The sequence below is a fragment of the Nansenia antarctica genome, assembly GCF_963989245.1.
Source record: "Nansenia antarctica genome assembly, chromosome: 3".
NCBI lineage: Eukaryota > Metazoa > Chordata > Actinopteri > Argentiniformes > Microstomatidae > Nansenia > Nansenia antarctica.
The window spans coordinates 21,320,528-21,392,411 of NC_137688.1; the positions used below are offsets into that span (position 1 = coordinate 21,320,528).

Consider the following 71,884-nt stretch of genomic DNA (forward strand, 5'->3'; position numbering starts at 1 on the left):
TGACAATGTGTTGACGGATGACAGTTTGACAACTGATGCTCACATCACTGTTCTCCACCATTAATCTACGATGAGGTGTGATGATGCACTTACATGCTTCATTGCGCTCGATACTGACAATGGGATATCATGATCAGTATTATCGACTTATATGTTATTATCGAATTATTAGTATTATCGAATTATATAGTTATTATATATTATAACCTTGCCTAGGTGTGAAAAACAGATGTAGGCTAATACCTTGCTGATGAGGAGGAGGCTAGTGCTCACCAGTGCAGAGTCGACGACCACCCTATTGCATGTAATCGTACGCAAGGCTAGTTGAGGGTTTAGCCTGGGAGTGGGGGACTGCAGTGCCCAACAACATGCCAGTTCTTGTATTTTTCCATGTCACTGACTCTCAAAGCCATGCTCAGTGTGTAGGGGCAGCAGCGCTCCCTTTAGAATGAGACGACTCAGGCAACCCTCCAATGCACTGGGGGGCCCCTGACCTGCCCAGCCTCCGTGGGCCTATAGCACCGCTCTCCACCACAATGGCACGGCCCCTGTGCAGCACCTTTTGGCTAAGACCCCCCACTCCCACCCCTCCTCCTCCCCTCCTCCTCCTGGAACTTATCCCCTGCCTGGACAAATTGAATAGGAGGAATGTTCATTAGGTGTTTATTCAGGAGGGATCTTGGCCCATTCAGCAGTATGTGGCCTATTTTGCTCGGTATATCGGAATATGCACAATTTAGACGGCGCGCGTGTTAGTTTGCAAGTGCATTTCCCCCCCTTTTGTAGTATGTTTTGGCTTAGCCTGAAATCTGGAGTAGAGTAAACACATTTGGAAAAACCACAGCACCGATACTCACTTCAGTATTAGTCAATCACATTGGCCCGATAGCCATCAGTAATCCACAGAAAAAACCTGGAGAGTTATTTTGAATAGAAAAAGGCCTCCATCAGATTGTTGGCAGTCGCCGAGAGTGTCCACATGTGTGGCTGAACGCTACAGTATGCGGGCAGATCAGATTACTGAACGATTAGCCATGGCCTCCTATCCCCGGCCCAGGGAAATGATTTTCCACTGTCATAATTCCCCAGACTGAATTACCCAGGGCAGTGACTCACACAGACACCATATAGGTCCAGATACTGCACTGTCGCGCCTCCCTCTCTTTCTCTCTCTCTCTCTCCCTCTCTTTCGAACTCTCTCGCACACCCTTTTTCCCGTTTTCTCTCTCTCTCTCTCTCTCTCTCTCTGTGTCTCTCTGTCTCGGGTGGAGTGAGATGAGGTGAAGGAGTAGGCTAATCATGACATGGTCGTGCCGACATCATCAGGACTATCGGGAGAAGGGGAGGAGGGAGTCTGGGGCCGGGGGGGGGGGGGGGGGCGTGGAGGGGAATTCAAAGGGGGTGGGAGTGGACGGGAAGCGGCAGAGGTACATTTCCAAGGTGCTTACCCTCCCCGCCCGCCCCCGGGGGGGTGGAATCTGATACATTCCAGAGGCTCCTCTAGGCAGGCGGATAATGGAGACTAGGGTGCAGCGTTTCATCAGATGACACATGATTGCAGCATAAGTGGTGGGAAAGTGAGAGCGATGTCATCATTAGATGTAGCCTAGCGAGCTCCGGTCGCCTCGGGGGTGAAGAGGACCACGCCAAGCAGACAGGATACCAGTTACAGGAGAGGTGGGTTCCTCCGCACGGCGCGTCTCTCACGGCTCACCTTCAGACAGTCAATCAACTTTATTGTTGAATTTCGGTGCAATGCACTTCAAACACACACACACACACACACGCACACACACACACACACACACACACACACACACACACACAAAAGATATGCAAAAGTATGACGAAAATATGAAAGTCTTGGATTTAAAAGAATACACTTCCTGTTTCTGGTTCAGCTTGCTTTCCAGCTGGCTTCTCCATGAGATTGTTCAAGAGCCATAGATTTCAGTTTTTTTCCAAGTGGCTCAAATTACCGTCTCCAAATCTCAGGCTATTCACTGTGATGCTCTGTGAATAATGGCGACGTAAAGCACTTTCACACCCCTGAAAGTAAGCATTTAATAATAGATACAGGAGACAGACTTGTCATGTTGACTGGCCTATATTACCAGTGTGGCTTTATCTCCCCCATTGAAACCCTAGCGATTTGTGCCGTGTTTTTCTCTCTCAACCCGGCTCCTTTCGGCTGAAGGTTATTTATACGCGAGATGGAAAATGCGGCCTGTTTTATTTAGTGGTTTAAAAACAAGCTGCTGGATGTTAATGGACTTCACCTCAGCCGTTCTCCCAGGCCCTTGGGGCACAACGCATTCATACACACAGCATGGGAGCGCTCTGGTGCTCGCTAAGTTAATGAAGGCATTTTCGGAGTGCTCGATGTGCGGTAAATAGGAATCTACCACTCCACCACGGAATGTTATAAAGCCCTTGTGACCCTCATCATAAGTGCTATCCATTTACCCGATATGATTAGATGTTTTAGATATATTCTTTATTTTTCTTTTATACCCTGATCAATTTAGCCATTTAGGAGATTGATCTTCAGAGTAAGAGGTGTGTGTGAATGTTACTTTAGTGAAGGAGGTGAAGGGCTAAATGCTTCTGCTTAGCATGGGTTGTTGTTTGTTGTGCTGCTTGGCCTATCAGGTGACTAGCCTTGTATAGGTGACTGCTGAAGCATATGTCGGTGTGGAGTAGGGGGTTGAGCCTCAGGGGTGGAGGTATAATGGTTACCCGCGCTGAAAGGTCCTCTCCCAGTGTGACCATGTAGAGAGACAGGTGGACGGGGGTTGCGGGCGGGGGGCCGGCTCACTGTTTATGCAGTTGTCTGGTGGCCGTGCCTGCACACGGATACCTCACACACGGATACCTCACACACACTGACACCACACACACATACACACACACACACACACACTCCTCACACCTCGTGCTGAGCTGAAGAGCTGTGGCGTTCTCTGACTCCCCTACTTGGCCCTGTGTATGTGACACACAGCCTACTCTTTGCCTCCTGGAGGGCTTCTCCCTCTCTCTCTCCCTATTTCCCCTTCTCTCTCACTCTTCCCCCTCTCTCTCTCTCTCTCTCTCCCTCTTTCCCTCTCTCTCCCTCTCTTTTCCCCCCCTCTTTCCCTCCCTGTCCGTCTGTGCTCTGCAGGTTAAACCGGGTCAGGACAGAGATGCTATGGCGGTAGGGCGAGGGGCCTGTGTGTTTACCAGGCGACTAAGGAATGACCGGCTAGGCAGAGTCACCAGGAGAGACCCACCTCTCCTGGTCGTCTGGGAGAGTCAGAGAGCAACTCTGGAGCCCACCAACACAACACCCACACAACACCAACACAACGCCAACACCAATACAGCACAATAGAACACAACACCAACGCAACACCAACACAACACCAACACAAGTAGGGATGCACCGAAATTTCTGCCGAAAATAGCAAAAAAAGCACATTCGGTGTTCGGCCGAATGAGTGAAAAGACTACCAGTGCTTACTGCCAAGTCAATTACAGCAAACATGTCGGCTGTTTGGCATCTGTTCACTGAACAGCACAGTCCGACATCACTTCCGTTTTCGTTTTCGCGACTTATAATAAAATGTCTTGACAAAATAAAAGCGTGAGCTAAGCGATCACTGGAAACTGATGGGATCACAGTATTTTACATCTTTCATGAAATGAGGAAATATGATGTAACAAAGTATATACAATTTAAAACGTAATTATGTAATTATGATAATTATCGTTTTACATTTATATGAATAAGCATACAAGCATGAATAATTTATTACTGGTACAAAAATTGGCAAAATAAATTAAAAACTGCCGGTACGCACTCGGTATTCGCTATTCAGCCAAGTGTTTCCTTAATTTCGGCTTCGGACAATCATTTTCTTTTCGGTGCATCCTTAAACACAACACCAACATCAATGTCGCTAAAAGAAAATCCAGGCTTATTTTAATAAGTGTCGCAAGATTTATCAAAATAAGCTTGAATAGTCCTTTAGCGACGATGATGGAATACCCACACAAACACAACACCAACATGAGCTCAGGGGGGTATTCCATCAACGTCGGCAAAGGAAAATCTAGGCCAAGTCTCGCGAGACTTATCAAAAATAAGCCTAGGTTTTCCTTTAGCAACGTTGATGGAATACCCCCCTGTTCTGCTGCCCCAACCTGTCTCCCCCCGAGGGCAGACTGACCATGCTATCACAGTCAGCAGAGTGGAGCAGGGCATCTGGTGTCCAAACCCCACCCCCCTCTCCCTCTGTCCCGTCGCAGAGCAGACCACCCTACTCCAGTGCTACACTAGAGAGGAGCAGGGCATATGGTGTCCGAGAGGCTCCGTCTGTATGGTGTGTGTGGGCCCCAGTGTAAACAACTACACAACGCTAGCGTGCTAACAGCCTAGCTACACGTAAACAGACGAGCGTTTTCCTCTACGGAAGGCGACGGTGAGCTTCAGGAGTTGGGGGGGCAGGGGGGCGGGGTTCAGTTCTATTTACAATCCGGTCAATTGCATTGCGGGTTGAAAAAACAGCACCGTGGCAAATGCGCCTTGACAGAAATGACATCCTCCGCTGGCTCCGTGTTGAACGGCTGCAGTGAAGGGCAGTGTAATGGCGTTGACCCGCGTCTCCGCCGCTGCTATCAGCCGGAGGGCTGTGACTGCCGCCCGCCCGCCCGCTCCGCTGACCTGATCCCAGGGGCCGTGCCGTGCCGCGTCTGCCCGCCTGCTGTTCTCCCATGTCTAGTCTCTCCACCCTGGGTGGTGCGGTGGATGGGGCGCCGCGGGGGCCTCTGAGGATGCGTGTCTGTGGGGTGGGGGGGGGATGTTGGGGGTGGGGGATGGGGGGACAGGGGGACAGGTGTTGGCATCCATGGGGGTCAGTCAGTGCAGACACACACAGCTGAGGCACCTATAGACACGGAAGGAGGCGGAGGCTGCTGCAGGGCTACACATGACAGCAAGATGGATGAGGTTTGTTCTGGGGGGGGGGGGGGTGGAGGAGAAGGGGAGGGGGGGGGGCAGTTCACGAGGAGTTACTCTGAGGTTTACATTCTAATGGGGTCAGTTGTTGGAGAAACATCAGGTGCTGCGAACGGTCTGGTCGCGCTAACGCCCGCAAGCTGCGAGCTTCCCGTGCCAGTCAGATTGGCGTTCTGGAGGGAGCGCTCAGGGATTGTTTGGGTGTAGGGTACGATACGAGTGTGAAGTCTGGTCGACACTACACAAACAAACCACATCCACCCTTCTCTCTCTTTCTTTCTCTCTCTCTCTCAAGTGTTAAGTGGCCGGATATTTGTGGTGAATGAGACACAGGTGTCGGGGCAGGGCTGTGTGTGACTGGCCAGGGGTCTGTGTTTGTTTTCTCTACTTAATGACCCCCCAGGCACGCAGAACCCCAGTCCCCTGCCTGAGTGCCTGCCTGCCTGGCTGCAGATGGACCGGAGCACACCGGCTGTCAATGGGCCGTGCATGGGCTGGACCTCCATCCCACCCTGGATGGGAGGGAGGAGGGGAGAGAGGAGAGGAAATGATTAGGGTGAGAAAGAATGGGTGGTTGAGCATTAGAACACAGTACAATGGATCTGGAGGCATCAGGCTGTTTTTTTGTTTTGTTTTGTTTTTTAAAATCAGTCTCCTACCCTTTATCTTCCACCCCCCTTTTACTTTCATCTACCGTCTCGAGTCTTCGTCGTCTACCGTTCCAACTCTAAGCCCGATGCGTTCAGTTGCCTCAACGTCGTGCTATATACTGCACATTTTCCCCCCAACTAAACTTACTGAATTCTCTCACAACGGCGTGCCACATTCTTCAAGTTTTTCTGAGGCTGTTTGCTCCTGTTCGGTGGGCTCGGCTGGACGTGGCGGAGCTGGTGAGATCCATTCTGCCGCTCACACCCAACCTGCACACTGTTACCACCGTCCCCCAACAGGTCGTTCAAAAACGCTATGGTTTCTGTAGCGCTGCACAATGTTGTGGGCTGCTGAGCACTCTGGATGCTGGGCTGGACTGGAAGTGTTGTGGAAGAATGTGTGTGAGAGGTGTGGACAGTAGTAATGTGCTACTCCACAGCCCCCCTCTGCCCCCCCTCCTCCTCTGCCCCCACCGCCCGTCTCCTTAAGGCTCGTCTGTGATGACATCACCCCTGCTCTGGTGTTGAATTACGACCCGTAGGTGTGCTTGGGGTCACACACACACGGAACACACACAAACACACACACACACACACACTCACCCTCCCACTGTGAAAACACCAGCTCCCTAGGGACGGGAGCGGGTGAGGTAATAGATGGTTGACCTCCGTGTCACCCCTGTGTTTGGGTGTTGTAACGTTAGCAGTAGCTGGTATCTCCCCTCTGATCTCATATTGTACAGATGGTTGAGGCTCCTTGGTTGCTGTGGATCATAACCATGCAGTAAAAATCTAGCCTATATAAACCTCCCCCGTCTCCCTCCACTCCACTACACCCCTCCGCCGCCACCACCCCCTACCAGCCCGAAAGCACTGCTCTCATTTCTCTCTACCTCCCCCTGTGCTTTTGTCTCCGCCACCTTCTCCGGAGCACTCTGTTTTTTATTTCTTTATTTAAGTCATCTCTTTAAATTCCAGAATCCATTTCTTTTGCCCCCAGGCTCCCTGGCGATGGCTGGAGACGGTGTGGCAAATTAAATTTGGTCTCCCCCTCCCTGGACACCGGCTCTATGGAACGGGAGAGCGGAGGCAGGGGAGGCTGGAGGAAAGAGCCCATTTCTCATGCATTACTGTGTCTGTCCTCCGGGCCTTTAGTGGAGCGACGTACCGCTTGCTATCTCTCTCTCTCTCTCCCTCTCCCTCTCTCTCTCCCTCTCTCTCTCGCTATCTCTCTCTCTCTCTCCCTCTCTCTCCCTCTCTTTCTCTCCCTCTCTCTCTCTCTCTCTCTTTCCCTCTCTCTCTCGTTCACTATCTCTGTCGTGGTCCCGCCCCCCCCCCCTTTCTGTTCATACTCACAGGGCCCTCTTCTTATAGTGTACGACCACAATCTCCTCTATTTTATTGGCTGGGTTCTCAGGAGACATTGATGTGTGTATATATAGGGGGAGATCTATATCTACAGTAGCTAGAGTTGTGTAATGACTCCGCGTGCGACATCGGTAGCCAGGGTCGCCATATCGTATAGATCCTCCGTGCCCCGTAATACCTTCCTTTATTGAGCGTGTCTTACTCTCCAACCTTTTGTGTTTATCATAACCGTCTCGTATTTTTTTAAAAAGGGTCTCTGGCCCTTTACGCGGGGCTATACATTTAATAGGTGTGCGTGCACTGTAATATGTCATTGTGTCAGAGGCACAATGCGATGCCTAAGTGCACTGAATGCAAATTAATCTTGTGGGATGGCAGCAGCTGAATAGGCTGTGGTTTGGGGGGGCGGGGGGGGGGGGATAGTGGTGGTGGTGCTGGAGGAGGAGGAAAGAAGGGGGAGAGGGATAGAGCGTGAGGAAGGGGAGGAGAGAGAGGGGGGGTTGTCGTCATGGCCGGGCCCATTCATCATGCAATGCCTGCTGGGATGCGCGGGGGTCAGTCTCACACAATCGCAGCCTGTTCTGTCCTGTCCTGCTCTGCTGTGTTGTTGTGCTCTGTTCTGTTCTGTCGCCTTTTGTTCCCCCCCTCTCTCTCCTGCTTTTGTTCCCCCCCCCCCCTCTCCTGCTTTTGTTCCCCCCCCCCTCTCCTGCTTTTGTTCCCCCCCCCCCCTCTCTCCTGCTTTTGTCCCCCCCCCCCTCTCTGCTCTCTCCTGCTTTTGTTTCCGTCCTCTCCGGTTCTGTTCCGTTGTCCCACCGCTCGGGTTCTCTTGTTCTCTGTTTGTGTACAGTTCTCCTCTACTCTGTGGTATGTGTGTGTGTGTATTTTCGTGTTTCTTCTCTGTTCCTGTGTTCTATCTTCGGGTTTGCGTTGTTGTTGAGTAGTTGCATGGCGCTAACAGGCTTGCGTGCTGTGGAGCGGCCTGTTTCATCCACGCTCGAGTCCCAGCAGCCAAGGCTGTAGACCCTCCCAATTAGGTCTCAAACGGATACAGACCAGACCAGCGCGGGGGGGAGGGGACTGTTAACTACGTTGTTTACGCTTAAACTCGTCTGTTTTCTCCATGAAACTCAATTTCCTCGTTCTGCCATGAACAAGGGCAAAAAAATGATACAAAAAATCAAATAAAAAATGGTTGCTTCAATTGGTTTGAAGCCAGTCAACCTGTGTGATGCTAGTGTGTCTGCTTGATGAAGACCGCTATATGGGGTCTCAGTCTGATGTGGACACCACCTCGACTCCTTATTTAGTGCCGAGGGTGAATAAGGTCGCCGAAATTGTCAACATTCTAGAGTGCCAAGGGCTACTTTATTTGGCCAAAATGCGTACATTATGATGCTTTATTTCCTAGCCAATCAAAGTATTGTTGCTTGGTCACTACCACACAAAACACTTGGCACTCTAGGTGGTGAGTGTTCCCTGGAGTTCTTTTGGCAGTTTAGTGAGTTAACCAACCGAAATAGTCCTCACCCCAACACTAGGCCAATGGCATACTCCAAACTCTGCGGTGTTTCCAACACCTGTCCTACCCTGTCTTTCTAATCAGTCAACACATCGTCAAAGCATCTCCTCAGCGACTTAACGATGCTAGGGGAGATGTGATGACATGTCATGCATATAATCCTCTCCTTAATTGTGTTGATGTGGAGGCTGCTATTAGCGTTGTTGTGCTTAATCTCCCAGTGTGACAGGAGATGCTGGAATCATCAGGGGATATGGCACTACTAATTAGATCTGTGTGTGCTTCTCTGTGTCAGGAGAGAGGGGTGTGTGTGTGTGTGTGGGGGGGGGGGGGGGGGGGGGGGGGGAGAGGTAGTGAGATGGAGAGAGGGTGAAAGTTTTGTGAGTTGTTTTTTAGACAGAAATAAGACTAAAACTGCTAGTTAAAGAGATGGTTCAACTAGCATGTTACAACTTGATTTTAAATGACCGTGAGATGATTTGAGCATGGCATTGCAAACATGCTAACTTCAGGGTCCATTGACTTGGGGTTTAGGTTAAACAATTAGCTGTGAGTTACAGTGCCCAAAATAAACAGTACCCAAGTGTGGACTGAAGTCTGTCCTTGTCCAATACACTCCTTTCAGGGTAAGGATCCACACATGTGATTAAGTCATTTCGGAGAACTATCCCCTTTTTAAAGCTACTCTAGCGTGAGCCTAAAAAGACAAAAGGCCTAAACAGTCAAAGGAACCCTCTCCCAGTGCAACACAAGTCAACGTTTGAACTGATGTTGCACACTGTAAACACGGCGGAGCGCGCAAGTCCAAACATGCGTCTTTCGTCTTTAGTCTACCTCCTCGCAGGCTGCGCCGGGAACGAAGCCTGTTTGTTTGTGTGTTCCTTCTTTTCCTCCGGAAATCTAGTTAGCAGGTTTGATTGATTCGGGCGTCTAGCCTGCTCGCTCCTAATTGGAGGATAAAGCCGATGCACTCTGTAACGCAGGAGAATAAGTAATGAATTAGTGATAAGGCCCGCTCCAAAGACGAGCCCATTAGAATGGCCGCTGCAATAGGAAGGATCTGTTTGTATCTTCCAATTTGCAGGAAGTCTGGCACGAGATGAGATGGGCTATCGTTAAAAAAGCAAACGCTCTCTTCTTTACGTTTTTTCTCTTTTTCTACCCACTTTTCTTTCTTTCTCTCCTCTTACATAACCTGTTATTTCTCTCTCTCTCTCTCTGTCTCTGTCTCTCTCTCTCTCTCTCTCTCTCTCTCTCTCTCTCTCTCTCTCTCTCTCTCTCTCTCTCTCTCTCCCCCCCCCCAGTCCTTCCCTCTGGGCAGCAGTGACAGTGACACTAACCTCTGCCCCTCTGCCTGTTGTCCTTGTGCGCCCTGGAAGAGACCCATTAGAGAAGGAACGTGAACAGCAGCAGCGCTGTAACCGCCGATGTCGCTGTAGTCGCTAATACATAATGACTGTGCGGGAGGGTCGGCGCATGTAGCCGCTAATATGTTGAGACTACGCAGCAGTTCTCACACTCAAAATACTGTCTGGGAGTGGTTTCCCACACCCTTCCCCCCAACCACCATAGCCTGCCTTATGACTTAGCTGGCTTATTGACATGAGTGGCTTTATGAATGCCCCCCATACACTCATAAATATCATCCCCCCCTCCGTCATCCCCCCCTCCCCCCGTGCCAATCGACACCCCCCTCTGGCTCTATTACCCGATGGAGGGAGGGAGATAAGGAAGGAAGGAAGGAAGGAGAGATGGAAGGAAAGAGAGAGGGAGGGATCCTGTGCTGTCACCTGAGGGGTCTATGGTGGAGAAGTGTCCTCTGGCATGCAGGCCAGGCTGTCAGCTGCTGGTGAGATCTGGCGGTGTGTGTGTGTGTGTTCACGGAGCAGAGGAATGATGAAAGGAATATTGAGAGGGTCTCCGTGGGCAGAGGCCAGGAACGCAGACGGCCTCCGTCTCTGTGTCATTGGAAAGTTTCTTCTTCTGGTCATGACTCATTATCGCCCTTGTCTCGGGGAAATAACAGTAGTCAAGGTCATGCACCTCCCCTTGTGGTTCGAGGAAGAGTCACAGTGTTAGTAAAGTGTGACCTGCGTGTCTGTCAGTCCGAGGGTTTATCCTGGCTCAAAATAAGGTGGTCGACTCGGCGTAGGTGGTAGAAGCGGAGGTACATTTATTTTCGGTGCGAACGCAAGTCCGGTGCTTGTTCTTATAATCGTTGTGCTGACATTACTGAGATATAGAAACCGGTTACTCTATTCTCTCTTTTTTCATTTTTTTTATTGGTTTGCCAATGAACATTATTTTATGACCTTTGTAATTATGCAGTATTATGTGCCCTAACGAGCCAGGCTATTTAGATTGGTAAATCACATTTATTGGGGGAACAAATGCGAGTACAAATGTACCTAGACCCTTAGGAGACATGGGTGAGGGAAAGAATTTATGGGAGATAAAAAATCCCTCATCGTAACTCAGGATTTATTGCGTTATCTCTCAAAAAAAACCTGAGTTGTTTTATTTGTTGGTGGTGTGAGATAAATTACATGAGTCTCCCATCAATTTATTTTACGTTACTGTTAGCGGCACAGCCACGTGCGTGAGTAGGCCTTCATGTTTCATGCCACAGATATTGAGCGTTGACAGTCAGTGTAAAAGTGTCCAGATGAGCTCAGGATTACAGCATAACAGTGTTATAAGGCTGTGAATTGAGTTCGTTGCTGTGGAGGAAATAAATCTCCTATTTGTGAACGTCACCACAAAATCTCTCTAGCATCCTTCATCAGCAGAGCGGTCTGGACTGCTATGGCTAGTTACCAGCTACGAGCCTGACTAAATTAGTCTAAAGTAATCAGTGCGCTCCCAATTACAGTTCGGGGCCAACAACCTAGAAAGGTAACATGTCCCATAAGGGGCTCCTCACAAATAAATTGTGAAACATTTTTAACTAATGTTCAGCCCAAACTTCCATCTCTCACTATTGTAGGATCGCTCAGCTCACCCGCTTATGCCGTTGACGTCTCTTCCTCTCTGTCTTTCGCGGGTATTGCGTATATAACGTAAGAATAGTCTAGCAGCACCTGCTGCTGGGATGACCGAATTGCAGTAATAAATGCATATTTATTAGACATATTTATTTTAGACATTTTTGAACCATTTTTACATGGATTTCCATACAGAAATAACAACAAATGACACGGCAGCCTGCATGACATGCAGTGGGACATTGAAAACACCCTTACACACAGTAGCATATGTAGGTAGTGATTAGTGGCACAGGCCTTTGCATTCTTGGAAAGACCTTGCACCGCAATCAGAGAGGCTGCCTGTGTGGGGGGGGGGGGGGGCAGGGCAGTGTGCCTATAGCACCCCTCCTTTCCCTCTCATTAAAAGGTACCATGGCACAGTGTGTGTACAAAGTACAAAGTCCCCAGTCTTAGTGACAGTGGGAGATCAGACTGTGACAGTGGGACATAATGAACCTCACCCTTCCACCCCTTACCTCCCCCCACCCCTCCCTCCCTCCTCCCCAGGCTACCATGTCCGTCTGTGCAGCGGTCATCCCCACCACGCCAGACTCCCTCCCTCCCTCCCTCCTTCCCTCCTCACCCAGTCACTTGAGAGGTTGTGCATCAAGTGACATTACCTCCATCCCTAAACGGCTCATCCCTCCTTCCTTCCTTCCTTCCCCTCGTCAATCCCTCACTTTAATTAGATGAGGCTGATTTCAATAAAGTGAACGCCCGGTGTCAGTCGGGTTTCACTCCATTACTTATTTGAACACAGCGCTTCCTGCCCGGGAGGAGTCATCTATCTCTCCTCTTGGTTTCACCGGGGGGGTAGATCTTCCTTTCATGAATCCTTGTAACCTAGTTACAGAGGGCCCAGCAGGGGAGCCAATCAATTAATGAACAAAGGGAAGTAGCTCACTGAGCGCTTGGTAGTAGTTCTGTGGGACTAAACGCTAGACGTTCACATCAAACATTGTCCTCTTTCATCTTTTCGCCGTCATCCGACGGGTTGGAAATCTGATTTGTTTTTCTCTATTATTTTTTTTATTGTGTTGTTCTTGTCGTTTTTTCTCTCTCGTTTTTTTTCTCCCTCAAAGTAGTGTTCAAGGTCGGTGGAGAGGAGCGGAGGGAGGGGTGGCGGGGAGGGGGGCGGGGGGTGGTTGTTGAAGGAGACCTCTGGTTCTTGGCACGTTTTCTGCTGGCCTACCTGTTGGTGGGGGGGGGGGGACGCAGCGGGGCACTTGGCGGCCATTTTGTTCGAGGAAGGTAAGGTCAAGCCAAGAACTCCCAAATTTCCGGCACTCAACAATTTTCACACTCTCCTTTTTGTGTGAGATGAAGTCCTTCCCAGAACTAATGCATTAGATGTGTGGTCAGAGGGTGAACATCACTTTGACCTTGCCACGGCAGCGAAGCGTATGTTTCCCACAGCTTTCCTCTTCTCTTTGTCTTCTTTCCCTTCCTTTATCCCTCCTGTGATTCCTCTCATTGCGTTGTTCTACACATTCATACATCACATTCGTATCCCTCCTTCTCCAAAACACCCCTTTTTTTGTTTTCTCTTTCTCTATTATTCTCTCATCTCGGGCCTCTGTCCATTCATTCCTCTCTGTCTCCTCCTCTCGCCATCCTTTCCCTCGCTCACCACCTTCTCTCTCTCTCTCTCTCTCTCTCTCTCTCTCTCTCTCTCTCTCTCTCTCTCTCTCTCTCTCTCTCTCTCTCTCTCTCTCTCTCTCTCTGTGTCCCTGCCTCTCACCGTGCTATCAGGGCCAGGTAGGGGGGGGAGAGAATACTATTGTAACGGACTGTTGAATAATGTAGACGCCATAGGCCGCAGCTCCAGTTAACCCTTTGATCCGAGATCACACGGCGAACGAACCGGACACATTGTGACTGACAGGTTGACAGAGGGAGGGGGAAAACAACCCACAACAAGTTTTTTTTCCCCCTATCCCATTATATATATATATATACACAGTATACAGTACCTACCTTCTTACCCATAGCTTCCTATCGACACTTAATTCTGTTGCATTGTGGGCTTTCTCTGTACAGTACAGGATATTACTGGGAGCGGCCCGGCCTTTTGTTTTCTTAGCGTTGATCTATTATTGAGAGGCTTGAAAAGGCGGCGCTGCATTATTGATGGGAGAGCAAGACATGTCATGGCATCCTCAACCCCGTATTCCTTTCTTGTAGCTTGTTTGGGGCGAGATGAAAGTTTCAGCGGTTATTGTTTTTCTGCTTGTCAGGTCTGCTCTACATGATCCATAGTGATACCCCAGGTCCAAGGGAGGGGATAGAATTAACCTCTTCAACATGCTCTCTCTCTCTCCCCCCCCCCCTCCCTCTCGCCCCTCTCCCCCCCCCCTCCCTCTCGCCCCTCTCTCTCTCTCTCTCTCGTAGTTCTTGTAGTTATATGGTTATAAATGTAGTTCTATGGTTATAAATGTAGTAAAATGGCAAAAAAAAAAGTGTTTCAGATCTTTTTGTGATATGATCACACACTGTTGTGTCATGACAGTCAAAGTTTTCCCAATTTGAACCATTTATATTAATTAGTGAAAGCCCCTGGAAACTCATCCAATCATCCAGTACCAGGCACACAGGGTGTTATTAACCCTTTCTGATCAATACCCACTCCCTTTTCTCTTAAGTGCTACTCGTTAGCTTTAGAGAGCCTGGTGTGTATTGATTGCGTTGTTGCTGATTGGAAGCTTCCTCTCCAGGAGTGGGGGGGCGGGGGGGGTGGCGTTAGCCAGGGTCACGGACCGCGTCTTTCGGGGTGGATCATCTTACCCCTCGTCCCCCCCCCCCCCCTCTCTGTTACCACAGCTGTTCCAGTCAGCGAGAGGAAAAACATGGCGCCTGTGTGTATGTGTGTGTGTCTCTGCGTGTGTGTGTGCGTCTGTGTGTGCGTGTGAACCGTCCGTGTAGCGTAACGAATGGGCTATGTGTTACTTTGGGTTTAGGGTGACCGCTGGTGCCGGCGCTGGCCTGACGTTGGCAGCTGGTCCTCGGTCACGGACCAGAGACAGGTTCTGATTTTACACGGCCGACACGCAGCTTGGCTCGGTGTGTGTGTGCGCGTGTTTGTGTGTGTCTGTGTGCATTCCTATAATTTCCCCCACACATATATATATATATACACACACACATCTACGCACCATTAAACTGTCAAGCGGTGTGTATACAGTGCTGCACAGTGGCATTTAATCCATAGCTGTGACAGTCAGGCTTCCCTGGGTCTGACATGGGGGGAGAAGCACAGCACAGCCTTCCTCTAACACACATCACTGACGCACGCGCGCGCACACACACTCACACTTTGAAATTCAAACTACATACATACCAGGTTTTCTTGAGGTGTTTGTGTATGCATGTGTATGCATGTGTGTGTATGCGTGTATGCGTGTGCGTGTGCGTGTGTGTGTGTGTGTGTGTGTGTGTGTGGTTTGTCATGCTCAAGCACACAGCAGCTGTAGAGAGAGCAGGGAAGGGGGGAAATGGGCAGAGGCAGCAGAACAGACAGAGCCCAGATAGACCTGTCAGCTGGGTGACATCCCCACATCTCTCACCTGCTGGGCCCGGCAGGGCAGGGGGGCTGAGGGCTGAGGGCTGGAGGCTGGGGACTGGAGGCTGAGGGCTGAGGGCTGAGGGCTGAGGGCTGAGGGCTGGAGGCTGAGGCTGAGGCTGAGGCTGAGGCTGAGGCTGAGGCTGAGGCTGAGGGCTGAGGGCTGGAGGCTGAGGGCTGGAGGCGAGGCTGGAGGCTGGAGGCTGAGGTCTGGAGGTGAGGCTGGAGGCTGAGGGCTGGAGGCTGGAGGTGAGGCTGGAGGCTGAGGTCTGGAGGCTGGGGACTGGAGGCTGAGGCTGAGGGCTGGAGGCTGAGGGCTGGAGGCTGAGGGCTGGAGACTGGAGGCTGGAGGCTAAGGACTGGAGGCTAAGGACTGGAGGCTGAGGGCTGGAGGCTGAGGGCTGGAGGCTGAGGGCTGAGGTCTGGAGGCCGAGGGCTGGAGGCTGAGGTCTGGAGGCTGAGGGCTGGAGGCTGAGGGCTGGAGGCTGAGGGCTGAGGATTGGAGGCTGAGGTCTGGAGGCTGAGGTCTGGAGGCTGAGGGCTGGAGGCTGAGGTCTGGAGGCTGAGGTCTGGAGGCTGAGGGCTGGAGGCTGAGGTCTGGAGGCTGAGGTCTGGAGGCTGAGGACTGGAGGCTGAGGTCTGGAGGCTGGGGCTGAGGTCTGGAGGCTGAGGTCTGGAGGCTGAGGGCTGGAGGCTGAGGGCTGGAGGCTGAGGTCTGGAGGCTGAGGTCTGGAGGCTGAGGTCTGGAGGCTGAGGTCTGGAGGCTGAGGACTGGAGGCTGAGGACTGGAGGCTGAGGGCTGGAGGCTGAGGTCTGGAGGCTGAGGTCTGGAGGCTGAGGGCTGAGGTCTGGAGGCTGAGGCTGGAGGCTGAGGCTGGAGGCTGAGGTCTGGAGGCTGGAGGCTGGAGGATAAAGACTGGAGGCTGAGGGCTGGAGGCTGAGGGCTAAGGATTGGAGGCTGAGGTCTGGAGGCTGAGGTCTGGAGGCTGAGGTCTGGAGGCTGAGGTCTGGAGACTGAGGGCTGGAGGCTGAGGTCTGGAGGCTGAGGGCTGAGGTCTGGAGGCTGAGGTCTGGAGGCTGAGGTCTGGAGGCTGAGGTCTGGAGGCTGAGGACTGGAGGCTGAGGACTGGAGGCTGAGGACTGGAGGCTGAGGTCTGGAGGCTGAGGTCTGGAGGCTGAGGTCTGGAGGCTGAGGTCTGGAGGCTGAGGGCTGAGGTCTGGAGGCTGAGGTCTGGAGGCTGAGGTCTGGAGGCTGAGGACTGGAGGCTGGGGCTGTTGTTTAGGTTCAGGAGGGCTAGAGAGCTAGCAGGTGGGGTAGGTCTGTACCGTCATCGAGTGTAGTCGATGTCACAAGCGCTCTCTGTTTTTCCTCGGACGGGCCCATCTCCGATTTTCAATCCATTAAGACTTGTACGCTCGTCGTTGGTTATTAGACGCTGAACGCCCGCTGACGACTGCGAACGGGTCCACATGCAGCGGAAAATCCTATCTGTGTGATCTCCCGCTAGCAGGAATAGGGGCTGCACGACAGAATCTCATCCCCCTTCTTCTTATGTCAGCTATTCTTCCCAACCGCCGGTATTCCCATGGGAACTCGATTCTGCTGTGCGAATCACAGTCAAATCAGCACGTGCCACTCTTCCTTATCTAGACATGAAAGAGGGGGATGATGGAAGGGAGGGAGAGAGAGAGAGAGAGAGAGAGAGGCCGAGGAGGAGGAGAGGGAGAGGAAGGCAGGGCGGGATCCCTTGGGGGTGATAATACTCTGATACCTGACATTCACCAGGCAGCCTCTTTAAATCTGGCTCATCATCATTTCATGAGCAGGTATTGTGCTGCATATCATTGTCTGGGATCCAACCATGAGCCCCCAGTGTTTTTCCGCTGGTTGGAGATTGATTGGGCCGATTGGAGGGGTCGTGTGTGTATCTGTGTGTCTGTGTCCTTGTGTTTGTGCGGCTGCACATGCGTGCCTGTGGTTGCCATGGGCATTGTCTTTGTGCCGCTGCCTCTCTGCTGTGCTGAATAGGCTGGAGTCTTGGGAGTTCAATGATAAGAGTGTTTTCCTTGGCTTGGAGGTTTTGCAGTGTTTCCCTGACAGGCTTCAGTGTTGGCATGGCAGACAGCTGGTATGCTAACATGACCCTGTAGCATCCTATGACATTCAGTGTGTGTGTGTGTGTGTGTGTGCAGTAAACTCCCCCCTCTCTCTCTTCTTCTCTCTCTGTCTCTCTCCCTCCCCCCCCCCCTCCCTCTCTCTCTCTCTCTCTCTCTCTCTCTCTCTCAATCTTTCTCTACCAACCATATGACTTTCACCTGAGACCTCTCCCGTACCACACACACACCAAAGAGAGCCCATTCCGCAGGCTGCGTCCCAGAGGACTGGCGGTGTGTTTGCCTGTGCCCCGGTGTCCTTCATAGCAGTCCTGAGACGACAGATAAACAATCTAAACAAACATTCCCTCCCACACTCATTGATCCCCCCCAGGCCCCTCTCTCTCTCTCTCTCTCCTCCCAGATCGTCCCACCACCACCACATCGATTTTGCACACACACACCTGCACCCAATGTATATGAAAGCCAACCCGCATCTCCCTTATCTCCCCCCCCACCCCCACCAACCCTGCCAAAAATGATAAATGACTACCATTCTCCCAACTCCCCCCCCACACACCCTTCTTTGTACCTTGCATTTGTTGTCTCGGGCCCTACGATCTTATTTATTTTCTTCCAAATGCGATAGTCAACCATTGTGCGTGCGTGTATGAATGTGTCTTATTCATCGCCCCGGGTTCGTCCTTTTAATTTACACCCTGTAAACTGAGCATTTATCTTAATTCCAGAGCCTGCAGGGCATCCTTACGCATGACATATTAAAGAAAGAACGATGATGAATATTTTGTTTGTGTGTTTTTGTTTGTTTTTGTACAGTTAAAGCCAGCACGCTCCCTCCTGTGTCTCTCTTGGCTAATACACTGTCACTCAGTGTTGACTGAGCACACATCTGGGAGTCTCCCAAAGTGGTGCGAATCATCCGTTTCCCTTGATGGGCTTAAACACACACCAGTCGTTTTCTGACAGTGATTCATCCGATATAAAAATAATCCAAATAAGAAGCAGCTCAACCCACCCTCTCCCCAGCAGATCTCTTCTAAAAGACAAGTCGTGTACTCTTATGAGACTGAACACGCTGGCGGCTGTGGCTCAGGAGGTGGAGCCGGCGTCTAATGATCGCAAGGTCGGCGGTTCGATTCCATGTCGAGGTGTCCTTGGCCAAGACACTGAACCCTAAATTGCTCCCAATGAGCGGGCCGGCACCTTGCATGGTTGCTCGCCGCCGTTGGTGTGTGTGAATGTGTGTGTGGATGAGTTAATGTGAGGCCATTGTAAAGCACTTTGGAATAAGTTGGCGCTATATAAGTGCAATCCATTTACCATTTACCCCCAGCCCCATTCCTTCAGTCCCGCTGACACGTGTATTTACCGCCATGCACCGTTTATCTCTCTGTGTAGAACCCTGGTCCATTTAGGCCTAACCCTTGGTCCCTGCTATCTGTGGAATAGCTCTGAGCACATACTACGTCTTCTATCTCCTGATTACTGGTGGCCCATTATGTTGAAGGTGTTCGTTCTCTCTCTCTCTGTGTGTGTGTGTGTGTGTGTGTGTGTGTGTGTGTGTGTGTGTGTGTGTGTGTGTGTGTGTGTGTGTGTGTGTGTGTGTGTGTGTGTGTGTGTGTGTGTGTGTGTGTGTGTGTGTGTGTGTGTGTGTGTGTGTGTGTGTGTGTGTGTGTGTGTGTGTGTGTGTGTGTGTGTGTGTGTGTGTGTGTGTGTGTGTGTGTGTGTGTGTGTGTGTGTGTGTGTGTGTGTGTGTGTGTGTGTGTGTGTGTGTGTGTGTGTGTGTGTGTGTGTGTGTGTGTGTGTGTGTGTGTGTGTGTGTGTGTGTGTGTGTGTGTGTGTGTGTGTGTGTGTGTGTGTGTGTGTGTGTGTGTGTGTGTGTGTGTGTGTGTGTGTGTGTGTGTGTGTGTGTGTGTGTGTGTGTGTGTGTGTGTGTGTGTGTGTGTGTGTGTGTGTGTGTGTGTGTGTGTGTGTGTGTGTGTGTGTGTGTGTGTGTGTGTGTGTGTGTGTGTGTGTGTGTGTGTGTGTGTGTGTGTGTGTGTGTGTGTGTGTGTGTGTGTGTGTGTGTGTGTGTGTGTGTGTGTGTGTGTGTGTGTGTGTGTGTGTGTGTGTGTGTGTGAAAGGGTAGAGGGGAAGGGAGGGAATGTTGATGAGGTGTTGGTTCTCCACTCCACTGCCCAGGGGTGGGTAATCCTATCTAGGAAACGGCTCCATTTCACAGCTTCAGTATCCCCTGAAGACTTTACCTGCCTTTACCACAGCTGTTCCCATGACACACAGAGATTCAAAAAACACCTCACTCTTGCTTTTTTCCCACAGCAGCGGTAATCCATTTCACACGTTCCCCCGGTCCTCTCAGATCCTCCATAGCTCCAGTGCTGACTGTCTATCCTAGATTGGAAGTGTCTAGAAGGGTCTTAGAGACACATCTGAGAGACTTCTGCCCATACATATTTCATCTCTCTCTCCCCCATGTTTTTATTCATCTTGGCCCTAATCGGGCTCCACAGATCCTGAATGCATAATCACGCTATTATGCTGCGACTCGTTATCGTGGGGCTTGGAGGACCCAGCAAGGCGATACGTCTGCAGATGAGATGCGATCTGACAACCATCTCCACACAGGGTTATTTCAGATGAGATTCTTCTGACACTGTTCACCGCAGAATGGTGAAGGAAACAACCCAATCTCCCCCCGCCTCCCCTCTTTTTTCGGTATATATCCTGCTCGTTTTACTGCCTTCGTCTCCGTAATTGCTCCTATAGGGACAAGACTGTGTTCCGTGGCCTGAACTTAAAGATCAGCCTTGGCCCACTCCATCCTATTACAGCATCGCTGAATAACTCCACAATCATTTCAATTACCACAGTGGCGGGATTGGGGTCCTCGAGCGGCGCCCCGAAACGTAATTGGTGGGGCACGGGAAAAACGCTTTTTCTTCCTCTGTGAAATTGCCTCAGTCTTCAGCACATAAATTGAAGCGGTGAGAAATTACGTGATAATACGGAAGAGGCGGAGAGAAAACGCTCTGAACGTCACTTTCTCCTGAGAATTAGAACGCAAAACTTCCCATTTCCTCCCTTCCGCCTTCTCCGTCCTTCACAGGCGTGAAATGAATTGACGGAAAAGAGGGGGAGTCAGTGTAAATGTTTGCAGAGCCGCTAAAACTGATGCCGCTTGTGCATTCAGATTGGTTGGGGGGGGGGGGGAGAGAAGGGGCTGGGGAGGGAGAGAAGTCGCTGTCACGCTTTATTCGCGCTCTTCACGGACTAAGCCTTTAATCACGGCAGCCACAATGAATGCATGAAATGGAATTTGAATTTCAGATCGATTGATTCCATATTGATGAATGCCAAGGGAAGCTTAAGGAGAAGCTTGTCGGTAGCTTTGAAAATGTAACCTGGCCCTGAAAGCCAGCTCTTTCTTATTTATTTTTTTATGCTTCTGTATGCTTATTTGTAGCTTTTAGATGTGCGGCGAAACAGAATATTCACATTCTTTTGAAGTTTTAATCTCCTCCAGGAATGAAAGAGGAGGGTGAATCCATGCAAATGGAGAGATTTAGTTCAGCTGCAAGTACCACTGTATGCTTTAAGACAGGGAATTCAACTGCCTTAAACTTTCAAAAGACATCAGGAGTACTCACAACCAGTGGCGGACTCAGGCTGTTTGAAGGGCCGGGGCGAAAAGAAAAAAAGGGCACCTACTGCACAACATGGGACCCCATCAGTGCACATGGTCAAGTTTTGACCATTGGAGGGGCACCAATAGGCCACATCCTCTCATTTTTGCCACTCAAAAGGGCACTTAAGCGAGGTGTTTTTCAACTGTGGGGGACAACCTTCTGTCTCCATCTAGAGTACTCACAACCGTCTTTGGAAAGTTTATGACAATTTAATGCCTTTCTTAAAGCATACACTTGTAGGCACTTGTAGTATTAATGGCTACTATAATGGATGCCTAGATCCGATAATGCTTTCTAGTCGCTGATCACGACAACCGATCAACGACGCGAACAACGTCAGCCAATTCATTGTCGCATTCCCATTAAGGCTGCCACGATTAGTCGACTAGTCACGACGACGTCGACTACCAAAATCGTCGCCGACATATTTGGTAATCGCCGTAGTCGCATGTTTTTTTGGAGCTGAAATAAGCTTTTTTTTGTTTTTTTGTTTTTGTTTTTGCCTAGCACCAGGGGAGCCCCCCCTCCCAAATTTCGTTGTTTGGTACCTGTACTATATCAATGACAATAAAGACCATTCATTTCATTCGATAAGCATTCGTTTTTCTTCCCTGAAGCTGCCACTGGCTAGCGTCTCCCAGTGTCTTTGATGTACATGCGCAGTGTCGGTCATCCGGGGCACACGTGACTTCCCCGGAAAAACAAACAGAGAAATGTCTTCCTGTCCTCGTACCTCTAAAGTGTGGGAGCATTTCAACCACAACGTTGAAAAAAAGAATGTAAAATGTAAAATTTGCAAAGCTGAACTCGCTTATCATGGCAGCACGTCTATGATGCGCGAGCATCTAAAAAGGAAGCACGTTGTGGCAGATGACGAGGAAGACGATGGCTCGTCTCGGTAAGCTAGTTAGCTTGTTATTGGCTAACGATATCGTTACGTTAAAAGCCTTCTTACATTATTTTACGTTGTCATCAAAGCGATACTTATCAAATAGCTAAAAATGTTGTCTTAACGTTACAGTGCTAAGAAGGCGCGTTCTACTATGAGATGAGTGAAGCAAAGCAAAACTTTTGTACTCTGTACAAGTATTTATTTTTGTTTTTGTATTCTTTTGGTTGCCTAGTGCCTAGCCTACCTCATTTTACTCAGCAGTTTGCACCCTCTACTACTCTTTACATTACATTACATGCAAGTGATGCCAGAAATAAATCTGCAAAGTTCATTAAAATATCTATTTTTGAGTGAACAATCATTTTAATTGTCTTTATTTTTAGTTAGCACATGCCTACAACAACAACTAACAACTTCAAGCTAAATTTAGAAGCTGATTTAGAAGATGATAGCTAAATAAGAGCGATTGAGTAATTGTGCGATAAGCTGTAATTTATGATCCGATTAGTCGACTAATCGTTAAAATAATCGGTGACTAGTCGACTATGAAAATAATCGTTTGTGGCAGCCCTAATTCTCATGATCCTAAATGAGCCACTCTCGCGTTCTTGTTAAACTAAAATACGAAGCCAACAAGACAGGCGAGCCAGCAGAGGAGGTGCCACGACCGGGTTCCTTGTCGATGTTTGGCAAAATTATGGAAGAGACAGTCGCAGTCAAATCTTTACTTCTCAGAGCCACCCATCTCCTGGAGTGCACAGCCACTGGCTTACTGGAAAACCAACAAGGGTTGTTATCCTGCCCTCTGTCGCAAGATCTTAGCTCTGCACCCTGCGTTGAGAGTGAGTGCTTGTTCAGCGCTGCATCCAACATAGTGAATGAAAGCAGGAACAGACTCTCATCTGAAAAGGCAGAGATCCTCCTCTTGCCAACCTGCTTAAGAAGCCATAGGCATTTAGCCTAAGTGGTAACCTACTTTTTGATTTTTGATTTGGCCTGCGACGTGCTATTATTTATTTTCATGTCTGGTCGTACCATGTTTTAGAAGCCACAGGCCTTAGGCCTACTTTATGAATGGCAGACTTTATTTTAATTTTTATGTATAGGTAATAAATAAATGTGTTATTCAATTCACTATTAGTTTTCTTCAATTAATATTTCTTTAGACTACACCAGATGATAATTAAAAAATCTTCATTAAAGTAAAAAAAAGACCAGTATCGGCAGTAGGTGCAGATATTGATCGGTATCTGTGGCAAAAAAACGGTATCGGGGCATCCCTAGCTACCATATCTCACATGTATGATGGCCTTCATTCAGGGTACCCAATAGCCCCAATAGCTTACGCCGTCCGTACCAAGGCCAATTCCTTTTCCACAGTCACTCCCAGACTTAATTCGTGCTGATTGGCAAGCAATGCAAGCATAATCAAAGTTAGCTCGCTGTGACAAAACAACTTGATTTCAATAGTGCTGTTTACAAATACAGTTGGCATAAACTGCTTAGTTACCAGAACCTGTGAGAGAGAGCTAAGGATTTTAAATGTTTGCTAGTCTTGTTTGCGACTTTAATAATTGCAGAATGTAAAACTATACTACGGGGCGGGACTTGAAGTCCAGCTGTTGAAATTCAAACAGGCTCGTTCACGAGGCTCAAAGCACCCGGCTTTGAGCAGTAGCTGGCCACTAGTAAGCCGCCGGCCTGCGTTGGCACCGCTGTTCGAAAAAGCAGCTATTAGCCTACTACTGTAGAAGTTGCCCATAGCAACAGATCGAGGGCTCAAACCTCTCGTCAATCCTAACGTGAGCCTGTAACCGGGACACCACAAACCTGACTTTAGATCTGCTTCTCCGTCCTCCTTCATGCAGAGATCTGGAATCCACCAGAGCCGCAGTACCAGTCATTAGAGCATTTGGTGCTGTCGGCAGTGTTCCGATTAACAGGATTACACATCGGGATTACATTGGGCCGACTCCCGGGACCGTGACCCTGACCTGACCCAGGCTCTGACCCGTCCAGATGGATCGACTGTGCTACTACTAGCCACACCGTTCGCCCTGTTGTCCTTGTAGCGCCTGTTAGCATGCCGGCTATGTTTTTGTCCTATCAGTCATCTAGCAGTGTCTCTCTCAGGTGGTCCCATTTCTGGAAAGAAATGCAACAACAACAACAACCTATTTTACAGTCCTTGGTCCTGTCGGCTTAACACAGTCCCCTAGTCCCTCCAGAACAGACTTTCTATGCCGCTGCCACAGAACGCGACGTACCTCTGGCGTTTCCATGGAGAGTGTGCGGTTGCCAAGGCACTTACAGATGGAACACGGAGGGTCATCATTTATTTCTGTCTGCGCCTGCACGGGAAGGGGGGAGGGGGGAGAGGCGAGGGCGGGGGGGGGGAGAGGGGGCTTTTGAGGGGCAGCGAGGGCCACCTTCCACTCAAGTTTATTTGTAAAAGGGGGCACCTCTGGCTAGCTCACCCCTGGCACTTTCTGTTAATGTACTGTTCTTCCCTCACCAGTCCCTGGAACACTCTCTCTCTCTCTCTCTCTCTCTCTCTCTCTCTCTCTGTCTGTTTGTCTCTCTCTCGCTCACTCTGTCTTTGTCTCTCTCTCTCTCTCTCTCTGTTTGTCTCTCTCTCTTGCTCTCGCTGTCTGTTTCTCTTTCTCTCTTCCTCTACCTTGTTCTCCCTCTACACATAGCCTATATATAGAGGAGAGCGGCCAGACAGTCCTTCAGCTGGACAGAGGGAGAGGGGGAAGAGAGGGAGAGGGGGAAGAGAGGGAGAGTGAGGGGGGGGACAGGACGTGTGAGGCTGCATATGGCGGCCCTTAGTGTTGTTTATCCAGGGAGTTGTTACAGCTGAGGTCCATGCCTCTCTCTCTCTCTCTCTCTCTCTCTCCCTCTCCCCCTCTCTCTCTCTCTCTCTCCCTCCCTCCCTCTCCTGCTCTCTCTCTCTCTCTTTCCCCCCTCCCTCTCCCCCTCCCATTAATCTAGCAGTGTTGTGGATATGGCCTGCTGTCTCTGGGTCTGAGTGACCACCCACCCTGAGGGTAAACATTACTCTGCCCCCGGCCGCTGTCACCTGCCCTTGTTTACCCCCTCTCGGGCCATTAATCACAGGTGGATAATCAGGAAAATATGTTAATTGCTGTTTTGAAGACTTTGTAAAAATCTGAGATTGATGGCTGTATTGCATTTCTCTCTCTCATTCCCTGTCTCTCTCTCTCTGTCTTTCATGGTTCCTCCCTCTCTCCCCCCTGTCTATCTGTTCGCTCATTTAGTCACTTCTGGCATTCATGCAGGCAATTATAGCCCTCATATTCACTGTGATAAGTTGTTAGCTCTTGGAAAGGTTGGTTATCAAATAGACATTAGTCTCAGTCTGCCTCAGTACCGTGCATGTGGAAGACGAGCGGATGTTCTGTTCAGGAGACTGGCAGAGTCTCTCCTCTCCTCTCGCCCCCCCCCCCCCCCCCTCCCTCCATCTTTCGGCTACTACTACTCTTTACCTTCCTGGTTTGTCGGCTAGCGCTGCAGCCCTTCAGGTTACTACTCTAAACATTAAATATTCATGCTGCTCTTCCTCTACGCTCTGCTATGTCGCATTTATTTTATTCTTTTTCTATAGGGGGGAGGGGTGGTAGTCAGCTTAGCAGCTCCTTTGAAGGTATGCAAGAGAGAGGAGTAGGAAAGATGGCGGGCGGGGGGGGTGGAGATGTAGGGTGTTAGAACTGGAATCCAAATAGCCACGGTTCACTCCCACAACGTTCTCCTCTATTTCTCTCCCCCTGGCTTGGTGTAACCTTGCTAAATGGCTTCATACCCAAGTCCCTATTTGTCTTTCTTTCTTTTTCCTTCTTTCTTTGTGTGTGTAGTGTGTGTAGTGTGTGTGTGTGTGTGTGTGTGTGTGTGTGTGTGTGTGTGTGTGTGTGTGTGTAGTGTGTGTAGTGTGTGTAGTGTGTGTGTGTGTGTGTGTGTGTGTGTGTGTGTGTGTGTGTGCGCGCATGTACGTGTGTGTGTGAGTAAATGCAACTGTTTGTGACAGAGTCTGAAGGTCAACATCGGGGGGCGGTCATCACTGCTGAGAGTTGGGCAAGTCTCTGTTAACTCTGTTTTCTCTGCTCTGTTTGTGTTGTCTGGCCTGTTAGCCTGCTGCAGCCTCTCTCACCAGTGTCATTAGTGTCTTGGCAGCCTTTGTCACGCACACACACACACACACACACACACACACACACACACACACTCAGACCTTGGCTTTAGATAACACTTACTCTGATTAATTATCAACAGAATTACTTAAATCCTTTTCTCCTCAAACCCCACGTCCATCGAATGGTTCGCACGCTTCCCTTATCATTTAAACACGTTTCCAAACACAAAACTCTGAAAAGAGTTAACCGTTTTGTCAAAACTCCAAAATCTCTTCTTAAAACAGATTATTTCGACCAAAACAATGTACACAGCTATCATATGAATACCTCGTACACAACACTTAAACACTGGTGTGCTAAATTTAAAACAGAATAGTGTTTGGCTTCACGAGGCCATGTATATTCAAATATATAAAATTGTGTAAAAATGTTTCCTTTTTCTCCTTTTTTTAAGTTTTTTTCTGTCCCAAAATAGGTTGCAATTTTAGGATACATACAATATAAAGACTGTTGCCATATTGTAATACAGTACTGTGAATATATCATATATATTGCATTGACACAATCATTGTATCTGAATAGGATACAATCCACATTTGTCTATCCAATGAGCTCCAATTGGGCTAAATTCATAACCCAGCTTCCCAGAGTCATACTGTTAACTTATAGTTGATACTGCAACATTGTTAGAGTTCTGAGAATACACAAATGTTACCTATTTTGGCAAAACTCACAGTAATAGCTCTAAGTAAAAACACTACAGTAAGAAAATGCTTAGACACAGCCTGGGGATGTAATGTTGAAATCAGTGCACAAATACAAAAAGGCAACTAAGCAAATGTGTATTTGTTAATGTAATATAGTAAAATGTTCTGCTGACTGGACTGATTCCAAAAGAAATAGTTTTTCTTAGGCCCACCAAAAAATGCGGTGAAACAGATCTACATGTAAATCAGTTCTCATTCCACTTCCGAACTTGATCAGGCCAGGGAACCTCATCTCCATCTCCTGTGATGTTCTCCCTGGCCAAGCAGCGGGGGGAAAAGCACCTGGAGTGGCGGGTCCACCCTTGGCATGCTGCCTGTGTGGATGTCGTCACAAGCCTCCTCCATTGCCTGAAAAGTATATACAGTACACAATATACACAATACAGGCTACACATATTTTCATAAATGTAAGACAAAACAACATTACACTGTACATTTCTCTAAGCACTGTAGATATCCATAGAAACCATCAAGTTACATTACTGTAATTACTGTGTAGAGAGTATAGAAGACTACAGAAGTGGCTACCTATTCTCATCTACCGTGAAGCGGCTCAAATTCGTCTGGACATGCTGCCCAGCTTCGGTCATTGTTGGATCATGATTGCGTACATGGTCAACCAAAGTTGCACAGATTTCATTAGACATTTTGGTTCGCCTTCCTTTTCCTCCTTTTGCTCTCACTCTTCCTCTTCCTCTCTGTTCTCCATTTTCTGCTGCTCCATTTGTCCCCCAACACAGTAGAGGTCACCTGAGGCCTCTTTTATGCTCTGACTAGGGGTGTAACGGATCACCTAACTCACGGATCGGATCGTGTCACGGATTTTGAGTCACGGATCGGATCATTTTTCGGATCAACACAAAACATATATATTTTTTAATAAAAAAAACATTTTCCTTGAATTCTGTAAAAACACCACTTTTAATGTGTGAAACAAAAAAACAACATTCAAGATGTCAAAACTGATATATATATCACATATATATATAACATCTATATATAACAACATATATATATATAACAACATATATATAACATCACTGCTGCAAAGTAACAGAGTACTTTTTTTGTGTGTTTACACAATCACCCAGGCTGCTTAGCGGGTGATATGACGTGATATAATTGGGACAGAGATGAGTGAATGAATGTTGTTGTCAACTCAGTACACATGCAGAGAGTGAGAATAAAGCGCACATGATTGTTTTTCTACCGGTTACATTTGAATGAATGAATGGTCTTTATTGTCATTGCTACAGTACAGGTACCAAACAACGAAATTTAGGAGGGGTGGCTCCCCTGGTGTTAGGAAAGAAAAAAAAATAAAAATAATTTTTTTTTTGCTATTGATCCGCGGTACACATGCGTTCCGAACCGTGGAGGGCGATCCGAACGGATCACGGATTATCCGTGATCCGTTACACCCCTAGCTCTGACACATGATTGAAGTGTTTTGCCAACTGAGTTTGAACAGGTGAGAAGTGAGTGAGACCAATTGGTAATTATGGTGTGGCATTTTGAAGGCCAGTGTTTTCCAGGCAAACAAAGTGTGCTAAATGATGCGATTTGTGCTTCTATAGGAGTGAAAACAATGGAATTGTGCTTAGAGTTTAGCAGTCTGGAGTCTTGTTGTTGATGCATGAGCTTCAAGTTTTCAGACTTGTGTGCATAGTTTCTTTGTGTGTATACAATGGAGTAAAACTGTAAGTGGTGTAACCGCCCACCTGAGGAACGGCGACTAGCCTACGTGATAAGAAGTTTCCCTCTCTCGGAGTGCAACTTGTCCTCTGTTCTGCTCTCGTCAGCGCGGCCTGGCTAATCTTGCTTTGATATGCCGTGGCACGAACCAGTCTCCTCTCAGAGGCCACGGACAGGAAAAAGAGAGGAATCTTCAAGGGACCGGAGCTTGTGTGTTTTCGGTCTGTACCGGCGTGATACGTCCTCTGCACACCCACCAGTCTTGCTTCTTCACGCCCTCTCTTTCACATTTCAACACTCGTCCTCCGCGAACGGGGAAATTGGGAAGCGGCTCACAAGGAGAAGTGTGATATCCGCACAAAGCTCAGGAGGGAATTTTGGGCGTCGGTTTTCTAGGCCGACTCACTTCGACTGCAGGGAGTACACACCACAGTACGACACAATGTGTAGTTCTCTCAGTCTGTTGAAAAGATATGAGGCTTTTCTCCCATTGAATGTCACAAGGAATGATATATGGCCCGATATGAGGCTTTACCCTATCTAGAGCTAGGCTGTCAAAAATCAATAACTCGTTAGATGTAGACATGTCAGATGTCTGATAACCGCCCATGTGGTACAGTGTCAGTTATTTTTTCTCTCTCTCTCTTTCAATCTCTTTAATTAAAGCTTTGATTCGCCCTTAGTATCCTTTTAATTCAGCTGTGTAACACGATACATTTTTAATGACACGTATGGAGTTAGTATGGCCTAGATGGCTCTTAATGGGCATGGGGAATGGTTTAAAGGTTGAGTGGTCTGTGCTTGTCTCTTTCTTTCTTTCTGTCTCTCCCTCCCCCCCCTACCAAAAGGAAGCAGTCAGCCTGCTTTCGAGAAGCTCTCTGCTAAGAGCAGATCGTTGTATTGTGTCTCGTATTTCAGGGAGGGTTCCAAATGGAGAAACGTTGTAGGCTCGGCCGGCCCAGGGTTTATGTAAGTGACCCGCTCGCTGCTTTCTCGCGTCATCGCAGGTATAGGCTAAGCATCTCGAGCCGTACCACTTCATTCACATCTGATTCCCCCCCCCCACCGCCACGCACCTCCACCACCACTACCACCTTCAGGCCGACAGCGGTGTAGGAAGGTCTGTAATCTCTCTAACACCCCTCAGCGCGGTCATTAAGCGGCAATTAGAGCGATCGCCTTGTAAATCGTTTGATTACAGTTTGATTGGTTTAGTTTAGGTGAGTGCATCCTGATCCTGAGCAGTGGGATCGGAGGCTCTGTTACTCTTGGTCCTCCAGTCACGGGATCTGATTGGTGGGGGTGGGGGGGGGGGGGTTTCATTCTTTTTTTTCTCCCGTCTGTCGCTGTCGGCTCCGCTGTTCTCTGCTTCTCTGCTTTTGGAGCTGTGCTGCCTGTTTTCCTCTCTTCCCCTCTTCCTCCACTCAATTGAGTCCGTGATACTTTGAGGATCTGAGGGGAATGGGAGGCAAGTGTTCCCTGGGGCGATGGCTTCACTCTACATGCAGTCACACAGGCCGCCTGGACTCGCTCACTGGAATGGGCTGCCTCAGGCTTTGTTGTCACTCTCATTTCGATTGTACGGAGGCCTAGGACAGTGTGTGTGTGTGTGTGTGTGTGTGTGTGTGTGTGTGTGAGAGGGGTGGTTGTGTGTGTGTGGGGGGGGGTTGTGTGTGTGGTTCTGTGTGTCTGTGCGAGGGGTGGTTGTATGTGTTTGTGGGGGAGGCGGGTTATGTGTGTGTGCGTGTGTGTGTGTGGGGGGGTGGGGGTGCGTATGTGTGTGTGGAGAGGGGGGGGGGTGGGTTAGGCTGCTCTGATGGTGTGTGTGTAGGTGAATGCAAAGACTACTTTTAACTAAACTTTAGGCTCTGGCAACATCAGAGTACACACCTCCCCCACATAAAACACAAAACACCACAAAAACATTTCTGGTGCCAACCGTGAGTCACTGAGACTGTGATGTTGATGAATGATGATGTTCTCTCTGTTGGTTTGTCTTCGATGTTGTTTTTGGTTTTTCATGTTGCTCTGTTTGCTTTCCTTCCAGGTCGCCAGATATTGTCCAGCGGGAAATATTGCAGCTTGGATGACCTATAGGACCTCACTCCCCCCTCCCACCCCCCGGAGAGCCTCCACCAATCAGGAGCCTTGGACTACTTCAAGGAGGGATGCTGTTGGCTGGTCCTTGTGATGGACAGGTGACAGAGCTCTCCAGCACCACTCTCCTCCAGTGACTACCTCCCCTCCCCTCTTCCCCTCCCAGGAGTGAAGTGTGACCCCCCCTGTGGTCAGACCCCCCCCCTCCCTCTCCCCTCCCTCCCCCCTCCCCCCCCAGACTTCTCTGCCATGGTGACATAAGCAACTCTACAACATGAGGGAGAGCCAACGTGAGACAGTCTCATTTCTATCTCCAGTCGCCGCGGCTGTCTTCGCTGCCGCCTCTCTACCCTGTGGATCCACGGTAACAAGAAGACTGACTCTGCATTGATTTGATTCTGCTCACTCCTACCCCACCTTTCCCCCCCCTCCCGAGAGAGAGAGAGAGAGAGAGAGAGAGACTGTTTCCTGGGGCGTCGGCTGGCTGCTGGGACGATGCTGGGATGCGTGTCCCGCCTGCGTCGGCTGGTCCGCCTCCTCCCCCTCCAGACCTCCCTCCTCCTCCTCTTTCTGTTCTGCGCCGTCAGCGTCTTCGTCTCCGCCTACTTCCTGTACGGCGTCAAGCGGGAGCTGGAGCCCTCGGGAGGCGGCGGGGCCGGGGCGGAAGGCGGGGGGGCGTCGGCCGACTTTGACGACCCCCGGGTGACGCCGTCGCGGCTGCTCCCTCTGCGGGGCGTGTCGGGGGGGCCCGGCGGGGAGGCGGGAGGGACGAGGACGGACCCCGTGGTGTTGGTGTTCGTGGAGAGCCAGTACTCCCAGCTCGGCCAGGAGATCGTGGCCATCCTGGAGTCGGGACGTTTCCGGTACCGGACGGAGATCTCTCCCGGTAAAGGGGACATGCCCACGTTGACGGATAAGGAGCGGGGGCGCTTCACGCTGGTCATCTACGAGAACATCCTGAAGTACGTGAACCTGGACGCCTGGAACAGAGAGCTGCTGGACAAGTACTGTGTGGAGTACGGGGTGGGCATCATCGGCTTCTTCAAGGTTAGAAAAACGCAGGCCAGTCTCTCACTCTTTCTCTCTCTCTCTCTCTCTCTCTCTCTCTCTCTCTCTCTCTCTCTCACTCTTTCTCTCTCTCTCTCTCTCTCTCTCTCTCTGTTTGTCTTCCCTAACAAAGCAGGATTCACTAGGACCCCTCAAGGTTAGAGAGAACTGCTAATTCTAACTCACTCTCTCTCTCTGTCTCTCTGTCTCTCTCCTCTCTCTCTCTCTCCCCCTTTCTCTTATTGGTACTCTTTCCGTTCCATCCCTCTATAATACCCTGTGGAGTCTGGTAGCTCAAGGCCAGTTATCAGTTTAAATCACTATTCCCGGAGTGATGGAGAGAATGTGAAAGTGAGATGGAGGAATGAGAGAGCAGACCAGGTGAGGGCTGAGGGAACCTAGTGGGATTTGGTATCGGCGGTATTTTAAAGAGTTGAAAGAGGAGAGAGGGAGCGCATCCCTCAGATCAAACATCAATGTTCAATTGGAATGTGTAATGTCCTCGGTGGCCAAGGCGAGGGGTTTTAATCAATCTCTGTGTGTGGGCCCACCTGTGTGTGGGTGAGTGTTAACTGATTAAGATTCTGTTTTCTCAGACGCCTACTCAGCCATCTTAGATACTCACTAGAGTGAGTGAGAGGAAAGACGACCCAGTCAAATGGTCGTCATGGTAATGGGGAAGTGAGAGAATAAGACAGTTCCAGTTTTGCCGAGAAGCAGCTTTGACAATCAAAAATGACAGAATCCTCCGTGTCTGGAACACTCCGGAGCGTCTAATGCGTTTCTTTTTTTTTCTTCATAATTTCTTTTTTCTTTATTGGTCTAATGCCTTCCTGTTGGAACTTCAGAAGCGAGCAGATTGAAATGTGGGATTTGGAATCATGCTTTTGTGATGTGGCAGCCCAGCCTGAGACGTGTACAACTAGAGGATTTGTTCTTGACTTAATGGCAGATGCTTGGGTCTTCCACGTGACAGACCGGTGTTCAAACCCCATCCCTCACGATTGCATAGAACCGACTATTCTACATTGTACAAAACTGAACATTTTATGAATTAGAATACATTTCTATCTGTAACCTTGACCAAACCAAAGTGGTTGTGTCCCTTCTCGATGACATCCTCATTCTCCCTCCCCCCTCCCCCATCCAACAGGCCAATGAGAACAGCCTACTGAGTGCACAGCTGAAAGGCTTCCCCCTCTTCCTCCACTCCAACCTGGGCCTCAAGGACTGCACCGTCAACCCCAAGTCCCCCCTCCTCTTCATCACGCGCTCTGGCCAGCCTCTGCCGGGGCCTCTCCCGGGGGAAGACTGGACCGTGTTCCAGTCCAACCACTCCACCTACGAGCCTGTGCTCCTGGCCAAGACCCAGTCTGCCGAGAGCGTGCCCTCGCTGGGGCAGAGCGCGGCGCTGCTCCCTTCCGTGGTCCAGGACCTGGGCCTCCATGACGGCATCCAGAGGGTCCTATTCGGCAACAACCTGGCCTTCTGGCTGCACAAGCTGGTGTTTGTGGACGCGGTGGCCTTCCTCACGGGGAAGAGACTCTCGCTGTCCCTGGAGAGATACCTGCTGGTGGACATAGACGACATCTTCGTGGGCAAGGAGGGCACCCGCATGCAGGTGCCCGATGTGAAGGTAGGTGGAGCGGGGTCTTGGTGGCGGGGGGTCTTTGCATTATCTTGGGGGTGATTGTTCCTCCTACAAGGGCTTTGTGAATGCTTGGAAGTAAATATCAGATCAACGTGCAAAGCTTTCGGTGACGTAGACATCAATCAATCAAACTTTATTTATTTTATTTACCAAGACAGACATCTTTTGGTATTTTGAGCGTAGCCACTTTTTTTATCGGCGGTTTTCTACTCTGTGTTAGATACTAGGTAAAGCACACGAGAGGCATATTTGTGTTCTACCACAGTACACCCACCTCTCTGTCTCTCTCTCTCTCTCTCTCTCTCTCTCTCTCTCTCTCTCTCTCTCTCTCTCTCTCTTGTGCATCCGTCTCGGTAGGCGACACAACAGTTGACAGCCTTCACCGTTCCTACAGGCACAGAGAGACTCTCCATCCACCTCCATGCCTATGAATATTTAAAGCACACAGAAACGTTGTGGTTGTCTGTGTTTTTCAGTTTCTTGTCCCCTCTGAGTTAGAAGGGCCTCCTCATGTATGAGGGGCGAGAGAACTAGGAGGATCATCAAGGCGTCTTCTCTGGCAGCACAGCAGTGGGGAGTTAGGAATTAATCACGCTCTGTCAAGGCGGGAGGGAGAGCCAGGGAAGGAAAAGAGCAAAGAGGGGAGAGTGTGGGAGAGAGGGTGGATAGCGTGGATTCACATACAGTGCAGAGATCAAATGAAACAAACACTCGAATCAGAGGAGAGAGAAAATATCAAATGGCATGAAGAGAGAGAAGAGAGGCAACCGGGGGTGGACGAGGATGTGCACAGGGAGATAAACTGCACATCAACAATCGGTGTTTGTGTGTGTATGTTTCTATGTATGTGTGTGTGTGTGTGTGTGTGTGTGTCTCTGTATGTGTGCGCATTTATGTGCGTGTGTGCGTGCGATCGCGCCTTGCTCACTCTCTCCCCCCCTCCCTCTCTCAGGCGCTGTTGGAGACTCAGAGAGAGCTGCGGACCCATGTGCCCAACTTCACATTCAACCTCGGCTTCTCAGGGAAATTCTTCCATGCAGGTAGGAGTGGCGGACCCCCCCTTCCCCGCCCCCAGAGAGATGCTCCTAAATACCTCCCGCTCTGTGTACTGACCCTGACCACGGATAACATCACAGTTCCATTCTTATGGGATTCCATCTACGCATCCAAGCAACTGAAGTTTTGTCTTCTTTCTCTGATTTGTGTCTCACCCACCTCCTTCCTTTCCCCCTGTTTGCTCTGTTCCTTCCCTCCCTCCTATCCTTCCCTCTCTACCCCTCTCCCTCTCCAGGCTCAGATGAGGAGGACCTGGGCGATGACCTGCTCCTCTCCTATGTAAAGGAGTTCTGGTGGTTCCCTCACATGTGGAGTCACATGCAGCCTCACCTCTTCCACAACCAGTCGGTGCTGGCCGAACAGATGCTGCTCAACAAGAGGTTTGCCATGGTAAGCCCTGGGCCTGTGGGGCTGGAGGGGGCTGGGGGGGCTGGGGGGCAGTAGCTGTGTTGAACTAGCTAGCGATATAGGTCTGGTAGGGTGACAGTGTTAGCTGTGTTGAGCTAGCTAGCGATATAGGTCTGGTAGAGATACAAGTATGGCAGTGTGACGGTTAGCTTTGTTGAGCTAGCTAGCGATATAGGTCTGGTAGGGAGACAGTGTTAGCTATGCTGAGCCAGCAAGTGATATACAGTCATGGACAAAAAGATTGGCGCCCCTGCACTTCTGTCAGATAATAATTGGAGTTCTGTGTGGAATCATATCAGATTTGGCCTTTTTTGTCTTCTTTGTTGTGTTCCAATACAAACAAAAGAAATAAACATGGGAATACCAAAGCATTTGTAATTGCAACAATTGTCTGCGAGATGTGGTGCATTATCTGACAGAAGTGCAGATATGTAAACGTGCCAATATTTTTGTCCATGAGTGTAGGTCTGGTAGGGTCACAGTGTTAGCTATGTTGCGCTAGCATCTTTGACCCTGTTTGGTTAGCAGTGTTGTGCTAACAGGGTGACAGCATGATGCAGCTAGTGTTATAAGACTTGCTACCGTGTGGATCTCTGTGTATGCTGAGTAACCACTTTATCTCCATCTCCATCTCTCCCTCGTAACCGTCTTTCCCTCCATATCTTCTCCCCCACCACCCCCTCCTCCCCTCTCCAGGAGCACGGTATCCCCACTAACATGGGCTACGCAGTGGCCCCCCACCACTCTGGGGTCTACCCTGTCCACCTGCAGCTGTACGATGCCTGGAAGAAGGTGTGGGGGATCAGGGTGACCAGCACGGAGGAGTACCCCCACCTCAAACCTGCCCGCTTCAGACGAGGTTTCACCCACAGCGGCATCAGCGTGAGTCCTCCAGTCCTGCGTCAGTCAGTCAGTCCCCCCCCCCCCCTCTATCGCCCCCCTGTCTCGCCTCTGTAAAAGGATGTATGGTGCAAGGTTGAGATTTTTATATGTATCGCTATGATTTACATCAAAATATTAAAAGGACAGTTTATTCAGGCAATACAATTTCTTAACAGACAATAATCAATGATATGAAGAGCACTGCTCCACTGAGATCCCTGCCTCCGGAAAGAGCTTGCATGTGCCCTCGAGCAAGGCACTTAACCCCTAATTGCTCCAGGGACGCCAAATATGGCTGACCCTGTACCTTGAGCAAAAATCTAATTGATTAAATTAAAGGAATTTACCATTAATACACACACAATACCCCAGAATGACAAAGCGGGAAATCTATTAAAATGTAAATACAGAAATGCCTCTTGTACATAAGTATTCAGACTCTTTGCTGTGACACTAAAATACAAAAATGTCATAAACAAATCACTCAATAAATAAATAATTGAGTCCATCTTAATGCAAGGATAGTAGTTCATGTTCATGATTTGCATGGGAGTAAATGACACACTGTGTAGATTAGCATGTTAGACACAACTCCACCCACAGAGGAGGCTGCAGAATAAAGTGCTGCATCATCTGCATAAAAGAGCTTTAAAACACGGTACGGTAGGAGTTAAGGGTAGGGTTATATCAGGGTTAAGGGTTAAGGGTAGGGTTATATGAGGGTTAGGGTTAAGGGTAGGGTTATATCAGGGTTAGGGTTAAGGGTAGGGTTATATGAGGGTTAGGGTTAAGGGTAGGGTTATATCAGGGTTAGGGTTAAGGGTAGGGTTATATCAGGGTTAGGGTTCAGGGTAGGGTTATATGAGGGTTAGGGTTACGGGTAGGGTTATATCAGGGTTACGGGTAGGGTTATATCAGGGTTACGGGTAGGGTTATATCAGGGTTACGGGTAGGGTTATATCAGGGTTAAGGGTAGGGTTATATCAGGGTTACGGGTAGGGTTATATCAGGGTTACGGGTAGGGTTATATCAGGGTTACGGGTAGGGTTATATCAGGGTTAAGGGTAGGGTTATATCAGGGTTAAGGGTAGGGTTATATCAGGGTTAAGGGTAGGGTTATATCAGGGTTAGGGTTAAGGGTAGGGTTATATGAGGGTTAAGGGTAGGGTTATATGAGGGTTAGGGTTAAGGGTAGGGTTATATCAGGGTTAAGGGTAGGGTCGTCCCAAGAATCCCACATAGCATCTATCTTGCCCCTCTCTCCCCTCGCTTTCCTTTTCCTGTGTCAGAAACAACCCCCATCACTTACCAGCGCCCCTACCCCTCCAGTGTGCAGGTGTGAAGGGACCAGATAAGCGTGCTTTGGCTCCTCCTTCTCCTCTCCCCTGCCTTTTCTACCTCTTTCCTTCCTGCCCCCCTCTCTCCTCTTTCCTTCCTGTCCCCATGCTCATGGCATTACCCTGCCCCTCCACCCCCATATATACACCTCCCTCTCACCATCACTCCATTCATCCCTCCCTCCCTCCACCCTTCCCTCCCCTGAGATGTGGAACGGCAGGTTGGTTTTATTTATATCACCGTGGCAACAGTGGCCTTGGGATGGCACAGCGCATTATTTTTCACAGCCAGTCCTTGAGGATTCCTCTACAGCAGCCGAGGATCAGGCTGCCAAAACAGCTCTGGTCCTCCAACACTGTTCTGAAAACACCACTGATTTACCTGGGCTTCAACAACAACAACAACAACAACAACAACAACAGCAACAACAACAACAACAGAACACAAAATACACACACACACAGTGTTGAGGGTACTCCACAAAGCATTTTTAAAATATATACAGTATATATATAAAGAGCTGCATATGGTTGGTTGTCCTTAGCAACTCCCCCGTCCCCACAGCCTTCCCCATTCCCCATGTGGAGGGTATTGTGTGCCCATATGCTTCTATTGATGTTCTGGGTTTTGTTGACGTGGTTTTGTACATGATGTGTAGTGTGTTGAGATCTTGGTGAAAATGCACTTCAAAAAGTAAATACGCTGGAGACTTGACAATATGGAATATGAAACGAAAGCGCTGACAATGTCTCAACTGAAACCCCAGTTCTGTTTCTTTCTGTCCTCCTGTTTTTACGGCCGGTCTCTCTCTGTCTCTTTCTCTCTGTCTCTCTGTCTGTCTCTCTCTCTCTTTCTCTCTGTCTCTCTCTCTCTTTCTCTCTGTCTCTCTCTCTCTCTCTCTCTCTGTCTCTCTGTCTGTCTCTCTCTCTCTCTCTCTCTCTCTGTCTCTCTCTGTCTCTCTCTGTCTCTCTCTCTCTCTCTCTCTCTCTCTCTCTCTCTCTCTCTCTCTCTGTGTCTGTATATCTGTCTCTCTCTCTCTGATGTGATATTCAGAGCCCCAGACACTCTATGTGTATTTACATGAATTTCCATATAGACTGGAAGTGCATAAGAGGTTTGCTTTAACTTAGTAATGAGAAGTATAATAATATGAAGATTATTGAAAGTAAAAATGTTGATATCGCCTGAGGTTTTCACAGCTTTGCTTTGAATATACCGCTGGGACTAACGTGTGTGTGTGTGTGTGTGTGTGTGTGTGTGTGTGTGTGTGTGTGTGTGTGTGTGTGTGTGTGTGTGTGTGTGTGTGTGTAGGTCTTGCCAAGGCAGACGTGTGGTCTCTTCACACACACCATCTTCTACAAGGAGTACCCTGTCAGTCCCAACGAGCTGGACAAGCTCATCAACGGTGGAGAACTGTTCCAGACTGTCCTACTAAACCCTGTGAGTTAGCCAAACGGCGAAGCACCACACGCAAACTCACACACACACACACACACACACCATGTGTCCCATCATTCTGTTCTCCTGCTCAGTCCTCACTTTTCTCCTCCTTCCCCCCTCCCCCCTTCTCCTTCTCCTCCCACCTTCTCCTTCTCCTTCTCCCCCCCCCCCACTCTCTCCTACTCCAGATCAGCATCTTCATGACTCACCTCTCTAACTACGGGAACGATCGTCTGGGGTTGTACACCTTCAAGAGCCTGGTGAAGTTCCTCAAGACGTGGACCAACCTGCGGCTCCAGACCCTGCCACCCATCCAGCTGGCCCAGAAGTACTTCAGCCTCTTCCCCTCCGAGAGAGACCCTCTCTGGCAGGTGGGTGTCTGAGAGAGAGAAGCTTACATTTACATTTGACATTTAGCAGACACTTTACAAATACATTTGTCTAAGTAAGTGAATCCTCTGTACATCAGTTCATCATAACAAAAACAGTCATAATGCTAGAAGGGAGAATTACTTATTTCTTTTTTTATATATTTATAGTAGAGAAACTGTATTAAAACTATTGTTGGGCTACAGTCACTTTACACTGTTGTCAAGACCTTTCAAGATTGAACATGATTCTGCAGGAAAAAATGCAAGTTTGCTAAATTAACAAATGTAAAAAAAAGCTAATTTGTGAAGCACTTGTGAAGCAAATTAGAAGAAGCTGAACTTTGACCCTGACTAGTCAAACACAATCTGTTATCACGTAGTAGTGTGTTTGTGTTGAATGTTTATCTAAAGTATGTACAGTGCCAAGATAAGCATTTTTTTAATGATTTGTGAATGCATTTCTTGTTATTATTTTGCCTCTGTACTCCAGATGTTTTGATTTGAAATGAAACAATTACTATGAGGTTAAAGTACAGATTCTCATTTTCATTTGATGTATGTGTGTACATATTGTTTTCACCATTTAGAAATGGACATTAGATAACGAGTTTCATTAACTGCACCTACTACAGGATCCCTGTGAGGACAAAAGGCACAAGGACATCTGGTCGAAGGAGAAAACGTGTGACCGCTTCCCCAAGCTGCTAGTCATCGGGCCTCAGAAGACAGGTGAGAAAGATGGCACTACAGCACCCCTTACTGGCCACTGAGAACAATGCTTCTGAATGTCATGAATGCTTCACATCACTTCAGCTTCATTTCACCTCAACTCTGATTTGATTTCGCTTCTGCATTATTCATGACCTGCATCAGAGTTTGTAGGGGAAAGTTAGACTTCGACTCTGCAGAGGAAGTGGCATTTAACAGACTTTCAGTACAGATTAGACTAACAGGAACAGCCTCGTGGCTCACAGATGGTCCATTCACACTCTCCTGCACGAAGGAGGCAAGAAGCAGTGAAATGGATTGGCTCTTATGGCAGACTGATTTATTACACAAGCCACTGTTAAGCCTGTAGTGAGGTGCTTGTAAGTTGACCTGTCAATGCTCAATACCCTCCCCTCCCCTGCAACCCACCCCCTCCTCTCTTTATTTATTTATTTCTCCCTCTCCACCCCCTCCCCCTCCCTCTCCTTCTCCTTCTTCCCTTCCCCAGGCACGACAGCCCTCTATCTGTTCCTGGGCATGCACCCTGACCTGACCAGTAACTACCCCAGCAAGGAGACCTTTGAGGAGATCCAGTTCTTTAACGGACACAACTACCACAGAGGCATCGACTGGTATGAACATTACACAGACAACAGTCCACTCACAACGTTGATTTACCCTTTGTTCACCTTTTTGATTTTTACTATGCAGGCCATATTTTGTTTCTTTACTCCTGTATATTACAATACAAAAATAAAGTATTACTATTATTCTTATTTCCAAAACACAGGTATATGGAGTACTTCCCCTTGCCCTCCAACACGAGTTCGGACTACTACTTTGAGAAGAGTGCCAACTACTTTGACTCTGAGGTGGCAGCCCAGCGGGCGGCGGCCCTCCTGCCCAAAGCCAAGATCGTCACCATCCTCATCAGCCCCGCCGACCGCGCGTACTCCTGGTACCAGGTCGGTTATAACAGCTTATCACCTCTATATGATGTGTGACAGGAGCTGGTGTTTTGTTCCCCAAGTCAGCAAGGTTCTTTGTTACAGATTATGAAAGTGCAGATTGTAAGATTTCAAATGATGTCCTAACCCTGCCTTAACCCTAACCCTACATTGAAGTTGAAGACGGTATTTTTATTTGAATGTGAATACACCTCAAACTGAATAGCGGAGAAAATCGCCCTGAACCAAAACAGACTGTGCTGCAATACTCTAGTTAGCTACCAGCTAGCAGCTAACAACGAAGAACATTGCTATGTAGCATATCTAACAACTGCATGTTTAGCACATCACAACATGCTGCTATGCTGACATGAACTTGCTAAAAACTCATAACTACACGTAACTAGATGATCACACAGTCCTTGAACATTCCACAGGCCTTGAACAAGGCATGTACCTATCACCAACACTCACCAAGTACAAAGCAGGACGGCAGACGATAGTGAATCGCGTATCCAAAACAAGCTGAGTTCGCTGACAAATTAGATTAGTATTTAGTGATCCTAAAACTGTTGTTTGTTGTGTTGAGTGGGCCCTTCAACACTTAAACTTTCGTTTCGTAATATGAAAAAACCTGAACAAATGTTAAAAATCTCTATATAAATAATATATATATAATATAGAAATATAAAGATATATATATATATATATTTTAGTCATTTGCGGGACTTGACGCATGCCGACTTGTTGCCCCTGTCACATATGTAGTATTGCAAGGCTGTGCTCTAGTTACTACCATGTAACATACTCTTATTACTGTGTAATGACTACTCCGGATACCAGGACACACTGGTCCAAACACACGGCTGTCCCAGTCCCCCCAGTATCCTCAGGACAGTGTTCTCACCCCATGTCTGTCCTTCTGTCCCAGTCCACCCAGTATCCTCAGGACAGTGTTCTCACCCCATGCCTGTCCTTCTGTCCCAGTCCACCCAGTATCCTCAGGACAGTGTTCTCACCCCATGTCTGTCCTTCTGCTTCTCCTCCCAGCACCAACGAGCCCACGAGGACCCTGTGGCCTTGAAGTACTCCTTCCGTGACGTCATCACAGCTACCCACGACGCACCCATCAAACTGCGGGTCCTCCAGAACCGCTGCCTGGTACCGGGCTGGTACGCCATCCACCTGGAGCGCTGGCTCAAACACTACCACTCCAGCCAGGTGTGTGTGCGTGCGTGTGTGCGCGAGAAGGTGGATGTGTGTGTGTGTGTGCGTGTTGTGTCCGAACAGGTTTTTTAGCATGCCTTTCATTTTTCTAACAGCAAAAATAAGGAACTAGGTCTCATCACTGGAAGTTCCCTGTTGTTGTTGTTGTTGTTGTTGTTACTGTTACCAGTGACGTGATATGGTCTTGTGCCGCTAGTCCATGATTAACTGTCTGTGTGTCCCTCCTAGTTGCTGGTTCTGGATGGGCAGATGCTGAAGACTGAGCCGGCCTCAGTCATGGACAAGATCCAGAAGTTCCTGGGCCTGGTGAACACCGTCAACTATCACAAGATCCTGGCGTAAGTGTTTAGTGTCACCACGGCAACACAGTGGCCAACCGCCATACCAGAAAGTAGCATTTTAGCCGTGATGATTGATAACATGCCTGCGGTATTCTGCCCGGGTCTGGGGAGGCCCATGTAACTTCTGTTTAGAACCAGGTAACTTCTCCCAGATGTAGATTTCTGAAACTTTTCTGAACGGTTCCAGGTTTGACCCCAAGAAGGGCTTCTGGTGTCAGCTGCTGGATGGAGGGAAGACCAAGTGTCTGGGGAAGAGCAAGGGTCGCCGCTACCCTGACATGGACCCAGAGGTGAGGAGAGTTGGCTGGAGCGCTGATAGTTAATACTTCCATGCTTGGAACTACTTCCAGTTGTGTGTGTAACTGATGAGAACATGGTTTGAATTCCGGTTTTGATGATCTTCTCTCTTCTCCCTCTCTTCTCTCTCTCTCAGTCCCTGTCAGTCCTCAGGGAGCACTACAGGGACCATAACATTGAGCTGTCCAAGTTGTTGTACAGGATGGGTCAGCCTCTGCCCAGCTGGCTCCGAGAGGAACTGGTCCATACCAGGTAGCAGCACCATAGGGGGGGCACAGCTTAGCGGACAGTACCACCGCTCAACCCCCCTGAGAGAACATGGAGGAGTATGGTTTGAACTCCATAGAGGCTTCTAGGGGGCGGACACTCTGTGTTTGAAGGGGAAGCCTTCAGACCGCCCCTTCAATGTGGAGATATGGACACGAGGTCCAACGCCCAAGCCCTGACTGGTCAGTACAGACAGAGCGGGAGGGAGAGGAAGGATGGTAACTGAAGACGGGTCAGTGAGTCTGCGTTGGGAGCTGCACTCCCCTTTCTCCATGCTGTACCTCCCCCCCCCGCCCTGAAAGGCCTTTGCCCTTACATGGTATGGTCCAGGAACATTATGCCTCTCAAGGGACTGTACCATGATGGGGGTGGTTGTGGGGAGTACAGGAACAGACTGAATGGGATGGAGAAGAGGGCGAGGTCAAGCGAGGTCATCTCCCCACCGCACCCGTAACATGGATACCAAGTAGGCCTACGTGAAGTCAACCCTTGACTTCCTCGCACGAACTCAGACCTTTCTTTGGAAGTAGAGGAGGAGGAAGAGGAAGAGAGATATATGACTGAGCATTGTAGCTTATATCACCAATCATCTCTCTCCCACCTACTGGAACACACAAGCCCCTGCCACTGCTCGAGGTTGTATGATGAATCATGAAGTAGAATGCAGTAAACAAGGCAGATCATATTAAAGAAAGAACAGAGATCAACTAGTACTTATAAACTAAGTGAATGGCATTTGTTTAAGTTTCTTGTGGTTTCTATATGGAAGCGATGGGGGATATCTGGCGTATTGACTCAGGCTACGTGATGTAGCCCTATTCACTTGGCCTTCATAGACACTAGCTAATGCATTTGCAAGTGCCGGGACAGAATCGTCAACACAATATTACATGAACGTTGGAGGTTTTTTATTTTTTTAAGATTTACATTTCTTTTGCTTCTTTTCTTTTTTTTTCTTTCTTTTTTTTTACACCCCGTTTGTTTGATTTTAACTTTTCCTACAATGCAGTGGGTGACACATTATGGTAGAATGTACAAGACCAACATGTTAGCCCTGTTTCACTTTCACTCACGGGGTCAGAGATATAGCCTGCATGATGACCGTATCTGGCTTTAGCCATCTTTTGTTTTTGTCCTTGTCTAAATGGGGTTGACTCAAGCGGAAACAGAATGGCAAGCAGGCTGTCTGGTAATACGTAGTGTGTAGCAAGTGTCAGCACAAGTTGAAAGCACAATATTTAAGGTGGTAGGCCTATCCTCTCAACGGCAGTCTGCAACTCACTCTATGGCGACATACAGGTTTCTCAACCCAATGCTATGTCTGAAAGCACACCCGTTCAACAGCTACTACAGTTTGTGGAGTTGAACATAAGCTAAGTTTAAATGCACTCATGGTCCAAGGGTGTTTCAGTTCTGTGACGCAAATGAAGAGACCAGAACAACAATGATCCGGTTATAGTCCTTATTTCATGGAGAATGTTGATTTTATTTTATTTTTTTATTTGTTTAAAAAAAGCTGTGTATATTATGGGCCTCTTTCATTTCATTTGTCTTACAACGTTGATGATCCTAGTATTTCTGAGTTGCGTCAGGGAGAATTGTAAAAGTGCAAGTTTCACTTACAGTATGACATTAGGTTCAGTGTAGACACAGCTGTTGGTCATGGTATTACCACTGCAACTAGCATAGATAACAAAAGCTGCTCTTATTGCAATAGTTTTGTACAATGTTCAGATGTAATAACAATGCACATGCTGTTTCTCTTTCTTTTTTTCTTGACTCTGTAATGTACATTAGGTAATGCTTGGTAGTAAGTTATTGAATGTAGTTGAGGTGACACTCTGTTAACCCCCCCTCCCCCCCTCTCTCTCTCTCACAGTGAGTGGTATAGTTTTCACCGGTGTGAGAGTTTCTAGTATTGACATGTCGATACTGTTCTACGGTCGTTCAAGTGTCATAGGCTACAGCCTCAACAGATCTGCTCAATCCTACAGTAAATGTCAATAATAGATCGTTCTGTTCTTCCCATATCCTCACACTGCCAACTGTTGTACAGAGGTTCTTGATTTCTTTCTATAAAAGTATTATTGAAATGATAACGCATAATAACAGCAATGATGGTACTAATCTCCTGGACTGTACGATAAAGACTTGTAACTGTTGTCAATAATTTTTACAGTGTAACTAATATTGTCGGTGCTTTTTAATTTGCAAATAAAACACCACTGTATTTTTCTCGGGTTGTCAAGTATTATTTTCTCCCCTCCGCCTAATCTGCATGCGTGTGTTTGATACGGAACTGTTGTTTTCATAGATAGTCCAGTCATTTCTCCGAAAGGAGAAGCAGATACTAATCAGTGTCTGAAATACTGTGTATTGGTAGTAGACAGACTTCTATAGTCCAAGACATTAAGGTCCCATATTATGAAAAACTCACTTTCAGTGCTTGCTATACATTTGGGTCTCTGATGACCCTACTAACACAGAAACTGAAATGCTTCTTCTGGAATGCTTCTTGTCCAATCAAATCACTTGGTCCCTTTTGACGCTGCACTCCAGCTAATTTACGAACGCAGCCAGTGGTGCTCCTCTAACTAACTAACCTCAGGAGTGGGCCGTGGAAAGAAGAAGTTCATTTGTATTTAAAGCCATAAACACAAAAACAGCCTGTCGAGTGAAGGGCTGGAACAGAGGGATGTCGAGGCATGCTAGAATGCCTTTCGAAAAAGAAAAAAAAGACCTATATTAACTTGTGGGGAAAAAAGCATAATATAATATACAGGTCTAAGTACACAATGTGTTTTTTGGTTTCAGTTTGTAGGTAGTGTATTAGGTATCAACCAGCGGATGTAGTAATCGGAGGACGGCCTCATTGTAATGCAAACACATGTTTGATAATGTTCCTCATTCCATTCCATGCATTACAATGAGCCTGTTCTCCGATGTCTGCCTCCACCAGCGTCTACTGGTATCAATATCAATACAGACTGAACCTATCTACTGAATAACACTTCCACATTATAAATCTGGGAACCCAGAATCTGATCTCTCAAGTTTGATATAGTGAGACTACCACAGTATTGACTATCCACTGTCCTCATGACCTATCTGACCCTGGTGCCTAGGTCGTCTGGCTCAGACTAGGTCGTCTGTGGGTTGCATGTTGTTTTATACTTTTTATTTCCTTTAGGCCTTATTAGAAAACCCCCAACATTCACTGGAAAATGAAGGGGAATCCAGTTCTGCTGTTTTTCTGGAATGGCACAATTCAACTTCTGCTGGCACTATGCTCCATGTGGCTGATTGGTTTAGGGAAGGAAACAGCAGACATCAAAGCATCCAATGAGAATTTCACTTCTTAAGACGACAACGTTGTCTCTAAGGAAAGCCCTTCCTTAGAGATAACGCTGTCGTCTTAAGAAGTCAACTCTTTAAGAGTTGTTTTTAAAGATCTGCTTTAAGATTGTATGTCCAATAACGTTTTGTATGATCATACTCCACTAGCCTATATTTCAAATGAACACACACAATAACATCATAGAAAACGTAGCTCAATACTTAGAAGCTCATGTAGTCTAATCTCATGATGAGAGAATTATATATTACTCAAAGGGTACGGTATACATTTATGTAAAAGTCTGTCCCTGTTATTGTTCTCAATAAGCACCCCAAAGACAAAGCATAATTATTTGTAATCATTATTTTCCTTGAATTCCTTTCATTATTCTTTCCAATACTCTTTTACTTTTTGGTCTTTTATGTCTTATTTCCTTGTCAAAATAGCAGGTGATTAATATTTTCATAGCATACCATATAAATGATAGCCTCTTTTTTCATGATCATGATTGATAGCTTAGTGTGTGTACAGCTTAGGTCTTGTACACACTTGTATATAATGTTTAACCTTTGGATTGCATTCCTGGATTTATGGTTAATGAATTATAAAGGCTCATAAAACAATACAATTTAATTGTTATTTGTATTTATCTATATTTATATGTGTCTCCAAGTAGTCATTTCTGCAAGGGTTATGTTATTTTGTGTCTGCTTCTTCAACCCATTTCATCCCTTCAAATTTGTCTGCCTCTGCCAACAAGTGATGATGGGAAGTTTTGACCAATGATCAAAAATCCTCTTGTAAACCTGCCCCCTTGTCTCACCTTCTAGACTCGGGACTTTCCAGCTTATACTTCGCTGCATCAGAGCTCAAAGCTCAATTCCGCATTTTGAGCCGTTTAAAACTCTGCGTCCGTCGGACCCAATTCAGTTTTCATTGCGGCTTTGAGAAGAAACGACAGGAGAGAATGGAACACCAGAACGACGCGCTGCTGCGCACCGGGAGTCAGGAGGCGATTTTGCCCGGGAGGGCCGTGACCAGGTGAGAAGGACCTCCCGCTACGAAAATAATTAATACACTTTTGGCATCAATGTACTTTCTATTGATCCCGCAATCATTTATTAAATTAATCCTTTATCTCATTGCTTTCTCATCTACCAAGGACACTGTTCTTTTCTGTAATGTCTAGGAAACAAAATGATTGAGTTATGATTATTATGACATATCTATGACATCAAGAAAAGGGTAGAATGCTGCAAAAACAGGTGCAATATCTTCTTCCCCTATAAATGCTATATCAAATCCAAGGATGCAACATGGTAAGTATAAGGTATGATCATATTCTGAACTCAAATTGAAATTGAAATTGAAATGTGTGCACTAATAATGCACACATTATTACAATACATTACATCTTTGAAACATTCTCCCAAACCATGTCAATGAATCCAGCACACTCTCCTCCTTCAAACAATCCCTTAAACGACTCCATATTTTTAAACTTACTATTTGTATTGTTGTTTTTACTAACTGTGTTTTTTTTTGTATCTGTTCTTGTTCTCTCCATGGAATTTAGTTTCTTGAAGTACTGAGAAAAGCACTGTACAAAATAAATGCATTATTATTATTAGTAGTAGTAGTAGTTCTACTACAACATTCTCAAGTTGTCGAATTGGAACATTTTGTTATCATTACTGAGTTTGGAGTTAACTTATGATATCCACCTTCTCCTTACTTTCCCCTTGACACTCACGGAATGCCTCTGCCTGGCAACTAGTGATGACTCACACCTGATAGGCTCAGAATGAGGAACAGAGAAAACAGTTTTGAATATACTGTAGTTTTGTTTTGTTTTGTTTTTTGCTTTTTTAATTTCAAGGGGGGAATACATTTAACTTTGTGCAGATAAAAAACTCAACTCTACCCTCAAATGAAATGTGTGCACTAATAATGCACACATTATTACAATACATTACATTACATTACATCTTTGAAACATTCTCCCAAACCATGTCAATGAATCCAGCACACTCTCCTCCTTCAAACAATCCCTTAAACGACTCCATATTTTTAAACTTACTATTTGTATTGTTGTTTTTACTAACTGTGTTTTTTTGTATCTGTTCTTGTTCTCTCCATGGAATTTAGTTTCTTGAAGTACTGAGAAAAGCACTGTACAAAATAAATGCATTATTATTATTATTAGTAGTAGTAGTTCTACTACAACATTCTCAAGTTGTCGAATTGGAACATTTTGTTATCATTACTGAGTTTGGAGTTAACTTATGATATCCACCTTCTCCTTACTTTCCCCTTGACACTCACGGAATGCCTCTGCCTGGCAACTAGTGATGACTCACACCTGATAGGCTCAGAATGAGGAACAGAGAAAACAGTTTTGAATATACTGTAGTTTTGTTTTGTTTTGTTTTTTTCTTTTTTAATTTCAAGGGGGGAATACATTTAACTTTGTGCGGATAAAAAACTCAACTCTACCCTCAAATGAAATGTGTGCACTAATAATGCACACATTATTACAATACATTACATTACATTACATCTTTGAAACATTCTCCCAAACCATGTCAATGAATCCAGCACACTCTCCTCCTTCAAACAATCCCTTAAACGACTCCATATTTTTAAACTTACTATTTTTATTGTTGTTTTTACTAACTTTTTTTAATTTATTTTTTTACCTGTTCTTGTTCTCTCCATGGAATTTAGTTTATTGAAGTACTGAGAAAAGCACTGTACAAAATAAATGCATTATTATTATTATTAGTAGTAGTAGTAGTAGTAGTAGTTCTACTACAACATTCTCAAGTTGTCGAATTGGAACATTTTGTTATCATTACTGAGTTTGGAGTTAACTTATGATATCCACCTTCTCTTTACTTTCCCCTTGACACTCACGGAATGCCTCTGCCTGGCAACTAGTGATGACTCACACCTGATAGGCTCAGAATGAGGAACAGAGAAAACAGTTTTGAATATACTGTAGTTTTGTTTTGTTTTTTTCTTTTCTTTTCTTTTTTAATTTCAATGGGGGAATACATTTAACTTTGTGGGGATAAAAAACTAAACTCTACCCTCAAATGGGTTTCCTGGCCCAGGGGGCTTTGAGTCAGGGGGGATTTCCTGATGCTGTGCTAGACATAACAAATCAGTACGCCCCCATAAGCTTTTAAAAAACATAACAATATGGTTTGAGGGTACCATGACCAACTACAACCACTTCTATCTCTCCGCCCTAATATGTTCTCCCTCTCCGTCCCTCCCATAGGGGGTCAAACAGTCGTGCATTCAAGGTGGCAGGCCTCACCGTGCTGGCCTGTCTGCTCCTGGCCGGCCAGGCCCTCACTGCCTACTTTGTCTTTGGCCAGAGGAGCCAGATTCACACCCTGGAGAAGGACACTGACAACATGCGCAAGCAGCTGAGCAGCAAACCCCAAGGTAGGCAGAGGAAGGGAGGGGAGGAGAGAGAGGCGGGAGGATGAGAGGGGGATCTTGAGGTGGGTTGGGGAGATTTTGGAAGGAGAGGCCTAAGGACTTGTGTGACCTTGAGGAGAAGGAAATGAGACAATGTTCTAATTGAGGAAGAGATACAGAAGGGACAGGACTGGGAAGGGGGGATTTCAGAGTATGTAATTTAGATCAGGGGAAGTAAGAATCCGGTTTATTCCACTGTAGAATACAGGGAATGCAACACGTTCTACTGTGTTTCCGTAACGCATTGCTTATCATCAGACTCATCGTAAATTCTTACAGATTTTATATCACACCTGCTGATCTAGGATAATTCTCTTCCTCCTGTTTGTTTGGAAGAGGCCATCTTTGCTTAATTTGTGGTGAGCTGTTCAATTGACTGATACAAAACACTGAAACTCCCTCCTGCCCTTCAGGGTCAGGGTCCCCCGTTCGGATGCAGATGCCCATGAACAGCATGCCCCTGATGATGGACTTCACAGAAGAGGGCATTAAGAAGACCACTCCCCTGACGGTAATCACTCAACCCGCTTTCGGTTTCCTTGAGGCTTTAAGGAGCTGAGCTGAGCTAAACTAAACAAACACTAGATGGCAGCAACACGCTGTTCAAGACTCAAATCTGTTCCCTGCTCCACTTGGCAGGGCCAGAGCATAGCTGTTCTCCCTCTGCTCACGTTTTGAAACAGAAAGATAGGAACAAAAAGATTTGTACACATTTTAGATGATTATGCGCATTCATGATTTGTTGACTCTTCTCTCTGTTTTCCTTTCAGAAACTGGAGAACACTGCCACGGTCAGCGTGGAGAAGCAAGTGAAGGATCTCCTGCAGGTACGTGTCAATCACCATGAAGCATTTCATCCCTTTCTTTTCGTTAGCGTCACCTCTTTAAAAGTGAAAAAGTAAAAACCAGTGAGGTCAGCCATTCATTCAACCATTCTTATTTAACAGTATGTATTGTGTGGGTGTATCAGAGTTACTAGAGTTGTGTGTTGTATGTGTTGCTGGTGTTGTATTTGGGCTGAATGGTGGACTGTGTTTTTCAACAGAATGCCGCCCTGCCTCAGTTCAACGAGACCTTCCTGGCCAACCTGCAGAGCCTGAAACAAGAGATGGATGAGAACATGTGGAAGGTGAGGCCACACAAACAACGGACCCTCTTAGGGCCAGACCATGTCAAGTGTGGTTTATAGAGTTGGTCACCCATCATGGACTCCCATGTATGAGCCTGGTCATCGTCAAAGAGAAGGCAACTGTCAATTAAGGCACTATAAGACACTCAAAACCTCAACATTAATCTATGTCCAGAGCATTAACATTCAAATAGAACATTGGGATGTTGCTCTTTTACTGTTGACTTATTATGGTGTTATAACTGTATTCTGTGAGTTTGAGGAGGAGATCTTGCTAGTATGAATATCATACACTCCCTGTGTATACCAGCATATACAGTATGGCAATAAACTTCAAAACATTGAAACGTTTGTTCCTCAGGACTTTGAGACCTGGATCCGTCACTGGCTGATCTTCCAGATGGCCCAGAAGCAGCCCCCCACCCCTGAGCCAGGTAGGTTCAGCTATTGACACGCTGCAATGTGCCAGGCAAACCCAGTGGAAGAACAGCAGAGCATTTGAATTGTTTTCAAACACTATTCGAACCCACGGTCTGAAAGACTCTGTTCTCTCTCTCCTCTCCTCAGCCACTGAGGTCCAGAGCAAGTGTAACCTGGAGGCAGATGCCCCACCCAGGAAGCTGGGCTCCTACAGGCCCCAGTGTGACGAGCAGGGGAACTACCTGCCCGCTCAGTGCTGGCACAGCACAGGCTTCTGCTGGTGCGTGGACAAGGAGGGCGTCAAGGTCCCGGACACCACCGTCCGCCACCGCAAACCTGACTGTGACAGAGTCAGAGGTATGGTCCGTAGCATGATGGCTTTCCCCAGGACTATGCAACTGAAGTCCTTCAAGGAAGGTGAGTGGAGATGAGTGGCCTGACAGACAGACAGACAGACAGACAGACAGTCAGACAGTCAGACAGACAGACAGACAGGCAGACTGACAGACTCAGACAGACAGACAGACAGACAGACAGGCAGGCAGGCAGGCAGGCAGGCAGGCAGGCAGACAGACAGACAGACTCACAGACTCACATAGGTAGACAGACAGACACATACACACACACACACCCACACACACACAGGCAGACAGGCAGGCAGACAGACAGACAGACTCACAGACTCACATAGGTAGACAGACAGACAGACACACACACAGGCAGATAGACAGACAGGCAGACAGACAAATACAGTGTCGATAGACATTGATGACGTTGATCTAAAACGCTAGCCCCCTGCACTGTACTACACCACATAAGGGACAAGGCTTAGTACACATGGTCCATCATCTGTTTATGTTTGTTTTCCAGAGGAGTAAAATCAACTCAACCAGAGCACCTGATGGCCTTCTTCATCATGTGACTTGGAGACAAAAAAAAATACTATAAGCACAGTTTACTTCCTTTATGTACCTTCATCTGTCATCATATATTTAGATATAGGTATTAATCTGATTGGAATGCTAGTTGATACAGTTATGTTTTAATTTGTTGGTGATTCTCTCTGACAACAGTAGTATGTTGCAGTAATGGTAATGTTTTAACATTATTAACCGCCTTTTTCCATAGTGCCTTCGCTATATTATTAATCAGATACAAACATGAATCATAAGTTGCATTTTACTCCATGCAAAGCACTTTCCTATCCTCAAGCTCTTTCCCCTTGACTCTGCTCCTGTCAACTTTGTTCTAGTCTAGACACTAGTCTTCCTAGGTCCGGTAGCTCTACCACATAGCTTGACCTAGTTGATAAGATATTGATTTTCTAACATACGTAGATGAGATTCTAACATAGATGTTAGGTTTAATAACTATATAACCATGCCTCTGAAGCATGCTTTATGAATGTACTGTATAGATGTGGTTATGAGGAAGTGGATTCTTCTAAAGAAATGTGAACTAGGAGGGCCTAATAAAGCATGCTATTTCCTACTAAAATGTGCATTGTTCTGACTTTGTCAGATTATATATATATATATATATATATATATATATATATATATATATATATAATCTCTACCTACCAGCATACATAAAGTGACAACATTTATTTGCAATGCTAACACATTTCTGAAACAAGACCCGAGGGATGGAGAAGGAGAACTGTAACTGCTCTAAGGACCAACCATCCATTAGATTTAAATGATTAAATATTCTAACTATGTTTTAAAGATATACAGTGTTTATTTATAATTACATTATTTACAAACAATGGAGTAAAACAATATTCTATGTTGGGTTCTGATGGGGTAAGACAACAAAGCTCATGAAGCATTTAATAAGTTATACTGTATTCTTCAAGAATCAATTGCAATATAACTCAAGTCAATTTAAAAGTGAAAAAATAAATAATAATAAATGTGTTAACGCAAAACAGTTGGAATTGGCATATTAAGTCATGTGATCGCTCCTCCAGTCTGATGTCAGACACCTGCTACTACCACGACCTACAAACTCAACCCCAGGCAGGGAAATAGGTGCTCACACACACAAGGCTGGTCACAGCCAGAGTTGAACACCACAGAAGATCCGCTATCCGCTACATGATAAAACTCTTGAACACTCTCCTAATCCATGAACTGTATTACTACATAGCCTACGCATCATGCAATTCCAAGGCCAAATAGCCCTCTAGGCTATTTGTCATTTTAATAAAATACAAAGAACTTGAATGTAAAGTGATGGTACGGGATAATTTGTTTAAAACAGACATAAAAAATGTAGATGGCACTTATTAGGGATTTCACACCGCCAAGGAACCGTTCCCATTCGCGTTCTGAAACCTCCGAACCTTGGTGCTGTCTGGCGAACCAGGCCGCGTTCATACCAGTGTAACCAGAACCATCCGCGTCATCAACGATGAAGGGGCGGGATAAACAAAAGTGTCACAACTGGATGGCAGCTACTTCACTGGAAATGAGGATAATATCTTCCGCTACAGTATCTGAAATAAACACTATTGTCTATGAAACGAAATAAAATACTTTTCTACACGTGTTCTCTTACTAACCAGCTGCTCCATTACTGGAATAGTAATGGCGCGTTTGTGTGTGTTTGCTGAGCATGTGAAGAAGATAGAGAGAATGATGAAACTTTTGATCACTAATGATTAGATTTAGATTAGATTACATTTTGTCTCCTTCCTTCTTGCTGGTCTTTGCAGCCTAGAATATGACACACCCACTGACTGTTCAACGTTTTGGTTCCTGCTTGAGAACCACTATTTTCTGGTTCCCGCTGCGAACCAACTTTTCAGGCAATTTATTTTCGGTCGGAAAGCGCCGGCCGGCTCCAGACTTGGTTTGTGAACGCGAGCCGGAACGGTTAGAGGGCAGCACTCCATAGGCCAATAGTGTCTACTTGACATCAATAACAGGAAAGAAGCTATTCAAAAATACTATGGCACAATGTTGATAAAATATTTGTCATTGAGCTCACGTGCTAACGTTAAAATTAAATTAGATAATGTAGTGCCGGAGGAAAAAGGAAAGACGTAGGCAACGTAATGATAACTGTTTAATCAAAATAACAACTTGTACACTCCGTACAGGACCAGGAAATCGATCACCAAAACACGTGTATCTAAACAGGAAGTTGCAACGTTAATAATCCTCCCCTCTGCCCCTAGTGCCAGAACTGGTTCCCTCCCACTACACAACCAACAGTAAGAGGAGAACATGAACCCATAATGTAGTCACTACACCAGCCCCCCCAGTGTTCACCTCAATATTGGAAATCCTCACGGCGAGGAGGGCGTATGGCCCGGCCCCTACGATCGTAGGTAAAGTCAGGAGGTGCGGGAGGAGGTGTGACATCGCCCATCACGGCCTCCTGCAGGGAAGGACGGGGGGCAGTGACGACCGGGGGCTCGCGAGCCGCGGGGGGTTGTCGGGGTCGGAGGGGGGAATGGCCAGGGCGCTGCAGGGGAGGCAGGACTGGAGGCCGGCCTCTGCGCGGTGGCAGGGCCAAGTCCAGGGGCAGTTCAAGGTCCAAGTGGGCCGGTTTGAGGCGATCAACGGACACACACTCAGGCCTACCCCCCATGTCAACCATGAAGTTCTTGGCTCCGGCCTCGATGACACGGAAAGGCCCGTCATAAGGAGGACGTAGTGGAGTCCTGTGGCCATCATGACGAATGAAAACGAACCTCGCCGAGTGCAGCTCCGGGGGCACCCTCGAAGTAGGGACACCATGCTGCGTAGTCGGGACCGGGACGAAGGTCCTGGCGCTGTCCAGCAGGGAGGCGCGCTGAGCGGCGGCGGACCAGGGCTCCGTTGACTTGGGAATGAAGTCACCGGGGACCCGCAGCGGCTGTCCAAACACCAGCTCAGCGGACGACGACTGGAGGTCCTCCTTAGGCGCTGTCCTGAGCCCCAGCATGACCCACGGCAGCTTGTCAAGCCAGTCGCTGTCCGTGAGGCTGGCTCGAAGGGCGGCCTTCATGGATCGATGGAAACGCTCACAGAGCCCGTTCGCCTGCGGGTGATAGGCGGTTGTGCGGTGGAGCTTGACCCCCAGATTCTCCGCCACCGCTGCCCACAGCTCTGAAGTAAACTGTGAGCCACGGTCAGAGGAGAGATCAGCAGGGGTGCCGTAGCGGGAGACCCACACCGCGATGAACGCCCGGGCCAGGTCGGGGGCTGTCGTTGAGGAGAGCGGAACTGCCTCCGGCCAGCGAGTCGTCCTGTCCACCATGGTAAAGAGATAGGTGTATCCGTGCGAGGGGGGCAGCGGCCCTACCAGGTCCACGTTTACATGATCGAACCTCCGCTCAGGCACAGAGAACTGCTCCAGGGGGGCCTTGACGTGTCGATGCACCTTGGCGCGCTGGCAGGCGATGCACGTGTCTACCCAGGCCCTCACATCCCTCTTGAGCCCATGCCAGACGAATTTCTCTGACACCAGCCGCGAGGACGGTTTCCTACCAGGGTGAGACAAGCCGTGTATCGCCTCGAAGGCGGGGCGCCTCCAGTTGGCGGGGACCACCGGTCGTGGCTGACCCATGGAGACGTCGCACAGGAGCGTGGCCCCTGCGTCACCGAAAACCACCTCTTCTAGGCGCAGTCCTGTGTCCGACAACTTGAGAGCCTGGACGGCGGGGTCGGCGGCCTGGTCTGCAGCCATGCGCGCGTAGTCCAAACCCAGTTGGACCGCACCAACCACCGCCCTGGAGAGACAATCCGCGACCTGGTTGGACTTCCCAGCAACGTGCTGGATGTCTGTGGTGAACTCGGATATGTAGGCGAGCTGGCGCTGTTGGCGGTCGGACCACGGCTCCGCCACCTTGGACATGGCGTGCGTGAGTGGCTTGTGGTCCACGTAGGCCGTAAACTCGCGGCCCTCCAGTAAAAAACGGAAGTGTCTGACAGCAAGCCACAGCCCGAGGAGCTCCCTGTCGAATGTGCTGTACCTTTGCTCTCTGGGAGACAGCTGGCGGCTGAAGAATGCAAGAGGCTGCCAGGCGTCCCCAACCCACTGTTCGTACACCGCTCCCACAGCAAAGTCAGAGGCGTCCGTGGTGAGAGCAGTGGGTGCCGAGGTCGAGGGGTGGGCCAACATGGCAGCGCGGGCCAGGGCCGCCTTGGTGTCCTGAAAGGCTTTGACACGCTCCGCCGTCCAGTCCACCGGCTGCTTCAGAGTCTTGCCCTTCTGGGCATCGTACAGAGGCCGCAGGATGTGAGCGATGTGGTGGAGGAAGCGATAGTAGAAGGTTACCATCCCGATGAACCCCTTGAGCTCGCTGATTGTGCTGGGGCGCGGGAAAGCAGCGACAGCTTCCACCTTCGAGGGGAGAGGGGTCACCCCCTCTGCGGAGACCCGGTGCCCGAGAAAGTCGATGGTGTTCCGTCCGAACTCACACCTCGCCGGATTGACAATCAGCCCATGTTGGCTGAGCCGTGTGAAAAGGGCCCGGAGGTGGGACAGGTGCTCCTCCTCCGTGGTGCTTGCGACGAGGATGTCATCCAAGTAGACGAAGAGGAATGGTAGGTCCCGGAGCACCGAGTGCATGAGGCGTTGGAAGGTCTGCGCCGCGTTCTTCAGGCCGAACGGCATCCGCAGAAACTCGAAGAGTCCAAATGGCGTGATTACGGCCGTCTTAGGGACATCCTCGGGGTGCACCGGCACCTGATGGTACCCCCGTACCAGGTCCACTTTGGAGAAGAAGCGTTTGCCTGCCAGGTTCGCTGAAAAGTCCTGGACATGTGGGACCGGGTAGCGGTCAGGCTTGGACGCGTCGTTGAGGCGGCGGTAGTCCCCACATGGGCGCCACCCGCCGTCTGACTTAGGGACGATGTGCAGGGGAGACGCCCAGGGGCTGCTCGAGCGCCGAACGATGCCCACCTGCTCCATATGCGCAAACTCCGCCCTGGCGATGGCCAGCTTCTCCGGGTTGAGGCGCCTGGCCCTGGCGTGGAGGGGAGGCCCCTCGGTCTCGATGTGGTGCTCCACTCCGTGCTTCACCGTGGGCGCGGAGAAGGTGGGCTTGGTAAGGTCGGGGAATTCGGCGAGCAGCCGAAGGTACTGGTCACTTTCGGCGAGCGTATTGGACCACCCGCTGTAGACCGCCTCCCCCTGCGTACAGGCGAAGGAAGCGAAAGTCTGTGAGTTGACCAGGCGCCTGTTCCCCACGTCCACCAACAGGTTGTGGGCGCACAGAAAATCCGCACCAAGGAGGGGAAATGTGACAGCCGCTATGACAAAATCCCACGAAAAGCATTGTCCTCCGAAGCACACGTCCACCGCCCTAGTGCCATAAGAGCAGATAGGTGTGCCGTCCGCGCCTGCCAACTGCGGACCACGCTCCTCCTTCGCCACATCCGATCTCTCTGCCGGAATGATGCTCCACTGGGCACCTGTGTCACAAAGAAAACTGCGACCAGAGGCGGTGTCTTGTATGAAGAGCAGCCTGTTGGTGACGCCAGCGCTCAGGGCCACTACTGAGTGCCGGCCCCGCCGTTTCCCGTCGGTCCGAAGGTGCAGGGTGAGCGGCACCGTTTGGCCTTGGCGCCAAAAGTGGCGTGGTAGAAACAATGGCCCGCAGCGTTACCCTGCTGGCCAGAAGGTCTGGCGTCATCCTTCGCTCTCCTGCGACGGTCGGGTGGCGGGGCGGCCGCGGGAGCGAGCAGGTCGGGGGACCGTTGAGGCATGGCCAAGACGAACCGGTCCGCCTCCCTGGCCAGGGCGCGGGGCTCCATGATGGCGGTGTTGGCCAGCGCCATCCTAACTTGAGCTGGCAATGTGCGCATGAACAGCTCTGTGAAGAGGATCATGGGGTCTTCTGTACCGAGCAGGTTTAGCATCCTCTCCATGCGCGCAGAAGGCCTCTCGTCACCCAAGTCCGACATGGCAAATAGGCGACGCACCCTCTCCGCAGTGGACAGTTCAAATGTCTCTAGAAGCAGGGCCTTGAGGCGCTCATATTTGTTCGTCGTCGGGGGAGCAGACAAAAAACCTACCACTCGAGCTGCGGTGGAGCTGCCCAACATTGCCACAGCATGGTTGTACCGGTCGTCGTCGTCATCGATGTCACTTTTGTTAAAATGTGCCTCTACAATAGCAAACCATGCAGCAGGCGTTGAGTCCCAGAATTCTGGTAGCTTGAGAGTGGGAGTGTGCGCACCACGCGTTACCCTGACAGGGGATGGTGATGGCTGCCGCTGGTTTGAACGTCTTCCTCGCCCGGACATTTTGCAGGATTGCAATGTTCGCTCGCTGGTTTTTGTACACAATCACGTTAACAAAAATCCACGTCGGGGGTCACCAGTGTAGTGCCGGAGGAAAAAGGAAAGACGTAGGCAACGTAATGATAACTGTTTAATCAAAATAACAACTTGTACACTCCGTACAGGACCAGGAAATCGATCACCAAAACACTTGTATCTAAACAGGAAGTTGCAACGTTAATAATCCTCCCCTCTGCCCCTAGTGCCAGAACTGGTTCCCTCCCACTACACAACCAACAGTAAGAGGAGAACATGAACCCATAATGTAGTCACTACAATAAACGCTTTTTTATGTCTGGGAGTAGTGAGGTGAGTAAGCCTACGATGATCTGAACGTTTGAAGCATCGTTGTTGAAGTCATATGAATGAATTAATGAATGGTCTTTATTGTCATTGCTATAGTACAGGTACCAAACAACGAAATTTAGGAGGGGTGGCTCCCCTGGTGTAGGAAAGAAAAAAAACTTTTAAAAAAAACACAAGAAGGGAAGGAGCTGGTTTACATAAATAAAGGCTATGTACACTATCCACTATACTATACTGTACAGATAGACGACTAAGTTGTCATATTGCACATAGTGTTATTGCACATTAATTTAAAGTGTCGCAGTTTGCAGGCTTGAAATGTACATATTTGTGCCTCAGCACTACACCTGATTTTTTCAGTCCAGCAGCTGCCATCAATCCGTCCAGACTGTCCAGGGCCCAGAACCTAGGTCTTTGCTGTGTTCAGGGCCTGGATGGCCCTGGGGTAGAAGCTTTTCTTCAGTCTGTTTGTCCTTGCGGCCATGGTCCTGTACCGCCTTTTCGAGGGCAGCCGGGTAAAGTGTTCGTACCCAGGGTGGGTTGGGTCCCTGGAGATCTTGGAGGCCTTCCTGAGACAGCGTGTGTTGTACAGCTCTTCCAGAGAGGGGAGGGGGGCGCCGGTGATCTTCTGGGCTGTTCTCACGACTCTCTGTAGCGCATTTCTCTCCGCGGTTGTGCAGCTGGAGAACCAGTTGCAGATGCCGTAGGTGAGGATGCTCTCCACTGCGCCGCGGTAGAAGGTCACCAGTATCTCCTGCTTGCTGTGTTCCTTCCTGAGGACTCTCAGGATGTAGAGCCGCTGTTGTGCCTTCTTGATGGTGGCTGTTGTGTTGTCCTTCCAGGACAGGTCATCCTGCATGTGCACCCCCAGGAATCGGAGGGTTGAGACTCTCTCCACGCTCTCTCCGTCGATGAGCAGGGGCTGGATCTCGGACTTTTTCCTCCTGAAGGTTGGGGGCCTTAGGGATATTTTTGTGCAAATTTGTGCAAAAGCACCAAATTTGGCCCAGATGTAGCTCAGAGTATGCTCTAATGATTTAGCCAGGGCGCCCGAGCCAACGACCACCGGGGTCGCCATAGCGGCCAAATCAATATGGCCGCCCTCTGAAAAAGGTTTCGGCTATAACTTTTGAACCAAATGAACTAGAAATGCAAGCCTGGTGTCTATTTTATGTTTTTTGACTATTAGAAACACATTAGAATGCTTATATTCATGATTGGGTGTGTCTGGACCCCTAATTTGCATAATGCCATTTTTTTTTTTTTTTGGCTTTTGGGTCAGATCGATTGGCAAATGTCAATGTCCTTGCTGTGACGTATTGCGTCGGTCTTGCAGGTGTGATGGGTGCCGCCAAATGCATTGTACTTCTGACATTGACATTCTCGGTTGCAGGTTGGCATCTTCTGTATTAGCTGCACAGGGTTTGAGGAACTCTGGACCATGGAGGACGATATCATTGAACACTCGTAAGGGTTCAGCAACAGATGTTGTGAGACAGTTGGACGGGAAGGAGCCGTCAAATGTGTGGCCTCGTTGTAAGCAGTACTTCATCAACCCCTCATCAACAGAATTGCCTCCATCATGAGCCAATTGTTCCTCTTAGCCACTTGTTCCTTGTTTGCGATGTAGGTTTCCCTCCCCTTCTGGTGTTCACTCTATTCAGGCAGATAGCTGAGGAGATGTTGCTTGAATGTTGTTGTGTGGGGTTCATAATCAGACACAAACACCTGCGTTCTTTCATAAGGTTCCTGTAGAGTTGCCGTAATAGGAGATTGTGAAGGAGGATCTGAATCCTCAACCAGCTAGAGCAACAATTTGTGCAATAGTTAGATGGTCAAACAGGGTATATACAGGAATCTTGAGGTTAATTTCAATACCTTTCTAAGACTTTTTAAAGACCTTGTCAATATTTTTCCAGACCTCACCGCCACTTGGAGCTGTAACCGCTTACATCAGTGACACCTTTAACTTAACAGTTTTAGTTTGCAATAGATTAGACCACTATCATACAACAGAATTTCCGGTTCATCTTAGGGTTAGGGTTAAAACTAATAAATTCACAAACTTTTACTAAAAGTTTTTAGGACTCAAACTCTTTGGACAGAGTCTAATTCTGAAAAATACCTACAAAATTCAAGACCTCATAAAATCGTGATAAGACTTTTTAATACTTATTAAGGGTCTTGATTTTCCCAAAATTGATTTATCAACTTTTAATACTTTTCAAGACACCGCGGATACCCTGTCAAAGGTTGTCCCCCACTCACTGGTAGATGCTTCCCCTTCTGACACCCTGGCCTGGCAGTGTCATGAGATGCTTGCCGTTTTGCTGCATATCGCAACATGAGATAACATTTGGCATGTAGTACACACCTGCTGTGTGCACATCGGAAGCTTGTGTAACTAATCTACCAAGAAGCTAAAAATGTTTACAGGATTCTGCCCAGCTTTTCAAATTGGAATCAACATTATCTGTTACTGCCTTGTTAAGGTCATCCATATCTCCCCCTCACATATGACACAATGAATGCCACAGGCTTTGGGTTGACATGATCGAAGCTTTTTAGGACTCACTACTAAGGAGGAGCCAACGTCATACTTTGGAGCCCTTTTGACACGACAACTACTACAGTAGCTTCTACAGCGTTTGTGATACATAGCATTATGTGTTTTAAGCGTTGCTGCAATACCTGAACCGTCATTCAACTGATCAATTGTAACATTATAACAGAAGAAGGAAGAACATTAGCAATAGCTAAGAAATCATTTTTTCCCTTTCTAGTGATACAAGTCGTTGTATCTTGGGTCTTTGCAATGGTTCATCAGCATCTCATTGGCAGAGACAGCATAGGTCCCAATTAATGGTGGCCGATCGCCAGGAGCAGAGGGATGCTCTACACGATGTTGAGGGCGCAGCTCACAGAAAGAGTGCTCAACTTGACCAGGTGGAAGAGATGCGAGTCCATCTGAGTCAGGCCTTCCAGAGCCGTCAAGTTACAGGTGGTTTTCAGGACTGCTTCTGGAACATAGTCCATATTCCACACCATGTGCTGTAAGAGGAAACATATGCTCCATTTGAACATATGCTCCTTTTGAAATCATGCAGAATGCCTTGCAACTCAAAAGAGTGGAGATAGTTTCTTATTACCCAAACAGTGGAGAATAACCCTGTCTTATATAATAGAACAATCCAGAGTACAGTAGACACAAATAACTACTCCGATATTTTACCACCAGTGGCATATGTTTTGACATAACCCAATGAGTTATATGCTGTTGAGTCTGACTACATCTTACAAATAACGATGAGTCAGTATCCAAATGAAACCTTTCAGTAAATCATGCATGATCCACTACAATATCATGTTCAACTCAAGCCAATTATGTCCACTCACCTCCAGATCGGCCTTGGCCCTTTCCTCTGATTTGAAAATGGAAAGTACTATCAGTTATTACTTCAAAGGCATATACATACAGTAGTGTTTAAGCTCGGCCCAATCATGTCCATCTGAAGATGTCAGTGATATGTCCTCTCCGAGTAGGCTGGGAACAGCTCGCCCATATACCTTCCTCACCCTGTCACCCCCACAACCCTCTGACTGTCCCAGAAGCACAGCAGCAGACTGAGTCAAGTACTGAGTCAATAGTCATCAGGGATTTCATTTGCCTATTCAGATCACTGTCAATAGTTGTCTGATAGCACATAGGGCTGGTGTAAGGGAATAGTTGCGGCAAATAAAATAAAATATTACCAGCATTTTCCTGTCTTGTTACCCATTGGGTTAAACCAACCATAGTCAGAATATGTAAAAATGCATTTGAGATAAAACACTGACATATTGAAATGTCACATCTTTATTCAAAAAGAACTTAACACACAAATGATACATTCACATTAAGAAAAACATCCAAAAGTCAAGCAACATTTCCCTTGTATGTCTGTATAATGTCATGTTGCTTAATCTGCCAGCTTGGTACCAAATGAACATTCAAGAAAAATATAATATATATATACATACAAATAGATTTTTCAAAAGACAGACTACTCTCTTTCAAGTAAGACAAATGTTGGTCACAAAACATGTTCACATCAAGAGTACTAATACAACGAACATTCAACAAGAATGAAAGAAACAACTTAGCAAAACACACAAATGATACATTAACAACATTAACATCATCAATCCCTAAAAGCTGCCTATGTCCCTGAAAATCTGATTTATTCAATGAGGTATTTAAGAGGGAAGCCGTTGTCGTAATAAAACGACTAATAACACACCTCTCCTCCCTTTCACGGCACAGTGGGGAAATTGCTTTCACATCTCTGGCTGACGCGAGTCTTCGTTGCAAAGTCGGCGCTGAGTTTACGCATCACGTCTCCGTGGCTCTGACCTACCAGCTCCTGACGCACAGCCCCAAAGTTCTCTTTGACGAACGTGGCGAAGGGGGCGGGAGCCCGGGGCTTGGAGGGGGTGAGCAGGACCAGCCGACCATGGCAGAGGGAACAGACAAACCTCTCTGTGTCCAGAGACTTGGAGTGGCGCCCGATCCTGTGGAGACGAAGAAATTACGCAGGTTAGAGTTAAGCCATGACACAGTTTACTTGACACATAAAAAATACTTTAGTAAGTTTCTACCTAGACAGCTGTCGTTCTATTGCTACACCAACATAGCAAACAAAACACATCAAGACAACAACTATCCAGTCAGGTTGCTAAAATCAGAAAGAAGGACGCTCATCTGGAATAGATTCCTTAAATCCCAGAGTTTGTGAAACCTGATGTAAAAGTCAACAGACAGAGTTGACTTACGATAACTCGCAGCCGTTGCACTGGTACTTGAATTTGTGGTTGATCTTGTAGTGGTGGCAGCGGGTGACCATGGGCAGCTCGGGGTGGGCCAGCTTGGCCTTGCTTGCGTAGATCTTCCAGAAGGGTCCGTGGTTATCGTCCACTCCGTTTATCAGCCAGGAGGCAGCGTGGCACATCTCATGCACCAGTGTGTCCCGCAGCCGGTCTGAAGTGGCAGGGAGAGATGGAGGATGGGGTGAGAAAGAGAGAGAGAGATGGAACAGAGATCGGAAAGGAGTAGAGATGGGGAATAGGAGAGTTTAACACAGGGTTCATACATATATACATGCATATATACATACATAATATTGATACACTCAAGGATTTGATTTGAATGACAGGGCATCAAATTAATTTCATGACATTTTCCTTTTACCAGCCAAGTCAAGCATGTACCTGCAGAGTCGCAGACCTTCACTGACAGCTCTATCTGGGCGTATCGGTTACCGCCCCCTCGCTCCTGGCCCATCTCGCAGAACCCAGCTGTCGTCCTCAACTTCTTATTCCAAGTGAGTGACATGTTTGTAGGGAGCTGAAACAATCCAACAAGCCATTGTGATGGTTGTAAAACTTGCAGTGATATGTGTTATGTAATTTACCTGTGTGTGTGTGTGTGTGTGTGTGTGTGTGTGTGTGTTCACCTTGCTGTCAAAGATACTTGTATTGTATAGCTGGTAGAGTTTGCTGGTCAGGTCCTCTTTGGTCTTCTTGAAGTTGTGACTGTAGCTGGACAGAGTCTGGAGGAAGCAGCCCGGGGTCTTACACACTACAACTCTGAGGGAAATAGAAAATAGCACTTGAAATTAATATCATGCAGATATGATGTCATCATTTGAATTAGATTTTGTTTGGTGGACTCAACATGTGTTGATATGTTAGTAGTAAAGATGGCTACCCAGTACCTGGAAATGGGGATGGGTCTGGGCTCTGTCTGGGAGATTTTGGGTCTGGTGACGGGGGTCTTCGCTGGGGTCTTCATATCTAATGGCGACACTGGATTCACATAGCAGCACATGGGTACATTAAACAAAAAATCTGATTAAATAACGCCATCAATGAAACTCTAACGGCAAGAAATTACAAATAAATGGCCAGGTAAGGGGCCAAGATGTATCCAATGGTGAGGGAAATATCTTGTGTTACCTGTGACAACTGGAAGACAGTAAAGACAGAGTTGTTTATTTGTCTATTTATACAAATAATTTTAATAAATAAAATTGTATTTATTTATTTGTTATACTCTATCGCAAACAACTAGCCATCTGTGGCAGTTCAACACAGCAAGAGCTTTACTACAAAGTATAAAAAGCTTATATGTGAAGTATGTGGACAATCAGGGTTACCTTTGTAGGTTGGGGGTGTCTTCTTCCCAAAGGCAAAGACATCATCAGAGGAAAGGCTGTCAGTGTCCACGATAAACTTTTTGAGGCTGAGGGCAAAACACAAGCTAAATGTGAATACTGAACAACAAGCAGTAAAGATCATCAACATGTCAAGTTAAATTCAAAACAACTTCCTCACTCCTACCTGACTTTTTTAGCAGCATTGTGTGGTATAATACATTACCACAACCATTATTTGATCATAAATGTCAATGTAATGAGTATTATCTATATTTATTTATATGATAAATATTCTAAAATAAACACGTTTTCCAAAAGAACTACGCGCACCAGCATTAATCTCAACATGTGTTTATGTTTGTTTATTATTAGGATCCCCATTAGCTGCCACCATGGTGACAGCTAGTCTTCCTGGGGTCCACAAAAATAACAATACAAATGAAATCAATAACAACACAAATACAAACAAATGATTACAAAGAACAGACAACAGAGTGTAATTAAAAGAAAATTAAAAGAAAATGGAAAGAAAAGAACTAAAACTAAACTAAAGTCAAACTAACCTAAACTCAACTAAAACTAAACTAAAAACTAAAACTAAACTAAAAACAAACATTTTCATTTACATACACCTTTAATATACATTAGGGAATGTCAATTTCTCTATTTGCCAAGTGTTGTTTTACTAAGGTTTTGAAACGGATTTTACTATTCTCCTGTGTAACATGTCTGGGAAGAGAGTTCCATTCCTGCATACCTCGGAACATGACAGTTCGTTTCATTGCATTCGACCTCACTTTTGGAAGTGTAAAACCTCGTGCAGAAGCATGTCTGGTTGAGTAGTCATGTCTGTCGAGACTTATGGATAAATTATTATACAGAATTGAAGGAGTCTTTGTAACAAGAATATTCCTGGTAAATACAAGGAGTGAATAGATTAACCTATTTTTCACAAGTAACCAATTTAAACAATTGTGCATCGCTGCGACATTACTTCTGTACTCACAACGAAGCGCTATACGTGCTGCTTTGTTTTGTACTATTTGTAATTTTTTCAGTTTATTCGTTGTTACATTAGATTAGACCATACTACAGGACAATAGTCAAGATTCGACAAAATTAGAGCTTGAATCACCTGTTTGATAGTACTTGGTGGTAGCAAATGAGCACATCTTTTAACAACAGAAATACCTCTTCCCATTTTCACCATCAGTTTATTTATGTGTTGTGACCATGACAATTTACTGTCTAATGTTACTCCTAGGAGTACAGTCTCTTGGACTTGATCGATTGCCTTGTCACTTATTAAAAGTTTCAAGACTGGGTTCTTACTGAGAGCATGGTTTGACCCGAAAATGATGCTATTTGTCTTTGATATGTTTAACACTAGTTTATTATTCTTTATCCATTCAACCACTGATTGCAACTCTGAATTTAGGACAGTATTTAATTCATTGGCTGTTGATATGTTGATATGTTAGTAGTAAAGATGGCTACCCAGTACCTGGAAATGGGGATGGGTTTGGGCCATCTCTGTCTGGGTCTGGGCTCTGTCTGGAAGATTTTGGGTCTGGTGACGGGGGTCTTCGCTGGGGTCTTCATATCTAATGGCGTTCTCCCAACCGACAGAGGGCCCGTCTGTTTCGGTGCCCCGGGCCGTGGAACTGATAGAGGGGGTTTCTGAATGGACACTGGATTCACATAGCAGCACATGGGTACATTAAACAAAAAATCTGATTAAATAACGCCATCAATTAAACTCTAACGGCAAGAAATTACAAATAAATGGCCAGGTAAGGGGCCAAGATGTATCCAATGGTGAGGGAAATATCTTGTGTTACCTGTGACAACTGGAAGACAGTAAAGACAGAGTTGTTTATTTGTCTATTTATACAAATAATTTTAATAAATAATTTTTTATTTATTTATTTGTTATACTCTATCGCAAACAACTAGCCATCTGTGGCAGTTCAACACAGCAAGAGCTTTACTACAAAGTATAAAAAGCTTATATGTGAAGTATGTGGACAATCAGGGTTACCTTTGGAGGTTGGGGGTGTCTTCTTCTCAAAGGCAAAGTCATCATCAGAGGAAAGGCTGTCAGTGTCCACGATAAACTTTTTGAGGCTGAGGGCAAAACACAAGCTAAATGTGAATACTGAACAACAAGCAGTAAAGATCATCAACATGTCGTTGCGAATGGAACTGGAACCACAGAATGAACAACCCAGACCTCACCTGTCTTCACTGCCACTGCCCGCTGCAGTCTTCAGCTTAGGCTTGGGCGTTTTGTTACGGATGATGACTATGGTATGAAAAGGGTTAGGGTTAAAAAAATAAAAATAAAAATAAAAAAAAGGAGTAAGGACAATGTGAAGGGAAAATAGACGTATGTTCATGGACTGACCAAATCACATGCCGCTTTGACAACATGCAGCCTGTACTGCCCAGAATAGCCACATCATTGACAAAAACATGACTACTCCAAAGTCCAGAGGGCTAAGCCCAGTACTCACACTTCTCATAGTCACTGTCATCACTGTCAGAGCTCACCACAAGAACTGGCTCACTAGAGAGGACACAACAGAAGTAAACAAATAAACAACACTTGGATGAGTTCAGGCAAGACATTGATTACAAGCCCTTGTATAATACAAGTTAAATTCAAAACAACTTCCTCACTCCTACCTGACTTGTTTAGCAGCATTGTGTGGTTTCCGTGGTTTCCGTGGTTTCCGCGCGGATGCTTTGGGTGTAGCCTTCTCCAAAAGAACTACAGAGAAGAGAGCATTGTTCAATAAAGAATAAACTAATGTTGAAAATCATTTAAATACATCTCAATGCAGCGATACACTCTTACTTACACTGGTCAAAATCATCATCACTGGATTCAATCAAGACCGTGGTCCTGTAGTCATTGGTCCTGGAGGGCTGGTTCTCTTTCCCGGAGCCACCGTCGCTGTCTGAGAGGTGGAGGTGGTCAGGGGAAGGGAAGCTCAGAGCCAGGCTGGAGCTGTAACCACCTGTGGCTGGGTGACGGGTCTTACTGATGCTTTTTATAAGCTGGAAGGAATGGAAAAGCATCGCTATATCAACCCTATGAGCTGTGATGATCTGTGTTTACTAATCTCTTTACTGTTACTCCCGTTACAAACTCAATCACTGCTTTGTATCATGAAGTGCAAGAAGAAACCAATTCTGGAATCATTATGAAATTAGATACAACAAACCTCATCCTCGGCTGTCTCCAATCTATGCGTGTCTCCATCCATGCTGCTCTCTTTCTCTGCAGAAGACAAGCTGACGGTCAGACAAGGCTATTTAAAGTATAACGAACGCTGAAGACAAGCCCGGGCAGCTCATATCCCGTTTACCAGCTAGCGACGTCTGACAACGTAAAGACAAAGTGAGCGCAGTTGCATTGGTCGGTTGGCTAATGGCTTAGCAATTGTAAATACTTGAGCAGGGTTCAAGTTATGTGGGAGCCAATGGGAGCTGAGCTCCCATAAGGAAGGTCTGAGCTCCCATGAAAGCAGTAAAATCATACATCTGTGGGGGTCGCTAATAATACATTACCACAACCATTATTTGATCATAAATGTCAATGTAATGAGTATTATTTATATGATAAATATTCTAAAATAAACACGTTTTCCAAAAGAACTACGCGCACCAGCATTAATCTCCTGTGAATGACAGTAGGCCTTTGACTGCCTGCACTTTACCACCAAGACACTATGGGGCGCAGTAGAATATTGTGCAACAGCAGAATATGATCGTTGAGAGCTTGCGAACGTGAAAACACGATTATTGAGAAGAAAACATTCAGTAGCTAGCTATCATGCCGTCCCAAAAAAGGCCACTGCTGCCGACCGAGTCGACAAGCCTGGAAAGTTTCGGGTTTTCATCCAAGAAACCAAACTTGAATTCAGCTGCACCTGTTATGACACCTAACGTTGAAACTGTTGAAATAGCAGAGCTCAAACAAAAGCAAGTGCTTCCGAAGAAAGTAGCAGAACTCCCCTCCAGTATGTATAAGGAGACAGCTAGCTAGTTCGTTCAGGGCGACATAATAATAATAGGGTGTTAGGTACCAATTTTAAAGATTGCTTTTGCTGGTACAATTGATATACCGGTACATTGTTCTAGAGCATACTCTCAGAAGCACAGAGCACTACTTTTTTTTTTACGCAGATCTGTGGGAAAATCTTGATTAAAAACCGTTTTAACAGCTCCATATAACCCAATCACTTAAAATAAAGTGTTAACTTATTATAGTATACTATTATAGTATAAGTAACATTGCTCCCTTTGTGTTGAACATGATTTTTAGTAATATGTGATTGTGATAATTGTGATTTAAAATCCATATTATGAAAACTATTTCTATAATAGGCGAATCAGTATTGTGACCATGCTGAGTTATGAAAAGCCCATTTTCATGTAGGCTAACTATTTATTTAATAAACAATGAGTTATAATCAAAGCTGATATATGATCAAAGGACAGCTAACACTCAATAGGCTTAGCCCTTAGCTGTACTATAGACATTTTTTAATGTCTGTTTCGGTGCCCCGGGCCGTGGAACTGATAGAGGGGGTTTCTGAATGGACACTGGATTCACATAGCAGCACATGGGTACATTAAACAAAAAATCTGATTAAATAACGCCATCAATTAAACTCTAACGGCAAGATATTACAAATAAATGGCCAGGTAAGGGGCCAAGATGTATCCAATGGTGAGGGAAATATCTTGTGTTACCTGTGACAACTGGAAGACAGTAAAGACAGAGTTGTTTATTTGTCTATTTATACAAATAATTTTAATAAATAAAATTGTATTTATTTATTTGTTATACTCTATCGCAAACAACTAGCCATCTGTGGCAGTTCAACACAGCAAGAGCTTTACTACAAAGTATAAAAAGCTTATATGTGAAGTATGTGGACAATCAGGGTTACCTTTGGAGGTTGGGGGTGTCTTCTTCTCAAAGGCAAAGTCATCATCAGAGGAAAGGTTGTCAGTGTCCACGATAAACTTTTTGAGGCTGAGGGCAAAACACAAGCTAAATGTGAATACTGAACAACAAGCAGTAAAGATCATCAACATGTCGTTGCGAATGGAACTGGAACCACAGAATGAACAACCCAGACCTCACCTGTCTTCACTGCCACTGCCCGCTGCAGTCTTCAGCTTAGGCTTGGGCGTTTTGTTACGGATGATGACTATGGTATGAAAAGGGTTAGGGTTAAAAAAATAAAAATAAAAATAAAAAAAAGGAGTAAGGACAATGTGAAGGGAAAATAGACGTATGTTCATGGACTGACCAAATCACATGCCGCTTTGACAACATGCAGCCTGTACTGCCCAGAATAGCCACATCATTGACAAAAACATGACTACTCCAAAGTCCAGAGGGCTAAGCCCAGTACTCATTCATTCATTCATTCATTCATTCATTCATTCATACTCACACTTCTCATAGTCACTGTCATCACTGTCAGAGCTCACCACAAGAACTGGCTCACTAGAGAGGACACAACAGAAGTAAACAAATAAACAACACTTGGATGAGTTCAGGCAAGACATTGATTACAAGCCCTTGTATAATACAAGTTAAATTCAAAACAACTTCCTCACTCCTACCTGACTTGTTTAGCAGCATTGTGTGGTTTCCGTGGTTTCCGCGCGGACGCTTTGGGTGTAGCCTTCTCCAAAAGAACTACAGAGAAGAAGAGAGCATTGTTCAATAAAGAATAAACTAATGTTGAAAATCATTTAAATACATCTCAATGCAGCGATACACTCTTACTTACACTGGTCAAAATCATCATCACTGGATTCAATCAAGACCGTGGTCCTGTAGTCATTGGTCCTGGAGGGCTGGTTCTCTTTCCCGGAGCCACCGTCGCTGTCTGAGAGGTGGAGGTGGTCAGGGGAAGGGAAGCTCAGAGCCAGGCTGGAGCTGTAACCACCTGTGGCTGGGTGACGGGTCTTACTGATGCTTCTTATAAGCTGGAAGGAATGGAAAAGCATCGCTATATCAACCCTATGAGCTGTGATGATCTGTGTTTACTAATCTCTTTACTGTTACTCCCGTTACAAACTCAATCACTGCTTTGTATCATGAAGTGCAAGAAGAAACCAATTCTGGAATCATTACGAAATTAGATACAACAAACCTCATCCTCGGCTGTCTCCAATCTATGCGTGTCTCCATCCATGCTGCTCTCTTTCTCTGCAGAAGACAAGCTGACGGTCAGACAAGGCTATTTAAAGTATAACGAACGCTGAAGACAAGCCCGGGCAGCTCATATCCCGTTTACCAGCTAGCGACGTCTGACAACGTAAAGACAAAGTGAGCGCAGTTGCATTGGTCGGTTGGCTAATGGCTTAGCAATTGTAAATACTTGAGCAGGGTTCAAGTTATGTGGGAGCCAATGGGAGCTGAGCTCCCATAAGGAAGGTCTGAGCTCCCATGAAAGCAGTAAAATCATACATCTGTGGGGGTCGCTAATAATACATTACCACAACCATTATTTGATCATAAATGTCAATGTAATGAGTATTATTTATATGATAAATATTCTAAAATAAACACGTTTTCCAAAAGAACTACGCGCACCAGCATTAATCTCCTGTGAATGACAGTAGGCCTTTGACTGCCTGCACTTTACCACCAAGACACTATGGGGCGCAGTAGAATATTGTGCAACAGCAGAATATGATCGTTGAGAGCTTGCGAACGTGAAAACACGATTATTGAGAAGAAAACATTCAGTAGCTAGCTATCATGCCGCCCCAAAAAAGGCCACTGCTGCCGACCGAGTCGACAAGCCTGGAAAGTTTCGGGTTTTCATCCAAGAAACCAAACTTAAATTCAGCTGCACCTGTTATGACACCTAACGTTGAAACTGTTGAAATAGCAGAGCTCAAACAAAAGCAAGTGCTTCCGAAGAAAGTAGCAGAACTCCCCTCCAGTATGTATAAGGAGACAGCTAGCTAGTTCGTTCAGGGCGACATAATAATAATAGGGTGTTAGGTACCAATTTCAAAATCATCATCACTGGATTCAATCAAGACCGTGGTCCTGTAGTCATTGGTCCTGGAGGGCTGGTTCTCTTTCCCGGAGCCACCGTCGCTGTCTGAGAGGTGGAGGTGGTCAGGGGAAGGGAAGCTCAGAGCCAGGCTGGAGCTGTTACCACCTGTGGCTGGGTGA

The 71,884-nt window shown here is 47.1% G+C and overlaps 2 protein-coding genes across 2 annotated transcripts; both read left to right on the forward strand.

The window, feature by feature from the left end:
* Nucleotides 1-31,016: 31,016 nt before the first annotated feature.
* Nucleotides 31,017-44,005, forward strand: ndst1b (N-deacetylase/N-sulfotransferase (heparan glucosaminyl) 1b; the record flags this gene model as incomplete). The annotated part of the gene is made up of 14 exons (XM_080527803.1): nucleotides 31,017-31,568; nucleotides 32,722-33,204; nucleotides 34,172-34,259; nucleotides 34,511-34,665; nucleotides 35,380-35,565; nucleotides 38,215-38,343; nucleotides 38,532-38,714; nucleotides 39,347-39,443; nucleotides 39,931-40,054; nucleotides 40,213-40,387; nucleotides 41,420-41,590; nucleotides 41,825-41,934; nucleotides 42,125-42,227; nucleotides 42,371-44,005. 14 exons carry the CDS (start codon nucleotides 31,017-31,019, stop codon nucleotides 42,488-42,490), a joined length of 2,676 nt encoding a protein of 891 aa, XP_080383929.1. The 3' UTR covers nucleotides 42,491-44,005.
* Nucleotides 44,006-46,770: 2,765 nt separating this feature from the next.
* On the forward strand, nucleotides 46,771-52,365 carry LOC308153446 (H-2 class II histocompatibility antigen gamma chain-like). Its single transcript, XM_080526598.1, has 8 exons — nucleotides 46,771-46,879; nucleotides 49,125-49,294; nucleotides 49,744-49,841; nucleotides 50,101-50,157; nucleotides 50,376-50,459; nucleotides 50,821-50,893; nucleotides 51,027-51,296; nucleotides 51,750-52,365. The coding sequence occupies exons 1-8, from the start codon at nucleotides 46,806-46,808 to the stop codon at nucleotides 51,755-51,757; spliced, it is 834 nt and encodes a 277-aa protein (XP_080382724.1). The 5' UTR covers nucleotides 46,771-46,805; the 3' UTR covers nucleotides 51,758-52,365.
* Nucleotides 52,366-71,884: the final 19,519 nt, after the last annotated feature.

What these genes read in the sequence shown, in the direction of transcription:
- LOC308153446 (XM_080526598.1), top strand. Translation starts at nt 46,806, where the DNA reads ATGGAACACCAGAACGACGCGCTGCTGCGCACCGGGAGTCAGGAGGCG. An exon ending in AAGTGAAGGATCTCCTGCAG is followed by an intron (nt 50,158 to 50,375) that starts GTACGTGTCAAT and finishes GTTTTTCAACAG; the next exon opens with AATGCCGCCCTGCCTCAGTT. An exon ending in TGGATGAGAACATGTGGAAG is followed by an intron (nt 50,460 to 50,820) that starts GTGAGGCCACAC and finishes TTTGTTCCTCAG; the next exon opens with GACTTTGAGACCTGGATCCG.